Source organism: Lampetra fluviatilis, chromosome 25, assembly GCF_964198595.1.
Source record: "Lampetra fluviatilis chromosome 25, kcLamFluv1.1, whole genome shotgun sequence".
Classification (NCBI taxonomy): Eukaryota; Metazoa; Chordata; class Hyperoartia; order Petromyzontiformes; family Petromyzontidae; genus Lampetra; species Lampetra fluviatilis.
The window spans coordinates 5,696,979-5,765,716 of NC_136299.1; the positions used below are offsets into that span (position 1 = coordinate 5,696,979).

At 51.6% G+C, this 68,738-nt stretch overlaps 7 protein-coding genes across 15 annotated transcripts in view; all 7 read right to left on the reverse strand.

Annotated features, from left to right (window-relative positions):
* Positions 1-1,702: 1,702 nt before the first annotated feature.
* On the reverse strand, positions 1,703-5,515 carry SPDYC (speedy/RINGO cell cycle regulator family member C). Its single transcript, XM_078868356.1, has 5 exons — positions 5,243-5,515; positions 4,689-4,747; positions 3,181-3,266; positions 2,732-2,903; positions 1,703-2,205 (listed from the first exon to the last, which is right to left on the reverse strand). The coding sequence occupies exons 1-5, from the start codon at positions 5,448-5,450 to the stop codon at positions 1,810-1,812; spliced, it is 921 nt and encodes a 306-aa protein (XP_078724482.1). The 5' UTR covers positions 5,451-5,515; the 3' UTR covers positions 1,703-1,809.
* Positions 5,516-10,786: 5,271 nt separating this feature from the next.
* On the reverse strand, positions 10,787-15,742 carry LOC144941866 (transcription factor YY2-like). Of its 2 annotated transcripts, XM_078868357.1 has the most exons (6): positions 14,518-15,742; positions 14,058-14,238; positions 12,492-12,554; positions 12,314-12,380; positions 11,864-12,022; positions 10,787-11,736 (listed from the first exon to the last, which is right to left on the reverse strand). In XM_078868357.1, exons 1-6 carry the CDS (start codon positions 15,041-15,043, stop codon positions 11,557-11,559), a joined length of 1,176 nt encoding a protein of 391 aa, XP_078724483.1. In that variant the 5' UTR covers positions 15,044-15,742; the 3' UTR covers positions 10,787-11,556. The 2 variants fall into 2 exon arrangements, with proteins under 2 accessions (XP_078724483.1, XP_078724484.1); XM_078868358.1 differs by lacking the exon at positions 12,492-12,554.
* A 1,005-nt stretch (positions 15,743-16,747) lies between these two features.
* On the reverse strand, positions 16,748-23,153 carry RNF8 (ring finger protein 8). The gene is made up of 6 exons (XM_078868047.1): positions 23,091-23,153; positions 21,872-22,021; positions 19,942-20,670; positions 19,497-19,592; positions 19,018-19,228; positions 16,748-18,887 (listed from the first exon to the last, which is right to left on the reverse strand). The coding sequence occupies exons 2-6, from the start codon at positions 22,001-22,003 to the stop codon at positions 18,562-18,564; spliced, it is 1,494 nt and encodes a 497-aa protein (XP_078724173.1). The 5' UTR covers positions 22,004-22,021; positions 23,091-23,153; the 3' UTR covers positions 16,748-18,561.
* A 4,767-nt stretch (positions 23,154-27,920) lies between these two features.
* On the reverse strand, positions 27,921-34,620 carry LOC144941682 (sphingolipid delta(4)-desaturase DES1-like). The gene is made up of 3 exons (XM_078868048.1): positions 34,471-34,620; positions 30,941-31,683; positions 27,921-29,369 (listed from the first exon to the last, which is right to left on the reverse strand). The coding sequence occupies exons 1-3, from the start codon at positions 34,553-34,555 to the stop codon at positions 29,226-29,228; spliced, it is 972 nt and encodes a 323-aa protein (XP_078724174.1). The 5' UTR covers positions 34,556-34,620; the 3' UTR covers positions 27,921-29,225.
* Positions 34,621-36,560: 1,940 nt separating this feature from the next.
* LOC144941867 (vascular endothelial growth factor A-like) lies at positions 36,561-44,510 on the reverse strand. The gene is made up of 8 exons (XM_078868359.1): positions 44,436-44,510; positions 41,528-41,573; positions 40,587-40,783; positions 39,515-39,591; positions 38,433-38,486; positions 38,201-38,281; positions 37,443-37,580; positions 36,561-36,639 (listed from the first exon to the last, which is right to left on the reverse strand). The coding sequence occupies exons 1-8, from the start codon at positions 44,508-44,510 to the stop codon at positions 36,561-36,563; spliced, it is 747 nt and encodes a 248-aa protein (XP_078724485.1).
* Positions 44,511-53,043: 8,533 nt separating this feature from the next.
* On the reverse strand, positions 53,044-58,762 carry CDCA5 (cell division cycle associated 5). Of its 3 annotated transcripts, none has more exons than XM_078868363.1 (6): positions 58,627-58,762; positions 56,602-56,684; positions 55,552-55,611; positions 55,389-55,424; positions 54,379-54,870; positions 53,044-53,538 (listed from the first exon to the last, which is right to left on the reverse strand). In XM_078868363.1, exons 1-6 carry the CDS (start codon positions 58,679-58,681, stop codon positions 53,458-53,460), a joined length of 807 nt encoding a protein of 268 aa, XP_078724489.1. In that variant the 5' UTR covers positions 58,682-58,762; the 3' UTR covers positions 53,044-53,457. The 3 variants fall into 3 exon arrangements, with proteins under 3 accessions (XP_078724489.1, XP_078724486.1, XP_078724488.1); XM_078868360.1 differs by having other exon boundaries at positions 58,576-58,762; XM_078868362.1 differs by lacking the exon at positions 53,044-53,538 and having other exon boundaries at positions 54,232-54,870; positions 58,576-58,762.
* Positions 58,763-62,661: 3,899 nt separating this feature from the next.
* LOC144941685 (mitogen-activated protein kinase kinase kinase kinase 3-like) overlaps positions 62,662-68,738 on the reverse strand; it is a 26,377-nt gene continuing 20,300 nt past the window's right edge. For all 6 annotated transcript variants that reach the window (XM_078868056.1, XM_078868058.1, XM_078868055.1 and 3 more), the window contains 6 exons: positions 68,667-68,738; positions 68,067-68,244; positions 67,583-67,651; positions 67,030-67,122; positions 66,288-66,414; positions 62,662-66,037 (listed from right to left, as the gene is read on the reverse strand). The exon at positions 68,667-68,738 is cut by the window's right edge and continues 32 nt beyond it. In XM_078868056.1, coding sequence (XP_078724182.1) covers positions 65,947-66,037; positions 66,288-66,414; positions 67,030-67,122; positions 67,583-67,651; positions 68,067-68,244; positions 68,667-68,738 — 630 coding nt within the window. In that variant the 3' untranslated portion in view covers positions 62,662-65,946. The remainder of the gene's footprint in view (positions 66,038-66,287; positions 66,415-67,029; positions 67,123-67,582; positions 67,652-68,066; positions 68,245-68,666) is intronic.

The following is a 68,738-nucleotide window of genomic DNA, read 5'->3' on the forward strand; positions in this document are numbered from 1 at the left end:
TATAAATGTGCAAGTCGTTCTTCGCTCAGGCTCTTGTACTTCACAACACTCCACACCACAGTGTTGTTGTTTTTTTCTGTTGCTTCCACCATAGTCCAGCAGAGTCCATTTTATGAATACCACGCACATGGCTCTGCGACTGGCATTGCACCGCAGGCGCCCTCCTTGTCCAGGATACCACGTCGCCGCTTTGTCCCACATTCCAGCACCCACGGAGGTTGTGTGTTGTCCTGGATATGGGTGACATCATTGGCAAAAACGTTAGTGAATTTAAATAGATGGTGATGAAGGTTCTCACACTATGCGTGGCACACACAAGCAGACAGAATGTCAACATGTACACCGACCACAGCCCAAACAGCACACTTCACAAAATTCGAGTTTAACACGAAATTATCTTCAGCACTGTTGTGGAGATCAGTAACAAAATGAAAAAAGCAAACAATTCGCCTAATTCCCATATATATATTCCTCCGCAAATGTTTTAAAAGTATTTTGTACACATCCCGCACCTCCGATTATGCATGGTTGGTTACGTACAGTGCGAAAGACGTTCAACATACATCCCATCAGCCACATCACCTTCTGAAGTGCAACATTTTTTCAGCACTGGTTCAACGCAAGCAAACTCTGGACTCGGTTCACCATTCAGTGTCTCATCAGCAGGGTCAGGCTTGCTTAAGCCACTGCTGGTGAACTTCCAGATGCTTATTGTCAAAGACCCTCTCTGTTGGATGTGGATCCTCGTTTGATAAAAAAAAAATATCACATCGCTAAAAAGGTTTACAGTGATGATGATCCCACCTTCGATAACTTTTTAGCATCTACTGCCTGTAAAACACTTCATTTAAGGTCTGTACTGACACTATATCATAAATACATTATAAAGACAAGTACAGGTTCAATCTTGACTTAAAGCTTTCGTGACTGCAGGAATTCATATTATTTGGCTCTTTCGGTAGTCACGTAGATAGGTTCAAAGAAAATAACAAAAAACTACGTTTCGATCGCCCGGTAAAAGGGTAAATTACCTTACCTTGCCGAGGCCTACTATCCCTGTGATACACATCGTCCTGCTTTGTACAGCTTATTGAAAAGCAGTTGCATTTAGACGCAATATACTGTGCATATAAACTGCATTTATTAAATGTATTATATCTTTACACTTTACCGTGTGTTCATATGTATGCATGGGATGTCCCTATTAAATGGCCTGGAGGTATGGTGTTGTACTGTGCAGCTCACAATTGTAAGACTGTGATTTAAAATGCGTTTCACCTCGCCCTTTGTGATCCCGCAAATAATATCGACAGATAACACCCCCCCCCCCTCCATGTGGAATTTCCTTCACCTACTCAAGGTATTGAGTGTGGACCCACTGAGACGATTTTTTGTTTTAAAATATTTCAGTTGGCAGACACCTCGAGTTGAACACGTCTTGTTTGTAAGCGTGTCCAGGGTGTCAGTTTGTACACACAGCACACGTAACAACACACGTACACACATTTAAACCTGAAGCTTACATAGTCTACATTTATACACCAGTCAAGACACATAAATAATTGAACGGTGCACACCACCTGAATCATATGGACTGTGCTCTACCTGTAACAATCGTGTTGCGTGATGTGTAATACATGTTTAAATTATCAGAAACTGACAGCATAGTTTCGCGAGTCTGGGTGATTGTTCCATACTGAAGCAGCTCTGCGTTTGTCACGTTGCAGCACTGTAACAGGGTGAACGAGGTACAGATTATCGCACGCGATTCACCAGTGTGTTACATCTGTGACCTCGTGAGCCTTAACATCATGCAATGCCTGCCTTTGCCGAGTATCGCTCTACTCCTGTGGCCGTGCGGCGGCCGTGCGGTGGCCGAGTGGGGCAAGCGCCACCCTCGCCGTGCTCTGCGGTGAAGAGATCCAGCAGGTTCAAGGTGCAGGGGGATGCTGAAGAGGAAGAAGGGGATGCTGACGAGGAAGAAGGGGATGCTGACGAGGAAGAAGAGGAAGACGACGCGTCCAGGTGCACCACGCTCAGCTTCTTGGTGCAGAGCACGCAGCGCCGTTCCAATCCGGGAGGTGGCTGGGGGCCCAGCATTGCCACTGGCTGCCCATCTGCCCTGCGCCAGCTGCGCTCGGCTCCGCTGTGATGGGCCAAGCGCTCACGCTGCCAGATGTTGTGGTTCGGCGCAATTGCCATGACCTGCCGTGATGCCCACGTGCTTTACCAAAATGTGGTGGTACTCTGAAGCCACACGTGGCACTCCTAAATTAGTACAGCAAATTCTCTACATGTCAAATGTATGTTCGCTAATTGCGTTTGCAGAGGTTTGCGGTATGAATCCAGCAGGTCACCCTGGTTAATACTGCAGTGTGGATTAACCATAAAATGCGTGACGTATGCTTCACAGTAGACCTTAAATATCCCATTCATTTTAAGAATATGCCAACGTGTGTTCACGTCATGGTCCAATTTTTAAAAATTACACAGCAATTTATTTAATTGGGAAATGCATAACAATCTTTGCTCCGACGGCACAAACTTGGCAGAACTCTCCTCACGAAGTCTTGAGATTCCATCAGGCTTTCCTGATTAAACAAGCATGATCATTAATAAAACACCCAAACGACCAAACCTCTCACCATTACCTCTCTACCTTCTACACACTCACTACCCACTTCAGCTCATCGTAGACACATTCCACAACACCTCCTCCTCCTGTCCACACCTCTTTGCAGCAGCGCCAGCTTACGGCAGCACGATAGTCCATGCGTGCCCAAAGCTCCTCGCGCCACTTGAGGAATTCTGGGAAAGACTTCCTCCAGCCGTGGCCCAGTGCCCAGGGGAAGATGTCATACTTGAACTCCTCCTCATCCTCTTCCATGTCATTGGCCAGATACCTGCACAGACGTGCAATGCTCTAGTTTTCTGCCAGTCACTCAAAATATTTGAAACAATAATTTTTCCTATATTCTTTCAAATATAGACGCAATTATCTATTGCAATTATCTATGTATATATACAATCGTGGGTATTTAATATAATGTATGTATGTATGCACGTGTTTATGCAACGGAAATCAACGTGTTGTGCTTGGTGGTTACTTGGTTCCTCAGCGTTTAGTTAAATGACGTTAATTAACGGTATGACGAGACAGCATCGGACACATTTACTCACAGAGCCAAGAAGAAATTTGTGCGACTGTATTCGGATGTCTTGAAGCCAGCCCTCTTGAAGTAGGAGAACACCATGGCGAGCAGGTACTGAGAAGAGCAATAACACGAATGCGTTTACAAGTCATTCAGGATAAATCAGCATAATGTACACATGGCGCTCTCTCTCGCTTATCTGTGAATGTGAATTCCTTCACTTCAAATGCGTCCCTGGTTACCCTATCTGAATCACAATGTGATGCAAAGCTATCAATGCAAATTTTGACTTAAAACTTTCGTGACTGCAGGAATTCATATTCTATGGTTCTTTCGGTAAAGTCACGTAGATAGAAAATAAAATAAAAATAATAATAAAAATATACAAAAAATATTTTTAAAATATATAAAAAAACCTCACGACGTTTCGATCGCAACACAAGCGGCCGTCATCAGGCGGAGAGACAACCGCTTGTGTTGCGATCGAAACGTCTTGAGTTTTTTGTTTTTTTTTATATTTTAAAAATAATTTTTGTATATTTTTATTATTTTTCTTTTATTTTATATCTACGTGACTTTACCGAAAGCTATCAATGCTGTTCTACTCTCTTCTTGCACAGGGAAATGTGTTCAGGAACTCAATACAATGTCAAGGTCTGTTATCCACGACGTGAGGGCTTCAGGAGGGTGAGAGACCATAGCCTCCTCGTTGAGTTTAACCTGTTACACGTTTTCATATTATGTTAAACACAACTACAGGAGATCATCGATTATCCGGCGCCTTCAGGGGGAGGGGCGCCAGATTTTCTACCTAGTTAACTTAGATATATAATGCAATACAACACAGAGAGTCGGCTAGTGTTGACTGTTATGTTAGCCGACTCTCTGTGTTGCATTGCATTATATTTCTACGTTTACTTGGGGTTTTTTTCTCATTCATTCGTACCTGATGATGATTGCTTGTGTTGCAATCGAAACATCGTATTCTATTATTTAATTAATTTTATTTTTACGTGACTTAACCGAAAGAACCAAAAAGTAATTCCTGCAGTCACGAAAGCTCCAAATCATGTCATGGGCCCTTGAAGTGAAAAATCTCGGATTTTCAGATTTTTCCTGTTGTCTTTTTTTCAGCTTTTATGAGACATAAAGATTAAGGTTTTTATTGATACAGAAGATAGCTTACTTACCACTCCAATATCGAAGACTCTGCATGGGGTGATGTACGTACTATAGTCTTGTTTCAACAATGTGTTTGACGATCGCCGGACTGATGCAGCCTTTAGACTGGTGCTCCGGCGAACGCCAAATTACACGCACTTTTGGCCAGATCGCATTGTATATTGTTTTTATTACTGACGTTATTAGCCATTCAAAACGTATATATTTGCAGTATTTGCATTGTTTAAGTTGTTGTATGTCGTGTATAATACTGTATATATTTGACACTGAAATAAACATGAATCTAAATACATCAGATGTTCACCCAATGCTAGGTTCTGTGGTTACAGATCTAAATACAGCAGATGCACTTACCTTGTCCGATAGTCTAAAGCAACTGTCCATCCATAAAAAGTCCTGTATCAGATCATCGTCTATAAAGGCAGAACACAAGCATCATGTCATTGCAACGTCCTCATTTGGACACGGTCTGGGTGTTGCAAATCATGCACCACGAGGTTTGGTCATGTTACGCACGCATTTTCCCGACCCCTTTTAACCCAAGCGCGGTTTTGCGGCTTGGGCTCCGTATGAGAATTGACGGGGTGCTCATCTCCTGTTTACGAGTCTCTCAATTGGACAATCTCTGTGGACTTCCCCGCAAAGTAGTACTCATTGTATCAACCCCAGAGGAATGATGGGCTAAGTCAACCCCCCCCATCAGAATTTTTACTTGCAACCTTCTGAATGGGAACCGCTCGCTCTACTGCTGAGCCAACTTGTCAGATAAGCAAGCAACTCTACTTGCATGTTCCTCCAAGATCGTAGACTGTTCAGGAGTCGAAGCTCTTGGAGGAGTGTGCTTGAAAAAATACATTTGCAGCACATGGTCCAACTGAAAACAAGCACGAGATGACATAATTCCCTACCAAACAGACGGAAGAAGGCCGCCATTTCCCCGCGCTGTATTATTAGGCTGGGGCTCGCGCCGCGATTGTTCACATGGTTTTTGCCACCGTCCTGGCGCGGACGCCTCCGAGATTGCATCGCCACGGGGAAGTACTGGCGGACGTGGCTCCGCTTGCTGCTCACTCGAGAGTCATGGAGGACTCCATGCTCCATATCACAGTGCCTCATGACCCCAGCCAGCAAGACCTGTCAAAACCTGATCGTACACCTCACCACAAACACACCATGCCATATAGTCGGGTCCTACAATTTTCACATCAGGGTTCTACGACACATTTGACCACTATTGAGTCGTGTAGCATAATATCGACAAGGCTTGATTCTTGCAACTCACGACTCTTCGGGACATCGGGCAAAAACATTACCAAGCTGCAGCGTGTAATTATCTGGAACATGTTGTGAGAGGTACTGGAAGATCCGACTAAGTCCATCCAGTGCTCGCCAAGCTACATTGGCTTATGGTTGCCAAACGAATATATTATACGCTCCCTCTCATTACACAAAGTGCTTGCCACGAATGAACCACAATACCTTGATGATCTCGTTAAGGAGCATACACCATCACTCAAACTCCGGCTATCCTCACAGTGGCTTTGGTCTAGCCATCGAACAAATTCAGTCACTGCATCGTGCGCTTTCAAATGTGCTTTTGCGGCTGTCTGCAACGCTCTTCTGATATTAGGAGGCCACTGCAGCTAAGCATTTTTACATCTAGATTGAAAACTAATTTCTTGAGAACTCTTTTTTGTGTTTAGTTTGTTGTCCTTCCTTCGCATCTCCGATTAGCAGTTGGTTATGTACGGTGCAAAAGAAGTTCAACAAACACTTATGCAATTAATTGTGCACGGTTGGAATTTACTTTGCTTAGTCTGTGTTAGCCGCTGATGTTGTGACGGGTTTCTTTTTTCATTCCTGTTGCTCTATACCCCTGTACTGTTCCCATTATGCTGCAATATGCAGATTGATTGGTCTCATCTGGCTCCACCCTCACCTGACTCTGCCATTCCTTGGCTCTATCCTCACCTGCAACCTCTGGCTCTGATGATCTATAGGGCAATTCAGGACTCACAAGCTCCTTCAAGACATAATTACTTGATATTCACCTCGGGAGGTCAAACAGGTGCGGCCCTGCAATTGCATGTCGACGACACTGCTGGCGTAATAACCTCCACAAGAGGGCATCTCTCGGGGACTTTGCTATACTCTTCAACGCACGGAAAGTACCCACACCGCAACTCTGCCACCAAATATCCGTAGAGACATGCAAACTACATCAACCACCTAGCCCATCAACCGAGACCTCAACAACGTTCCTCGGCTCAAGTCAGCCTTCATAGGTACTCGCTAACAGAAATTGCCCCAACAGTCTGTTAAAGGCTATACAGGGGATCTGTGTCTTTGGTGTGGTGAGAAACTCACTACACTTGAGGACTGAGTTTAAGCACATTTCAGTCTCTGAGTCTAACGAGTGATTTGTATCTGCATTTTAATATGTCTCTCTGTGTGAGTCGGTGGGCTTGTGTGTAAAACAGTGGTTCTCTTTCCACCAAATATTCGCAGAGACATACAAACTACAAAGGAGTTTACACGTTTCTTGCCATCAACCACCTACCCCATCAACCAAGCCCTCAACATCGTTCCTCGCTGCTGCCCCTTCTGGGACCGCACTGAAGTCGCCATCCTAGAATCTGACCCAGAAGAACTCTGTGGTGAACAGAGCGGAACAACGTGTACGTCCAGAATAAACGCCTCGTTCGAGACCCAAACATTACACCTGCTGGCTTTGAATTTCCTCCTGTTACATTGCTTTTATGGCTTTATTTTGGGGATTTCAAAAACGTGTTTTGGTTTGGCCATGTTTGTTTGTTGCAATACGGAATTAGACTAATGAAAAAAATAATTAAATACAAAAGTGAAAACAACTAAATTAAATCACGACGTTTCGGGCGCAACACAAGCATCCTTCATCAGGTGGGGACCACCACAGCGAAAACAGTTGCTGAGGTATGCCGAAGAGATGGCTTATTATTTTAATTTTATTATTATTTTCACCTACGTGACTTTACTGAAAGAACCAATGGATCCTTGCAGTCACGAAAACTTCAAATCTAGAATAAGACTGATGGCTTTAATCTAAGTTGTCTTGTGGTTGTTGTTGTTGTTGTTTGACTTGCATCCCACTGGGATTTTTTCACACAGCGTTGGTATACGGTGCTTTTTCTGGAAGTTTTTGCTGTTTTTTTCTTGTTTTTTGCTGTTTTTTCCTGGATTTTTCTGTTTGCGCGTTGTCACTTTAAGATGTTTTCTTGTTCATGTTTTTTGTTTGTTGCGATTGCACCCGATTCAAGAGCCGAATGGTTCACAGGACTATACCAAATAAATGAAACCGAAACTCCTCAAAGACACTGGTAACACATAAACCGCATCAGAACTTCAACAGGCTGATGTAGCACATCTCCGACATGAATGGAAGACGCAAGTCACAGCAAGTGTGACCGGCCATGCAAACCAAACTAGCATACAGCAAAACCACTGTAGTAGTCTGCGATTCTACATTGGAGCAGCAAAACGACACGAACTCTCCTGAAGCTTCTTCTTGGTTCTTTCGGTAAAGTCACGTAGAAGGAAAATAATAAAATAATAAAAAATAAAACATAATTAAATACAATTCTCACGACGTTTCGGCCACAACGCAAGCAGCCGTCCTCAGGTGAAGAACAGGTCTGTCGGAAAGACAGCGTCTGAATGAACGCCACCAAGCTTGGCAGCGTATATTTAAGCTGGGTTAGAGGAGGAAGGGCGCCTTGACAAAGTAGTTTACATATCAACAGAGGAATTTAGCATATTTATGGAAAATGCAGATATGGGATTAGTCACTACTTGTGGAATGTGTAGGTGGTGGGGGTGGTGTCAAAGTCATATTATGCTCGTGTATTATGTAGGATTAGCAGTAATAAAGGGAGGAAGTAGGATTAGCAGTAATAGCAGTAATAAAGGGAGGGAAATTTCTCCTGAAGCCCTCTTTGTCGTGGCCAGAAGACCTCAACATTGGCGCTTAAATAAACATCATATTGCTGCCACGCTCACCATCACGCCACGACATCGTCCATCTCCTCTGGTTGTTAAGCCGGATTAATGAACAATCGTGTCAACTCGATTCTTCCCCACTCAACTTTCCACAACTTTTAATTATCGGTCACAATATTATTGGTTCAAGAATATGAATTCGTGCAGTCACGAACGTTTTAAGTCAAAATTGTTATCGTCAAAGTTTGCTGGATGGGAGGCTCTGTCATTACGGTATCGGTCGTCATCCTCCGGCTACCCGCGGTGTCGCTTTTTTGTGGGTTCCTTGGAACTGCGAATTCGCCGTTGTGGTTTAAGGCTTTTGGGTTAATTTGGCTGCAGCAAATGTCCACGAAAAAGCCACTTGGTTGAGCGGTCACTTGTGGCGAGGACGCTCCTGAAAAAGCTAAATAGCTCGGTGTGGCTTGACCTGGTGAAACAAAAAAAAAAGTTGTTTAATTTATAGGTTGTTTTAGTGATTTGCCGACCTTTTCTATATTTCGCACTCTGATCGTGTTGTTTGTTCCGAACCAGAATATTTATACCGCGGGAATCCAATGAGCTATAAAAGCTCTTTTTTTTACATATCCAGTAACGTTGACCCGCCCATAATGGTCATCTGTAAAAAAGCGCTTTATAGCTCATCGGATTCCTCCAGGGATAAATAAATATAAATAAATATTCCGATTCTGAACATTTACCTCAGCGCCGCCGGTACCTCGCCACTTGCTTCGCGCTCGCCGCCTGCTCCGCGCCTAATAGCCACGCCCCTAACAACGCCCCCTAGTTACGAGCCACGCCCTCAGCAACGCCCCCTAGTTACGAGCCATGACCCTAAGAACGCCCCCTAGCTACGAGCCATGAGCCTAACAACGCCCCCTAGTTACGAGTCACGCCCTCAGCAACGCCCCCTAGCTACGAGCCATGACCCTAACAACGCCCACTAGTTACGAGTCACGCCCTCAGCGACGCTCCCTAGCTACGAGCCATGACCCTAACAACGCCCCCCCCCCCCCCCGGTCACGAGCCACGCCCCTAACAACGCCCCCTAGTTACGAGCCACGCCCTCAGCGACGCTCCCTAGCTACGAGCCACGCTCCTAACAACGCCCCCTAGTTACGAGTCACGCCCTCAGCAACGCCCCCTAGCTACGAGCCATGACCCTAACAACGCCCCCTAGTTACGAGTCACGCCCTCAGCGACGCTCCCTAGCTACGAGCCATGACCCTAACAACGCCCCCCCCCCGGTTACGAGCCACGCCCCTAACGCCCCCTAGTTACGAGCCACGCCCTCAGCAACGCCCCCTAGCTACGAGCCATGACCCTAACGCGCCCCTGGTTACGAGCCACGCCCCTAACAACGCCCGCTAGTTACGGATCACGCCCGCAGCAACTCCCCTCGTTACGCGCCACGCCCCTTAGCAACGCAACCGACTTTGGTCACGAGCCACACCCCTGATTACGCCCCTTTAGGCACAAACCGTGGCCCTATTAAGCCCTCCTAAAGTGGGCCGCCTTCCTCCAAGCCCCGCCCCTCGGCTAGACGAAGCGAGTTGACGATCCGCCCAACCAGCCCCAGACCCAAGCCCCTTTCACCAATTCAAACCCCCTTCGCCTGGTGCCAACTTCGGTACCCACCCGGGCAATCCGCGCACACGTGGAGCACGAACTGCGCCGATGATGGAAGACCACGCGTCGTACGGCGCATTTTCGCGATGGCACGAGTACAGTACGCACTGTACATATAACACGTGTGTAACAGAGTTGCAACACGCGCGCGCGCCCACGGGGCAGAACCCAAAACAAAACCCGGGCCCGACCCGGAACAGCGCTGAGCACATGGAGGCCGCGGTGCAGTGACAGCCACAGAGGAACAGCAGCAGAAGCGGCACGTTCCTCGCAGCGACACACGCGGGAGAATTTGCACCATGTTCACAAACATCTCTCCCAAGATATGGCCCAAATCACCACATCTCGCAACTCCGAATCCAAGCAGAGTTGCCTTGCATAGTGCTTGGATAAGTGGCCATCGTGCACGCACACGTTGTCACAGGCCTACGTGGTTGGAAATAAAGGGTAGTGGTGGCAACATGCAATGTTTCACTACGACTACGTTCTCACTCTTCAACCCACACAATTAGCGTGAAGTATGGTCGTATTCACCCACAACCCACACGCATGCAGAGGCCCTCATTGTGATGTTTGTGAGCCAGACCCTGCTGCGAGCGAGCCGGACCTCATCTTCTTGGTTCTTTCGGTAAAGTCACGTAGAAGAGAAGTAATAAAATAATATTTTTATTATTAAAATATATTTTTTATTATTTTATTACTTCCCTTCTACGTCACTTTACCGAAAGAACCAAGAAGATGAATCCCTGCAGTCACGAAAGCTTTAAATCGAAATTGAGCCGGACCTCGTGAGCCAGGGTCGTGCGAGATGCGGGTCGTGCGCAACCTGAGCGTTTATTACGAGTTATTTGTAATGTTGTCATGATTGGTGTTGTCATGATTGGTGTTGTTATAACAGCATTGTTTAAACACAATGGCTAGATTGTGAAAACAGTCCGATAATACTTAGTGCCAGGCGCATTTCAGCTTTTAGCTTGAAAATGTCGATAAAAAATTTGGAGTTTGACGATTTGCACCAAAAGAGTGCGGCCTCTGGCTCCGGGATAAACGCGGACACAACACAGGGGCACACTTCCTGCCGTCGCAATTCTTCAAACGCATTCACCTGAAAATATAAATGACTAAAATTGTTCTTACCTGTAATTTACGCAGGACAACTAATAAGAGCCTCTATTTGCCAATGTTTAAATAAGGATAACCATGGTGCTCAAACATGTTCTAAGTTGGCTTTTTTTACTTTTAAATCAATAAAAAGGGATATACAACATAGTACAGCTTACAGGTTAGTCATTAACTGAAAAATATTTACATGTGAAAAAGCAGTACACTGGAGTTAGCACAGCCCGCGAGGGTCTCCACTTCAACTAACCGCACCGGCTACCTTTGATATCAACACAACCATGACAGGAACGATGCGGTAATCTTACATTGCAGAAACATTCCTGATTTCAGTCTTTGGAGGAAGTCGGGTGTGGAAGGAATTTCATTTTTCATTTCAGTTTCTGGGGGCTGCGCGCGCTGCCAGGCGGAGGTGACGGGAGACGAAGACAGCTTCTCTCTCGGCACAGCGTCCACGCGCTCATTTCTTCCTGGCCTTGGTGTGCGTGAGGATGTGCGACTTGAGGTTGGTGGACTGCGCAAACTTCTTATTGCAGCTGTCGTACGGACACACGTAGGGCCGGTCTCCCGTGTGGATTCGGATGTGCGTGCGCAGGTTGAAATCCAGCGAGAAGCGCTTCCCGCAGCCTTCGAACGTGCACTGGGAAGACACACGGAGCGCCACCACCGCCGCCCGCTGCACGGCCAACCCAGCACACGAGGCGCGACACCACGAAGGCCCTGCCGCTCGCAAAGTGGCGGCGGTGGCGCCGGTGTGTGCTGCTCACCTGGAAGGGTCGCTCTCCGGTGTGCACCAGCTGGTGCCGCTTGAGTTTGGAGCTCTCGACGAAGGCCTTGCCGCACTCGGCACACACGTGTACACGCGGCCCGTGGGTGTGCAGGTGTTTCCTCATTGCCGAGTTGTCGCGGAACATCTTGGTGCAACCCTGGGCAGAAACATCGACACCACCCCCCCCCCACCGAGTTCATCTCGCCATGACACACGAAGTCGTGAGCACAGCCAGAAAGCCAGCAAGTCCACGGATCTCTGTACGAGTCTGTGGATTTCTACGCGAGCTTATGGACGCCACAGATGCAGAATCGCACGTACATAGTCAGAGCCATGAATTTCTTCCCCACAGATGGGGTGCAATGGGTCAAGTTGCTCCCATCGTCGCATGCAGCACACACACACTCGCGCGTGTCAGGATGGAGCCCGAGTGAGCTGGAGGCTCTACCTTGTGAGGACAAGCGATTGTTTTTGACGAATCCACTTCGACGTCGGCTACTTTGAGAGGCTTCATTCTGAAAACAGAGATCACAGGCTTTGGATTATTTTCAAAAACTTCACTCAGGAAGCTACAAGACAAAGTATTATCATTTGTATTTACACTCGTTTACCCATGAATGGCTCACCGAGTCTCAAGAATCCCTTTCCGGAGGGTCCTGCCAAGTTTTCGTAGTCGGCAGTGACGATTGCTAAGAAAAGCGTGATGTCATTTTTCACATTTGAACTCTGACGCTGGTACACAATGACCTACTCGTTTTCGAATGACGTCACATGACCTTTAATGTTTGCGGTGAAGAATCGTTTTTTTGGTTCATATACACCACAGTTTTACCCACGGTGGCCTACCATATACAAATCGGGAACCTGGTAATGATTAGGTTCGAGTTAAGTTAAGGTAATGGTGAGGGTAAGGGTTAGGTTAGGGTTCAGTTACGTTAAGGTAAAGGGTGAGATGTTAACTGCCTCGCCTGGTATACAGGTCCTGGGTTCGACCCCAACCCTGACACCTGTATATTTGCATGTTCTCCCCGTGGCCACGTGGATTTTTTTCTGGGTTTTCTGATTTTTTCCCCCCCCACATTTAGAAACATGCATTTAGAGTATTGTCCACATGATAAGCCACTTTATGAAGCTATCATTTGTGGCCAGCAAACTTCTGAAAAGAGATATATAGATTAATAAGGCCTTACCTGCTGAAATAATAAACAGTTTAATAACAGCAATGGTTATGTTAAGGTAATTGTTTCTAGTAGTGGTTAGGTTAGGGTTACATCAGAATAGTTAGGTTATGGATAAGTTAATGGTTACGGGTAAGTTAAGGTAAAGTTTATGGTAATGGTTAGTCTTACGTTTAGGTTAGAGTGACATTAAAAGGATAATGTAAGGGCGAGGATGAGTTGTGTGTATGTATGTTGAACGTCTTTCACACCGTACATAGCCAACCGTTCTAATCGGAGGTGAGAGTTATGGTGAGGTGTGGGGTGAAGTTAGAGTAGTTATGATGAGTTTGTGATGAAGGGAAAGTTGAGGGTTAGGCTGGGGGTTAGTTTATGGTAAGGTTTGGGTGTGTATTGGGTGAAGTTTTTGGTAGGTTTGGGGTAACTTCAGTATGAGTTTAAGGTGAGTTTACATTGAGTTCAGCATTCGGAAGGGGTAAGTTTACGCAGAGTTTGGGGTGCATTTGGGCTGAATTAGAAGTAGATTTGTCGTGAGATTGTGGCGAGATTTGGGTATGTTGATGGTGATATTAGGTAACTTTCCGGTAAAGTTGTGATGAATTATGGGTTTTGTTTGATTGAATTGAGGGTGAAGTTTTGATGAGTTTGAGTTAAGTTTGTGGTGAGTTTGGGGTAAATTGATGGCGAGCTTAGGATTGAGCTTATAATCAGTTTGGGTTGTTTTTAGCGAGATTGATGATAAGATTACGTCGATTTTGGGTTGAGTTCAAGGTGACACTATAGTTAGTGATGAATGAGTTTTGCTGCGAGCTTGTGGCCAGTTTGCAGTGAGTTTGCATGAGCTTTGCTTAAGTTAACTGCAAGTTTGTGGCAATTTATGGCGAGTTTAGAATAAATTAGAAATCAGTTTTTGGTGAGATTGTGGCCAGTTTTGTGATGAGCTATGATGGGATTAGAGTTATTGTTGAGTTTATGGTGGGATTAAGAGTGGCGAGTTTTTAGTGGTGAACTCACCTCGCAAACTCCGCCAGCTGTTTGGGGTCGGCGAGGTCGATGCCGGGAATCCCGGGTGCCGACCCCTTCCGCTGCTGCGCGAAGTGATGATGCACTTCGTCCACCTCGTCAAGCACCACAGAGCTCTGCGGGATCACCTCCTCCACCAGTGACATCTCCTCCATCTCTGACATCTTGTCTTCTGCACACAGGACACGGGGATAGCCTCAAGCCTCGAACCATGACACAGGGATGACTGACGGAGAGAAACAGAGAGGAACGGGGAGAGGCTACAAACATGAGCGAGGGAGATACAGACGCGAATACAGAGACAGAGGAGACGGGCAGAAACAGAGAGTGACAGAGACGGGGGGGCACAGCTATGATGAGCCTGGGGAGAAAAGTGAAAATACAGACACACAGAGACATCGGTATACAGACACACAGACGTACACAGAGAGGCCACATGTGCAGCAGTTACCCGAGGCCCACACGGTGACGGAGAAGTCTCCCTCCGAGGTCTTGATCTGCACCTGCTTGTGGTCCCACTTGGCCGCACATTTGGCCTCGGCCTCTAGGAGGCCCCCCGCGCCGCGCTTAGCGCCGCCGGCGGGCGATACCGACGTCGAGATCTTGTTGCCGCGTTTGTGGGCCCCGCTGCGCTTGAAGGCCTTGTGCTGCTCGGCCAGGGGCTCGTCGCCCAGGCCGTCGTGGCCCGCGGGCACGGGGATGAGGATGTGGTCGAGGCTCACGGCGTGCAGCTCCTCGCCCACCACCTCTTCGTGCGTCTGCACGAGGATCACCTCCTGGTGGCGGACGTCGTCGTCGTCGTCGTCGGCTCCCGAGCCCAGCGGCTCGAGGCCCAGAGACTCTTCGTCGTCGTCGCCCAGGGAGCCGTCGATGGGGATGGTGACCACCTCGATCTCCTGCAGCTCTACGATCTCGGCGGGGATCTCCACGCCGTCCGCCGTGATGCAGATCGTCTCGCTTGATGTCATGGTGGACATGGTGGTGGACCAGGTTGGTGAGGTGGTGGTGGTGGTGAGAGAGGTGGTGGTGGTGAGAGAGGTGGTGGTGGTGGTGGTGAGAGAGGTGGTGGTGAGAGAGGTGGTGGTGGTGGTGGTGGTGAGAGAGGTGGTGGTGGTGAGAGAGGTGGTGGTGGTGAGAGAGGTGGTAGTGGTGAGAGAGGTGGTGGTGGTGGTGGTGGTGAGAGAGGTGGTGGTGGTGGTGAGAGAGGTGGTGGTGGTGGTGAGAGAGGTGGTGGTGGTGAGAGAGGTGGTGGTGAGAGTGGTGGTGGTGGTGGTAGACCAGGTTGGTGAGTGATGTCAAATGTGGTGGTGGTGATGGAGATGAAGTTGCTGGATCGGAGGCAGGTGGTGGGTGAGGAGGGGGAGGTGTATGAAGTCAGAGAGGAGGTGGGTGAAGAGGTGGTTGTGGGTGATGAAGTCGGAGGGGAAGGAAGTGGTGGAAGAGGTAGGTGGTGGTAGATGTGGAGGAGGTGAGAGAGGAGGTGGAGGATGAGGTGAGAGTTGAGGTGGGTGAAGTGGTGGAAGGGGAGTTGAGGGAAGAGGTGGAGGTTGAGTTGAAGGAGAAAGAAGAGACGGAGGAGGAGGAGGGGGGGGTGTGAAAGGGGAGGAGAAGGCTGAGGAGGAGAAGAAGCCGCGTTCCGCTCGGGGCCTGAGGGCCGCGCCAGGCCCAGCACACCACTTGACGTCACCGTGACGAAATATGACGCCACGCGACGGACCAGGGGCGTGACGTCATGTCACCGTCGCGTGACGTCACGGTGTAAACAGTCCTGCGGCGCGCACCCCTCCAGACTCATTCATGCACTGATCAGCTCGGGTTCATCGATTTGCAGACCCATATATTGTACTCGCAGATCCATACTCACACAGATCCAGACCCATAGTCAAGGTCTCGCAAGGTGATTCATAAACTCACATAGACCGCGGACACACACAGTGACTCGTCGACTGAGACCAACCCACACAAATGCATACTCACAGACCCACTCACAGATGCACTTACACCGAGACGCATACTTACTCGCACTCTCACACACCATAATACGGGTAGGAACCTCCTGGTTACACCAGCCCACAGGGGATTATTGTGTCCGTCATGCAGGGAGGGGCTGGGTGGGGAGGGGCTGGGTGGGGAGGGTGGGGCTGGGTAGGGCTGGGTGGGGGGTGGGAGGGGTGGGGAGGGGCTGGTCACTCCGTGGTGCCCTTATAAAACTCAACGTTTCACCTACTCACGCCGGCTTGTGCCCGCCCTCACAGTCGGGCATATTTGCGGAATACACCACGCCGCCGTTGACCCTGGACATTGACCGAGCAACCCAACGTTCCTACCAGCTCCCTCCGCAGGAATGTGTTCTCAGACCCATACTTCGACTGAATTGTTATGAAACAATTCCCAAGCCCAGCGAGTAAATCACTCGTGAGATTTCGCTTAATTTGAGTGAATTTTAGCCAATTACAACACCGCATTGTCCCACACCCCGATTACAAGGCCATCTACGGGAAGTTCTCCTGCTAGTGTAAAGTCAAACATGCCACGGGGGGGGGGGGGGTGTTCGTGAAGATCTCATCCACCACCTCCTCTCATCCAGCTACTCTCACATCATCTCCACCACCTCCACAACATCCCTCCACCCTCGTACAAAACTGCAACAAACTCCACGAGCTTCTTAACAAACACACTTTATTGGTCAGCAAATCACCAGCGCAGGTGTCTCCCATCATAGAGGGCAGCACGTATGTAGTGACGACGTTCATAGAAAAGAAGTGGCAGAATAAGTAACGGGCAAGGGTGGGGGTCACGGCCGCAGGCACCACGAGAACAAGTGACTGTATACTACTTCGAGTTTGCATGTTCACCCCGTGGTCGCTTGGATTTTTCTCCAGGTTCTCCGTTTTTTCCCCTTCACTTTTAAAAAAACATGATGTTTAGACCATTTGGCCGATAAAAAATTCCACATAAGCCGCTTCGTTAATCTATCATGTGGCCAGGTCGCTTCTGGATAAAAAGAGCTGTTTAGCTCAGTGGGCCTGACCTGGTAAGAGTAAAAAGAGAGTGAGTTAAAATTGATCGCACAAAATTGTGAACACTTCAGTTCTGTTTTCTTGGTTCTTTCGGTAAAGTCACGTAGAAGTGACTTTACCGTGCTGTCTTCTACGTGACTTTACCGAAAGAACCAAGAAGACGAATCCTTGCAGTCACGAAAGCTTTAAATCGAAACTTCAGTTCTGGTTAACTGACCCCCGTGTAACGCCGAGTAAGCCACGCTCGTAAAGGACGGCCTCACCTTCATAAGGTGAGGTTGTCGATGATAACGATTTAACTTGTTTACCCAGAAAATGCTCAGTTTCACGAAGGTCGTGCTAATTTTTCCATAGCAGAGGGCAAAGAATTCCGTATTTCACAATTGAACCTTATGGCGGTAACCCCGGGGTACCATAGTACCCCGGCTCTCGCATAATGTCCGTGATGCAGTCATTTTGAGTCTGTTGATGGTCGGCGATGTGGCAATCGACTAATCTCGACGAGCTGTACACGATGCACCACTACGGTGCGTACCGCGAGCGTTCAGGGTTTCGGCGCAATCGTCCTCGCTGCGTTTCGACATCGCGGAGTGGCACTGATGTCGGATTAATTGGTTACCCCAGTTGCGGAGCTAAGTCCCAGAAATAAAATATTTAATTGCCTCGACCATATTTTATTATTTGGTACCCCGGGGTACCGCCATAAGGATCAATTTAAGAATAGTTTATGGTGTAATCACCGCTATAAGTAACCAACCACAGTTAAGTAATCCCACACTGCTGTCTGAAATCCAAGCGCAGCCAGTAATCCCTGTGCTGTCTGGAATCCGGCATTACCACCAGCAATCCGTGTTGCCTGCTGTGATTCCGTGCTGCCTGCAATGCAAAACGCTGATCGAGCAATGCTTGCTAGTCGAGTTGTGGATGAGTTTAGCATCGAACGAGAACCGATATCCTTGCCTAGAAGCATCTAGCAGTTCACCAAGTGGCTCAAGCAAGCCCTACTCTGCTGACGCGACAATATTTTGAAATCTTGTTGAAATATGCACTCCCACAAGGCCGTATGCCTGATGAGATGTGAAAAAAAATGTCCTTCATTATTTGTCTGCTTAGTGCTCTACGACACTGCGGATTTATTTTTGCTAGAAAACATTTTAACTCGAGCAGCTTCACAGCACTCGCTCACCGCAACGAACACCCACGAGCTTCACACACACACACGAGGCGGCACGTCACTTGCACAGGTACCCCGCATCATAGAGGCCAGTCACGTCATGACGAGGTCCGTAGTAAGGAGGTGGTATAATTAACAGTTATAGACGAGGTGGTATCACGACCGTTCTATTCTTACCAGTAACAAAACATCGGTCGTAGGCACCTATGAGAATGAATAATCACTCGCAAATATGAACATTTGGTTCCCGGCATACCGACCATTGTGTCACGGCGAGTAAACCATGGTGGCTAAGAATGACTTAATCTTCATCAGATGAAGTTGTAGATGATGACGACGATGACGACGAAGATGACGACGAAGATGACGATGAAGATGACGAGGATGACAGTATGTGTGTGCCCACAATATTGGTAGTGGAGTTTTTGGCACGGGCGGAATTCCGGGTGCCCTGCGTCTCTGCGCGTCGCTGCCGGACTACGCTCATGCGGGCCCGGGCCACTCCCCCTCTCCGGCGTAGGGGGCAACTCGGTCGCGCAAGCGGCCAGCGGCGGTCCTCGTCCAACTCCCTCTCCGGCGCCCAGTTCAAACCTCTCGCCCGAGAAGTCGATGCCGATGCCCCTTGGGCTGAATTGGTATGGGGCACAGAGGGAGGACACAATCCAAAAAGAGAGACATTTCGACTTTGTTGTCCTGGGCATTATGAGTGATGCGTAACTGTGCGGGATGTGGTGCGCTGCGCGGCGTTAAGACACACCGAGCTGCAATCTCTCTCTCACGATCTCGTCTCTCTCGGCCTTTTTCTCCTGCCCTAGCGACTCCACCATGCGATCGATGCAGTTGTCGAGGACGAGGGAGGGCGTGCTGGATGTGGGGCTTGCGCGGCAGATTGGGCACAGCTCCTTCTGCTTCAGCCACTCCTCGATGCAGTTGCGGCAGAAAGTGTGAGCACAGCTCAACGTCGTGGCCTGCACCACCACCACCACCGCATCGCACAGGGGGAGGGCCACGCCAAACACTCTTAACCCAAACTTACGGCTCTTGCGATACAGCAGCAGGAGTGCATTCATAATAATAATAATGAATCACCTGTAATGTAATCTGATTAAATCGATAAAACCATCCAAGCAGCAGTAACAGCAGCAGTAGCATCAACAGAAGCAATAACATCAGCAGAAGCAGCAGTAACAATAGCAACATCAGCAGAAGCAGCAGTAATAACAGCATTAGCAGCACCTGAATGAAGAGCTCGGAGCAGATGATGCACTGCAGCTCATTCTCCATCACGTTCTCAAAGGAGCAGATCACCTGCTTCTTCTCAGTCTTCTCTTGCTGCGGCGGTAACAACAACAGCAGCAGCCATAGCATCACCGCCAGCATCCTCACCACTGCAGCAGCGCCATACGCCAGGCGGTGCGGTGTTCCCCGTCACCAGTTGTCAGTGGAGTAGCGTGCATGCTGAGCTAAAGTGGAACCAGTGTGCAAAATACGTAGACTATCTGCCTCCTTCCCACATCTGTTCCTCCACATGAAGAAAACTATGTTTAGCACATCCCACTGGCCACACAGCATTCTGGGAGTGCATAATTTTATAATCCTATGAAACTGCACACAAACACCACTGTTGAAGCCACACACACGCATGTGCACGCAGTTCCCTGCCGTCAACTGCCGTCCGCACCTCCAGCTGCATCTGCTGCTCGCGGAGTGCCAGCTGGTTCTGCCGCTGCCTCTCTCTTTCCTCCGCAAGCTCACGCTGCAGACGGCGCCACTCCCGCTCGCTGCGCTCTCCCACCGCGTCGTCCTTGCCGGGCTCGCACGGGGCGGCTCCAAGCCAGCGCTTCCCTCGCTTCTCGTCGGCAATTCCCACAGGGGAGGGCCAGGGCTCCGCCGCGGGGCTGCTCCGCACACTCTCACAATCCCCTCCATGTCCTTCGCCCTTCTCCGCTGCTGCGCTCTTCAAGGTGCTTTGCGTGGGGTCATCCTCTTCCCCGCCGCCGCTCCGCGAGCTGCCTGGGTTTGACCTCCGAGGGAGGTCGCCGGTCGACTCCTGCGTCTCTCGTGATGGCGCATCTCCGAGCTCCCTGGCTCCGCTATCCTGGGAAGGGCCTGAATGGGCGGCGTCCATTCTGGGTTTCTTGCCAGTGAACGGCCTCGGCTGGTGGAGGACACTGCCGACCGCACACGCTTCCTCCTCACGCTTGCGTTTCTCGGACGGTGAGCCCGAACTTGACGGCGCTGGCGACTCGGCGAAGCAAGTCCGCAGCGCCGTACGCACCACGCGGTACTCGAACTCGGGGCTCTCCTGGCTGTCGAGGCGCACGCCGATTTGCACGGTGTCGCCCACGGAGAGCACGCGTGGCGTGCCGGGATCAATCCGTTCCCCGTTCACGTACACGCCGTTGATGCTCTGTGAAACGCAGGCAATGCACATCGAAAATGTCTATTACTATTTATTGTTATTATGCTTGCTTAGTTTTGAAAGTCTTAATCTTAATCTCCTTCAACAGATATAAGTTATAGATGATGATGATGATATGGTGATTAGTATTTTCAGGAAGGTTCTGAAATGAGTTTACAGTAGAGACAATGATTGCTAAGTAAATTGTCGTGTAATTTTTTCAATTTAGAAAATTTGGACTGACGTCAGCACAGAGTGGCCTACTCTTGCAAATTATACAGGAACGTTATTGTCCGCTGCAAAGCAGATGGCGTGTAGTGTTTTATGATTAAATACACACCAAAGTATTAACTAGGACGGACTGCCAAATTCCAACCACAAACCTATGCAACGAGTAGCAGCCAAGCCACTGTTGAGCTGAGTCATAGCCCCAGCAAAGCACAAGCGCAGTGGCGCACGGTGGGCAGCCTGGGTGCAGAGATGCTGAATGAGGCAGTATGGCTGCACCTGCAGCAGTTGCATATTTAGTAAATATCCTGTAATGAGATGAGAGCCCAAGGAGACAAATCTCTCAAGGGAGGCCTGGACCACAAGAGGCAAATGTAGCGACGCAGAACCGAGTAATACAGCACCAGTGTCATCTATCACGTGCTTCGCCCACTGTGCTATGAACCCCACAACCAGAGTTTAATTCCCAGCACGGCGGCGAGTGATATCGGAGCCGGTCCTGAGCTACCCCTTATCAACTAGCCAGTGTGAAGACTGACATGACATTTAATTACCCAGAGGTAATTCATCTCTTATAACCATTTTATACTGGCATATCCGAGCCATGCTAGGGCCGTGCCAAGCCAGCACGGTGTGGGTCAGGAAGCACGGGTTGCTTTTCCACTGCGCCAAAGCCAAGCCGTGCTGCTGACGTCATGTGCAATTCATGACATCAAGACCAGCGTAGACGCCGACGCCTACGAGCTCCGCCAACTAACGTCGCACACATTGCACAACTCACTATCCCCACCCCTAGCCCTGCTTGGCTCTAAACCAGCTTCATGTGTCTTGTAAGGCAAGCAGAGCACGATTATATAAAATGCCAGTGGAAAACCGACCGTGCTGCACGGGCCCTGCACTGGCGCATCTCGGATGCACGAGCGGGAATGGAGAATTGGCGAGTGCTCTGGCCGGGCACCCCAGCACACCGGCGCCATCGTACCCGGCAATCGGTGACGCTCCAGCAGGGCTCTCGATGCGGGGAGGCTCCTGGTGCACAGCGCGTGAACACGCAGTGTTTGCGCGACACCATGAGTGGGTACTTAAGCGACACGAGGCGCGCCGTCACCTCCATGCCACGGCCACACGCCACCTGCAGCCACACGTTCAACAACGCGCATCATGACATCACAACGTGGATTTATATCCCTATGGGTTGACAGTGTGGCAAGGTGGCGGCGCAGTAGTACAGCAGATCATTGATTATCCGGCTTCCAAGATAATCCAGCACGCCCTTCCCCCCGAGGCCGCCGGATAATCGATGATCTACTGGAACACTCGCGTCTCACAGCATCAAGGGTACCGGTTCGATTCCCGACTCGGGCGCATTTCTATCTTAAGTGTTTATCTTCTCCCCGTGTTCTTAAGAGTGTGAGTGGAGTGTGAGCGTTATGTTAGTGTGTGGTGTGGTGAGTGTGGAGCTTTGTGTGTTCTCCCCGCTGTTTTTCATGGGTTTCCAACGGGTTCTCCCAACGTCCTCCTACAACTGCCACCATATACAATGTCATTGCCATTTACCAAACCAACCAAATGTAGGACCCTCTTGAAAACGAGAATTCAGACTCGTAACGTGATGCAGCATTAACGCTCGTTACTACAACTCAACCTGGAGAGCGACGCGATCACAATTGTTCAGTGACAAACTCGCCCGTTACTCACCCAAGCCTCCCACATAGAGGGCAGTACTAAAACTACCGGGCAGGGTGGGCCCTACTACTTGCTGTACTGCCTTCCACGGGCCACCTCCGAGCCACGCAAGTTGTGAGTCTGGCGCTCGTGCCATTGTCTGCGTGACCCACCAACCCCACGGCCGCTGTGCCATAAACACCTCACCATCATCATCACCACCTTCCTCGTGAAAATCATCTACTCCACGTCACCACACTCTGCCCTTCAACACCAAAATCACCTCCGACTTACCAATCACCGCATCCTCCCCGCCATCAACATCATCACTGTCACGTAACAACACCACCTTATCACTACCACCGCCTTCAGAACTATAGCATCCCTTCACCATCACCACGACCACCTCCAACCCACCATTATCACCACCACATCACCCTCCACCTCACCACCACCACATTCCCTTCCCTTAATCACCACCTCGGCCATCATCAACCACCTCTCGCCGCCGTCACGAACCGCCTCCCCGCGCGCACCTCGTCTCCCGACAGCAGGATCCGGCCCTTGTGGTGGCCGATCCGCTGCAGGTACCACTCACCTCCCTCCTCTCACCCTCCTCCTCCTTCGTTTCCTCACTCCTCCTCGCCCTGCGCCGTCGCCTCCGCGCGTAGCACCGCACCACACCCGCCGCCATCGCTCCCTCTGCGGACCCCCTTCGCCACGTGACCGGCCCGCCGGACCACGTGACGCCGAGCGCGTTTGGAACTCGGGATGAACGATTTGGGGGAAATATCTAATTGCGATTTTTTTTCTTCTTGTTTTTTTCGGTAAAGTCACGTAGAAGGGAAATAATAAAATAATAAAAATGAAACATCATAAACACCTTTTATTATGTTTTATGTTTATTATTTTATTATTTCCCTTCTACGTGACTTTACCGAAAGAACCAAGAAGATGAATCCCTGCAGTCACGAAAGCTTTAAATCGAGATTTTTTTTTCTGACAGATATTGCGATTTGATTTGCGATTACATTTTTAAAAGTCAAGCCTCAGTTCAATATTCACTGTGTAACAGATTTTTTTAAATGTGATGGAGCATTGCCACACGATACCATCAAAATATAAACTGCTCTGTATATTCTAATGCAAGGATGAGAACTTAAAATATATGAATTGCTTCCAACATGCCTTTATTGAGATGTTTTAATTGAAATAGAACAATCAAACATATAACAATTGTTAAGTTAAATAAATAAAGTTATATTAAAAAAACATTCAAATAAGAAAGTAATAGGACATTTCAAATTTGCTAATCGCGTTACAAATTTCGATTTTAAATCGATTAATCGTTCAGCCCTATAATTGGTGCGTGCCCGATGCCACGAGCCACCCCTACCCCCTACACCAGGGGTGGGAAACCTTTTTTCTGCCAAGGGCCATTTGGATATGTATATAACATCACTGCCATAAGTACCCGGCGTTGCCCGGGGGAAAAATATATTTTTTAATAACCTTACATATATACACACCCTCACCACTCACCACTCACCCTCACCATTCACCCTCACCACTCTCCCTCACCACTCTCCCTCACCACTCTCCCTCACAACTCATCCTCACCAATCACCACTCACCACTCACCCTCAACACTCACCCTCACCACTCTCCCTCACCACTCACCCTCACCATTCACCCTCACCACTCTCCCTCACCACTCACCCTCAACACTCACCCTCACCACTCTCCCTCACCACTCACCCTCACCATTCACCCTCACCACTCTCCCTCACCACTCTCCCTCACCACTCTCCCTCACCACTCACCCTCAACACTCACCCTCACCACTCACCCTCACCATTCACCCTCACCACTCACCCTCAACACTCACCCTCACCATTCACCCTCACCACTCTCCCTCACCACTCACCCTCAACACTCACCCTCACCACTCTCCCTCACCACTCACCCTCACCATTCACCCTCACCACTCTCCCTCACCACTCTCCCTCACCACTCACCCTCAACACTCACCCTCACCACTCTCCCTCACCACTCACCCTCACCATTCACCCTCACCACTCACCCTCAACACTCACCCTCACCACTCTCCCTCACCACTCACCCTCAACACTCACCCTCACCACTCTCCCTCACCACTCACCCTCACCATTCACCCTCACCACTCTCCCTCACCACTCTCCCTCACCACTCTCCCTCACCACTCTCCCTCACCACTCATCCTCACCAATCACACCCTCACCAATCACCACTCACCACTCACCCTCAACACTCACCCTCAACACTCACCCTCACCACTCACCCTCACCATTCACCCTCACCACTCTCCCTCACCACTCATCCTCACCAATCACACCCTCACCACTCTCCCTCACCACTCTCCCTCACCACTCATCCTCACCAATGACACACTCACCAATCACCACTCACCACTCACCCTCAACACTCACCCTCACCACTCACCCTCACCATTCACCCTCACCACTCTCCCTCACCACTCTCCCTCACCACTCATCCTCACCAATCACACCCTCACCAATCACCACTCACCCTCACTCACCCTCACCACTCACCCTCACCACTCACCCTCACCACTCAACCTCCCCTCACCACTCACTAATCACCACTCACAATCGCCACTCACAACCGCCCTCACCATTATATTTTTGCCCCAGTCAACGCCGGATATTTGCCATTCGTAGCAGTTTATTTCAACTCTATAAGCAACTTATATTAAAGAGGAAGCGCGATCCAAAAGTAATTTACAACCTTCGATTAGTCCTTTGTGCGATTCAAAGAATCGATTCCTGGCATGTTGGGGGTTTACATTTTGAATGATAGAGTTTCATTTTCATTGTTATTTTATTTTTGTTATTTTTTCAGGAGTTTTTAATTACATTTTTGCCCCGGTCAACGCCGGATATTTCCCGTTCGTAGCAGTTTATATCGACTTTAACCAACTTATAGTAAACGGGAATCGTCCGAATCTAAATGAATCTACAACCTTCGATTCCTTTGCGCGATTTAGAGAATCGATTCTTGGCGCGTCGGGTTTAAAGTAATTACACAGTTGTTTTTTCATTGGTATGTAATGTTTGAAAGTTTTCATAAGATTTTAAATGTATTTTCCCCCCGGGCAACGCTGGGTATATCGAGTTTATACCACAAATGCGTGCGCATATTTTTAACGGGAATTAAAAATGGCGTCCACCCGGCAGCGAATGCGTCGCTACCCGTTGCCAGGGGCAACCGCCGTCCAATGAAACTGCGTATGGTCCGGCGACACACAGACACACACACAGACAGACAGACAGACAGATTTGCGATTTTATATATATAGATTCGCGGGCCATACAAAATTATCAACTTAAAAATTAGCCTGTTATATTTGGTCAAACATTTAATTAACTCACCTCTAATGCGATGGCTGGAACTGCTTCTCTTTGGCGAGGCGTGTGATGTTAGCTGGTATTGATGATGTTGCTACTCGCAACTGCTTTTACAGGTTTTTTCATAGATTTATTGAATTTCGAGTCCCGCCCGCGGTTGCCTTGGCAGGGCCACACCAAATGATTTCGTGGGCCTCATACGGCCCGCGGACCGGACGTTCCCCACCCCTGTCCTACAAGAACAAGAATCTCGATTTTTATCCCGGAGGAATCCGATGAGCTTTGAAGCGCTTTTTCCATAGCTGTCAAAAGGGGCGCGGGTCAGAAAGTTAAAAGAAAACCTCCCGCCAGCGAGTTATGTTACTCACCGCCTTCACCAATGTGCAGTCTTATTGAGGGCCCTGTGTTGTTGTCTTGCTGTGGTCTGGGACTGTTGTGGTTTATTCTTGAAAATTTATGATTATTAATTTTCGGACTTATCATACAATTTGTACCCATGTACGTTCTTTGTTTTAATTGGTAAATTCACGTTTCGTGACTCGCTGACCTTTTCTATATTTCACAATACAATATCGCTTTTTTTGTTTCCGTTGGAAACTTGCCGACGCGCCCCGCCTGCCGGACGACATCGGTGACGAAGAGCTTCGGAGCTCATCGCATTCCTCCGGGGCGAACGCAGATGGCGACGAAGTCCGTGGAGTGACGGTCACCGCGTGGTTCAAACGCCGCACTTAGATCCACCCGGCGTCCGATGGTTCGACTTTTGTCAGAAATGTCACTCACCGTTGCGTCGACGTTCGGTCTCCGAGCGATCGAGAGCTTCGTTAAACACCCAATACGCTTTCGCGACCAATATTATTCATAATAGGCTTTTTTTTTGGGTGAGATCGCGTTAATATAATTGCGTCGTGAAACCCGCCACCACCCGACAACAGACAATTTGTAAGGTTTGTCACGTAACCAAAACATTTCTTACTGCAGATCACCCACCATACGTCAATTCTGATCAACTGTGAGCAGAGAACCGATACTTGCTATTTTCGTGCACACAAAAAACGGCAGGATGTACAAGCACAAGGTGCATGCACAACATGTTGATTACCCTATGAATAACCCAACCGGTAATGTATATCCATAGTAATTTATATGCATTAATCAATCCCCCCCACCCACTTTTTTCCCTTTGGACCGGGTTGGCTCACAAGTAACATCACATTCATCTCTATTTGAGAACGAAACAGGGTTTCTCCACAAATCTCGCCTGATGATGCTCGTTGTAATGACAGGCGAAACGTCGTACTCGAATTGTAAATGTAGTGTTTACTCTCCAATACATCGTGTGCCGCGCTAGTAAGGAATTGTAATGTTTTGTTTACGTGACAAACCTTATTAATTGGCTGTCCGGTAGTGGCGGGTTTAACAACACATTTATATTTACGCGATCCAACTTAAACAAAAAACTTATGGATCGAGAGCTTAGTTCGAAGGAGTCGCTTCGCGGACACGTTGTCCATCTTTACGCTCAAACTCCAGGAAAATTGCGAACTTCAGTTGCCGGTTGACATTCGGAATGGAGTGAAACTCTCTGAATAAGGGTGTATGGCAGCAAGAGCAGTTTATGCGAATGCTGCCGCAAGAGGTCACACGTTTGGCGCTACGGTCCTTGGCTATGCATGAATGTCCTGCCAAGTTTTCGCAGTAGGGGGCGATGTTGCTGTGATCCCAATGGAATAGAGAGTACAAGTTACTATGTACAGATTTTGTTTTCGTGTACAAGCAACCATATAACTCATGCAGAATTGACAGTGAACGAACAACCTCCACTCACAAACAGCAAGGCGCCAGGCCCTGAAATCGAACCCAGGCGCTTCTTGCAGTGAGGTGCGAGTGTCATCAATGCACTGCCACCCTGGGTCAGCAAGCGACATGCAAAGACAGGCAAACGCACGCTCCACCGTGGCGTCTCCAAAAGCAACTTTATTTGTAATTCAAAAAGCACGACAGCTCGCAGCGCCAATGCGCATCATACGACAACACGTAACACAACAGTTTGACAGCATGACAGCTCGCAAATTTCCGTGCAGATCGCAGTGCACAGCTTGCGGCGAACAGCATGGAGCACAACAGTTTGCACTCGTAGCACGCAGCTACGATGTGCAGCAGGACGCTCGCAGGATGCAGCTTGTGGGCGCAGCTCCATCAGCAGCAAGCAGCGGCAACAACAATGTCTTCCAACAGCAAGAGAGGAATGAGCCAACGTGGGAAGAGGCACATGTGCGGCTTGTGCTGGTGGCTGGCTTGAAAATGTGTTATTGTTGAATGTGACAGCAGGGTCAAATAACGAGTTCGCTAATTGGTTACTGATCAGTGTAAGAGTTGGTTCTAATAACTGGTGGGCTAGAGATAGGGCTAGAGTTTGTGTGGCTTCACACTAACCACTCTTCTTCCGATTTCAATGGATGGTCCTTTTAGTTTTTAGTCTCTTTTCATTGCTGTGTCCACAAGGCCCACACAACCACACGGCCCGCAGAGGGCACAGCCTGCAGCCCTGCAGAGCCCGCAGAGGGTGCAGCCAGCACGGAAGGCCCCATGTCCTCAACATATCGTGCAACAATCCACTCCCTGGCAACGCCGTGCCGTTCTCGGGCATCACGGTAAAGTCTCTCAATCCCCCCCCCCCACACTGCCTCATGCCCAACCCCCAAAACTACCTGAATCTCCTAGATTACACACGCAGGGGTCACGTTGCGAGAACACCGTGTTTCCTTTTCCACAATCAACAGCAATTATCTCCAAGGCAAACAGAAATGTGACATGAGCAGCTTATTTTAGGCTGTGGTGTGCGGTTCTGGTTGCAGCCTGTGAGTAAATAATTATCATCCGAAAAGAAAGCGGTTTAAATAATTGTCAGCTCTTCTTCACGCCCTCCAAATAAGCTTAAACACTGGCAGAAGTGCATGAACATCGCAAATCAAGTAAAAAAGACAAGAAGCGTACGTACATCAGTGCACAACGACCACAACCGCCGCGGCACGGACACGAAACAGGCAGCGCCGAGGCCACTCACTCGGGGCCACTGGGACCCTGAGGCCACCGGAGGACGATTCGGAAGAGCGCCACACGGGTTTGGCCACCTAAGCCAACCCGGCTCAGGCGGGCGGGCCTGACGCACCGCAAGCACCCCCGGCGGCTCCTTCGCTCCCCTAGGGCGGGACGGGGGACGCGGGGGGTAGAGACCCCGGGCCGGGAGGGAGGGGGAGGCCACTACTCGAGGCGGCCACCCTTGAAGTGGCGCTTGACGCGCGAGTAGGGCCCGAGTGAGTCATCCGTGATGAAGTCCCACAGCACCTTGACCCAGGAGTCGTGCTGCGGCAGGTCCTCGTAGAACTCGGGGGCGATCTTCCTCACCTGGCACCGCACGTACGCAAACATGAGTTTAAGTTCAATCGTTATTTAGATTATTCCGCTCGTTTAGCTGGGAAAGCCTCACCCAGTCTCAAGACTTCTTTTTCAGGAGGCTCCTGCCCATTGTTTGAAGTATGGGGTGATGTTGCTGCTGCTATGTGATCCCAATTGAGTAAATTATTTGCGGGAAATGTGCATCTGGATTTGTGGTCAGCACCGGTTACATTTTATTTTTACGCTCGTTATTTTGTTGAGTTTTTTTACTCAATCTGTAATGGGCATTGTCCAGTGGCAAACACTGTACATAACACAACTGTATTGTCCATAATATAGGTTTTTGGGTTAGATTGCGTAAATATATAAATGTGTCGTTAAAACCCACCACCACCCAACACAGCCAACTAGTAAGGGTTGTCACGTAAACAGAACATGCCAATTCGTCACTAGTACAGCACACTGGTGTGTTGGAGAGCCAAGCCACAACATTAAAATGTTGTGGCTTGATAACCCTTACTAGTTGGCTGTGTCGGGTGGTGGCGGTTTTTAACGACACATTTATATATTTACGCGATTTAACCCAAAAACCTCTTATGGATGATATTGGTCGCAAAAGCCTACGTGTTAAAAACAACTGTATTGCATGGAAACAAAGTTACCACAGGTTAAGCTTCTCTGAAATTACAGTCCCAAGTTTTGCCACATTTAAGCGAGTTGTAAAACTCTCCATCATGCTCCGGAGAGCTCGTTTCCAGCCACTGGTTGTACAATTCATGCAGGAGAGTCTTCCTGCATCACAATAATTCGGCCGGGTGACTCAGTGGTAGATGTCCGTGAGTTCAAATCCAGGTTGGAGTGTTGACTCAGCCCATCGTTCCTCTGGGGTCGATACAATTAGTACCACTTTGTGAGTAAGTCAACAGAAATTGTCCTATGTATGTACTTGTCCCCACCATACGAATCCGGAATATCCACCACTGGCTGACACACTGACTCACACACCGACACAAACCCACACGAATTCATACTGATGCTCACTCACACACTGACACAACAAAGATCCCCTGGAGAGCATTAACAGACTTTTGGGCCAAGTGATATTAGTTAGCATCTATGAAGGCCGGCACCGCACACGAGTAAACGGGTCGCCAGAATCCTTTGTGTCCCTTGTGGCGATGTTTACACACTGCACCAGGAACTCATTGGATGCTTAGTCAACCTCGGGGAGGCCCAGGACCATTTGAGATAATCGTCAATGGTGTTGGCCATGAAAAGGAATCAAACTCGGGTAGCTGGGTTCATTGTGCAGCGCTGTAACCACAACACTACCACTTCCCACAGCACACTGAATCCATCCCAGGTCCTTCTTGCTCTTAGGCACGGGTCTTAGCACTGTACCACCTTGCCACCCACATTACGTGTCTATGTGCGAGTCTGCGTATGTGTGCTAGTATGCGAGCACGCACGTGTGAGTGTACGCATACACGCGTGAGTGAATGCGTGTGTGCGTGCGTACGCGTTCGTGTGTGCATAAGTGTGTGCGCGCGTATGTATGAGTCAGCCTGGGCCTGGCTCACCAGAGGCAGCCGGCAGCCCGGGATGCTGGGGAAGTCGTGGTGCTCCATGTGGTAGCCCACGTTGAACGTGAGCATGTTGAGCGGCCCGTAGTAGGAGTACGTCTCGTGGCCCTTGAGGAACATGTAGTGCTCGGCGATGAAGTGACCCGAAATGGGGTGCAGGCCCATGCAGAGCAGCGAGCCGGCCACCATGTACACCACAGGCTTGGCTCCCAGCAGCGCATACACCAGCGCGTTGAAGGCCACCTGAACAGCGATGTTGATGAACTCCATGTGGGTGAAGGGCTTGGGGTTAATGCAGAGCGGCCGCACCGTATAAAAGAGTGGCTGCAGCAGGATCCACACGAGCTTGCGCGCCGTCGTGCAGAAAAACCAGCCTTCGAAGTCCGTGGGGATGTCCACGTCCACGCCGTCAGCACCCAGATAGCGGTGGTGGTCCAGGTGGTACTTCTTGAATGAGATGGAGTAGGGCAGGCCAATGGGCAGGTTGGCGAACATGCCATACCAGCGGTTCCACTGCACACGGCTGCTCCCAAAGGCCACGTGGTGTGCGATCTCGTGGATGGCCAGAGTCATTGAGTGATTGATGCAGCCTCCGAACACATAGGCCCAGAAAATGACCCACTTCCACGGCAGGTCCTTCACCAGGTAGAAGGCCACCAGCTGTGCTAGCACCATGGCCAGGATGATCCACTTGAGGCGGGGGTCAGAGCCCATGAGGGTCTTGATCTGCGGATATTTCTCTGTGGAAGGCATCGATCGGGAAAAGTATGTTTTTATGTTGAACTTCTTTCGCAACGTACGCACTCAATCGTCCTCATCGGATGTCCGGGGAAGGACAACAAACTAAACACAAAAAGCAGTTCTAAAGAAATGAGTTTTCAATTTAGACTTAAAAGTGCATAGCTCCAGTGGCTTCCTAATTTCGGAAGAAACAGCCTTCCAGACGGCCGCAGAAGCGCATCTGAAAGCGCGTGATGTGGCAACAAAGCGCGCGATGTGGTCACATAGCACTCAGCGTTTGCACACAAGCGAGAGCGTGTTTTGGGAATCACACAGCGGCACCAGTCACTGTGTGCAGGCACCGTGGAGGTCAGCTATTACTCAGTCGCGTGCCCTTCACGGTAATTTAAACACCTGGCATTAACGGACAACTCTTTACACAGCGCAGGAAAGGAGCGCTTACCAACCAACGCTGCTGAAAAGAAGTGTAAGTAATGTGGAGAAGTCGACAAGAGCAGTCCTTAGGAGTTTTTATTTTATTTACCAGGTAAGGCCCACTGAGCTATATAGTTCTTTTTCAAAAGTGACCTGGACACAAATGACAGCTCAACGAAGCTGCTTATAGTCGCCAAATTGTTCTAAATGCATGTTTCTAAATGTGGAGGTAAAAACCAGAGAACCCGGAGAAAATTTCACACGAACACGGGGAGAGAAAACACGCAAACTCCAAATAGACAGCAGGCGTCAGGGTTGGGTTTGAACCCACGATCTCCTGTATACCAGGCGAGGTTGTTTATATCTCGCCATCCTCGTGCCTAGTTTGTGAGTGGGCAAGGTAATGACTGAGAATACTGTATAAAAGGGCGAGTGAGCAAAGTGGGTGGGTGACTGGAATGGGAGTTAGAGCGTAGCACGCTGCGCTACGAGCCCAGTGACCCACGTTATCATCCAGTTTACGCCCAACACCGGGAACTTTTATCTGAACTGGTTTCGAGCCTTCCCTAGGTCGACTCGGCCTCAAAAGAGGCCCTGGTGCAATGTGTAAACATCGCCGCTATAGAGATAAAGACGGCCGGGCGTGGTTGCTGGCCACCCACCCCCTCGTGTGTCGTGTCGGCCTTAATAGGTTCTCGTTAACAGCACTTGCCCCAACAATCTGCCAAGGCTATACGGGGGGGGGGCATCTTTGTCTTTGGGCGAGTTGTCGTGACCTGCAGTGTTGGGGGCGAGTGGTTGAGACGTGTGGGTCTGGCTTTGTCCCGAGTGTTCAGCACGGAGGCGAGGCCGTGCCACTGCTATTCAGTCGCCTGAAATCAAATGTTTCGCTCCGGATGACCGCTGCCAAGTATGATCTTGTGTTTTGATTACAGTGTGCTGATCTTAAAGGTGCATTGAAAAAATGCTATACTCCTGCTGTTATGGAGTGACTCATGCAGCCAACTATGGCTGTAAAGTTTTGTAGTACATGTTATGATCACTGTTACATTACTTTTATAGCTTTATTTTGGTGATTTCGAAAACGTTTTGGTTTAGCCATATTTGTTTGTTGTAGTACAGACTGATAACTTTAATCTAAATTGTCTTATGGTTGTTATTGTTTGACTTGCATCCCACTGGGATTTTTTCACACAGCATTGAATTACGGTGTTTTTTTCTGGAAGACTTTGCTGTTTTTTCCTGGATTTTTCTGTTTGCGCGTAGTCACTTTAAGATGTTTATGTTTTTGTTTGTTGCGGTTGCACCCGATTCAAGAGCCGAATGGCTCACAGGGCTATACCTAATAAATTAAACTGAAATGAAACTGTGCACAGGGCACGAGGCGTGCGAACGCGAGGTGCTCGGTGGATGTGGTTCAGACTCTCATCCCCCTACACCGCCCCCCTCGAATGCTGTGCGGGAGTTCAATACGGGCCACGCGGCAGGGGGTGTCGAAACTGCTGAGACTTCTCACATTTGCAACCGTTTCAAAGGTCACCAATCGCAACAGCTTCACCTACTGCAGATTAAATTGGCTTGGGTCACCGACTGCGTTGTACTGCCGTGACGCGTGCGGATGCATTCGTGCCTGCAATTGGGCTCCTCCATCTATCCCGAGTTGTCGCCTTCCCAAGTTCTCGCCTGGCCGAGACTCAACAAGCTTCACTCGCCTACGCCAGGCTCGTGGATGCGCGCATTAACAACAACAACAACATCGTCGTCGTCGTCGTCTTCAATCACGGTGGGACGGACCCACGGTGGACGAGGGAATCCCCCAGAGCGCAGCGATGACCGCCCGGCACCGGCAGGCACCGACCTCCTCCTCCTCGTAGCCGCGTCAACGGCAACTCAGAGTGGTCAACTGAGCTGACTCAGCGGGGCAACTCCCCTGCCACTCCCGAGAGCCAGGACCCCCCCCATTAGACCCCCCTCTAGAGACAGACCCCCCCCCCAGACACTTCTAGAGCCCCCCACCACGACAAGCAGAGCCCGAGACCCTCAGCTGAGCCCCCCCCCCCCCCCAAAGACCCCCTCCTACAGCCAGACCTCCCGCAGCCTTCCAATGTGAAACAACCCAGAGACCCCCACCCCGCTCGCCTCACGGGCCAGAACCCCCTAGACCCCCCTCTAGAGCGAGACCCCCTTCCCACACCCCTCGCCCCACGACTACCCCGGGCGGCTCCTCTCGTCGCTGACCGGGGAGGCCCCCCACGTTCGCAGGAGGCCACGGAAGGCGCCGCTCGGTGCGAGCCGCGGCCTCGCCGGCTCCAGCGTCGTCCGCGTGTGTCTCCCCACCCACCCACCCCCGCGCGCGGAACCTCGCTACGTACCCAGTATCTGTCGGCGGCGGTCGGCGTGCGGCTGCTCCGTGTAGCTCCACGTGAAGTCCGCCGAGCGGGAACGCGAAGCGCCCATGGCGGAGAGCGGAGAGAGCGGCGGGCGGCGGCGGGGAGGAGACGGGGCGGAGTGACGTCACGCGGTGGGCGTGGCGGGGCGATCTCTCGCGAGCCACGTGACGGGGGTCGTGTGGGGGGTGGGGGTGGCGCCCAAGGAGGGGAGGGGCCTGCGGGGAGAGCCACGGGGGTTCAGCCACGTGATGATACCGGGGGGGGCGGGAGAGGGGGGGGCACGTGACGATGCCTGGAGGGGGCGGGAGGAGGGGGGGCACGTGACGATGCCGGGGTGGGGGAGAATCACGTGACGACGCGGGGGGGAAGAGGGGCGGGGCGAGCCACGTGACGATCACAGCCGAGCACGTGATCGCTGTTGCATCTCCAGCAAGCCGCCCGTTAGCCACGAGGTGGCGTCAACGTCAAACCACGGCGCTTGTGCCAGGCTAGGTGCACACTGAGCTCACGTCAAGTGTCCAAGGCTCGCTGCTGATAGGGACAGGCCCAGGTGCCATGGGCTGACTGCCTGAGATGACTGGCAGATGCCCCCCACTGTGCCCCCCACTGTGCCAACTTGCTGCGTCCGTCGTGAGCGTCGCTCCTGCGCCCTCTGCTGTTATTTCTCACCTCTCAACGCTCCTATCGTTATTCCAAGCACTCACCACCACCCACCTCATCATCCCAGCACTCACCACCACCACCCACCTCATCATCCCAGCACTCATCACCGCCACTCACTTTCACCACTCTTCATCCTCACCGATCCTCACTCTTCTATCAGCAATACATTTCACAGGGGCTTATCCACGCCTCCCATGGTGGCACAGTAATTAACGGGCCCATAATTAGCCCCTCACATCAAACCTCAGCGAATTGTTACGATTCGGAGACGCGAGTGGATCCAAGTGGCGAGGAGTGGAGCTCCATTCGTGCTCGCAAGAGAAACGTGCATCCTGGATTTTTCTGTTTGCACAAAGTCACATAGTCACTTTGAGATGTTTTCTTGTTCATGTTTTTGTCTTTTGTTTGTTGCGGTTGCACCCGATTCAAGAGCCGAATGACTCACAGGGCGATACCAAATAAATAAAACTGAAACTGAAAACTGATTGCAACCACCAACGGTACAAACCGGCCACGTGGCTCCCCGGTGGAGCGAGTGGCTCTCAGCAACCCTGAAGGTGCGAGAGTTCAAATCCTGGTTGGGGCGGATGACTCGCCCTATCATCATCCCTTCCGCCGGGGTCGATACAATGAGTACCAACCATGTGGGAAAACAGTCGTTGTTCTCTGGCGTAAGAACCCCCGCCATAGGAATGCGGAATTTCCACCACCGGCTGTGCAGGCGAGTAACCAGAAGATGAGCACCAATGAGTCAATGGTCATTTAAGCATAAAATCGCTTTGACTTTTTAATGAAAAATAACCTCGCGCACAAAGCGACACGTGCAACGCAGAGCGTGAAATAATCGGTGAGTGCCGCGTAGGGCCGACCAGGGGACCGAGCGTGGGCCCGTGGTGGTGGCGGTGATGGTGGTGATGGAGATGATGGTGATGATTTTGATGCTGGTGAATGTGGCACTCGGAGCTGAAACTGAGACACGGTGCCTCTGGTCCAGGTTTCTGCAGTGGAGTGAGATGAGAGGGGAATGCGTGTGTGCGTGTGTGTGTGTATGCGTGACTGCGTGTGCGTTGATCACGACCTGAAGGACCACGGCTGCACGGAGGTAGCGCAGCGCTCTCCTTCCTACCTGTGCGTCACGAAGCTCAACGCACGACAGGCACTCTACGGGGTGCTGTAAAGTATCCGTCAGACAACTATAAATATCTCAGCCAGTCCAAACTACGGCAGGCGAGAGGCACGTGGAGCCACTCGGGGAAACGCGGAGCCACTCTGGGAGACGTGGGGCCCCCGGGAAGACGCGGGGCCGCGTGGAGCCCCGGGGACCAGCGTCCTCCTGCCCCAAGCATCGTGTCGCCCTGGAGGACGCAGCCACGTGGAGACCGAGGACGCTGTCCCCCAACTCCGACTCCTCACGGGGGCCGTGGTGGCGACGTGGAGCTGCTCCTGTTCAGAGCTTCCCACCTCCTCCTCCTCCGACGGCCATTGCACCTGCGAGGAGGAGGAGGAGGGGCAGAAGGCATTGGGACGTGACGCACGGCGCGTCCAGGGTCGCCGATGGGTTAAGAAAGCGCCTGCACTCTACGTCCACATCCCGCATGCTGCACGCTTCACGAGGGGGCAGAGAGGTGGAGAGGGGAGGAGGGAGGCCATGCTTGTGGCAGAAAACGAGGGTCTGTCAAGACGGGCACTCAGCTAGGACGTGAGAAGAAAGATTGGAGGTTGTGGCATGAGACACTGATGATTGTGTTATTGCTCCGCTTGTTTAGCCAGAAAAACTTCACTGAGTCTTAAGAACCTTTTTCAGGAGGGTGCTGCCGCGTTTCCCAATTGAGTCATTGGCAATGTAATTTTTCTAATTTGGACCGTGACTCTAGCACACAATGGCCTACTCTTATTTTAATGATGTCAAGGAATCTTTAACGTCCGCTGTGAAGCATACGGCGCCGCGTATTCTAACAGCTCATACCGCAGTAGAGTGGGGAGTGGTGGCGCAGTGGTTAGCGCACTACCCGACAAACCCAGTGCCCTAAGTTCGATTCCCACTCATGGCCAAAACTGGTGACAATGATCTGAACCCATCTTGAGCCTCTCCTAGGTCGACTCAGCCTGAAATGAGTACCTGGTGCTGTGTGTAAATATCGCCTCGAGAGGCAAAGGCAGCCGGGCGTGGTGCTGCCCACCCACCCCCTCGTGTGCTGCGCCGGCCTTCATAGGTGCTACTCGCTAACTGCAATTGCCCCAACAGTGTGTTAAGGCGTGTGTTATTGTGCGTGTGTGTGCATGCGCAGCACCTGCACGTGTGTGGGTTGAACACGCGGCCTCGCCGCCGGCACCGCGCGTCTGTGGCTTTGCACGCGCACTGGCACGTGCGTGCGTCCTGCCGGTAGAGGTGCGCGTGGCGGGGGGCACAGGGGGAGCACCCAGGGGCACTGCGTGGTGGTGGCAGCACAAAGAGCACACTGGTGTCACGGGCAGCACCGCCAGCACACTGGCATCACGATTGCGTGGCTGACAGGAGAGATCCGCGTGGACCTCATCGGTCGGCTAGGTCCCGTAACCGGCCGGGTCATGGTAACGAGAGGCGACGCGAGGTGCCGCTGCTCAATGGAGGTGGCACTCATCTCCTCTTCACGCCCCTGCAGAGCCAGTGGTGGGGAAAAAATCCACATTTCTCTGTCGCCTGTGACGGGGGCGAGTCCATAGGACAAACGCTGTTAAATTCGCTACAAAGTGATTCTTATTTTATCGACGCTGGAGGAAGGGTTGATGGGCTGAGTCAAGCCCCCCCCCTGACCTTTATTTGAACTCTCGACAATCTGGTTGCTGCGAGTCGATCTGCCTTAACAACGACGTCAGCAAACCCCACACAACACCTCCCGTCCTGTGGTACAGGTGCAAAGCAGTGAGGCTTTCTCAAATGTGTTCGTGTTGCCCCATCGAGCGAGCGATAGCCCTGAAGACGATTTGGTAGAGCCATCGTTCACTCGTCCCCCGTTCTAAATGAGACCGCGCGGTGGAATGGACGTCGCGCCAGGCTAGGTGCACTCACCTGCTCGGCGGCTTGCGGCCGTGTTTCTTCCGCTCTCTCCGGACACCCGGCTCTTTCTTCCCGTTGCGAAGCGGTGTCCGGCTGCGAGCGAGCAGAGGGACACACCGTGACTCTCGTGAGTGCAGCGCGCACGTGCCCCGTGACGGCCGTTAACCGCGACCGCAACGTTCACAACGGCCACGGAACCAAACAAAACCGATCTGAGCGACACGCGCAGGTCACGCACCCTCACCTGTCTGGCGCCGGCTGCTGCTGTGGCGGCGGCTGCTGCTGCTGGGCGGGCTCCCTGCGAGGGAGAGACAGCGAGTGAGACGAGAGGGGACCCCCTGCAGGAAACTCGCACTGCACGCCCCTCTACCCCGCATCCATGTGTGTCTGTGTGTGCGTATATGTGCTCACGAACAGAACTTGCCCCAACAGGCTTTGTGGGCTATGTGGGAAGGGGGGGGGGGGCCTTTGTGTGCGCGAGTGTGTGATTGAGTGAGTGGGTGAGTGCTTATGGCCAGTTCTGGTTTGGCGGCGGAGGTTTCACTCAGAATCAGTTGAGTGCCATTATCTTTTCATCGGTTGCACACTGCTGTGATGAAGCTACCTAGTATTTTGCTCCACAAGAAGCTCCAGGTCTTCTCAGCCACAGCTATATCCTCCCTTATCTATGCTTGTGAAACGTGGACCCCTCTGAAGGAACAATTTGTGCCGGTTTGAAACATTCAGGCTGGTCTGCTTACGATCCATCCTATAATTAACCAGACTGGATTTTGTGAGGATGGGATTGTGTCCAAACATTTGGACGCAGTCCCATCAGTGAGCTCCTCCAGTAGGCAAGGCTGAGTAAGCCCGCATGCCCAGCCACCGCATGCCCAAACAGCTTTTGTTCGGCTGAATAGAGGGAACTAAATGGATGCACCACAGGCGAGAGAAGAGATGGACTGATGTGGTACAGGAGGATGTGGAGCCGATTGGACTTGGAGATGACTGGTAACAGCGGTGTCAAGATCGGCCTCTGTGGAGGAGGCTCGTGAAGGATGCTACTGGGCAGTCAGAGGCAGTCGCCTTCCATCAACAACGGAGGGTGGAGGAGTGACGCTCACAACAACCAACGAGCGGAGCAACGGGCAGCTAAAACGCAAGTTGGCACAATGGGGAGCACAGGCGGTGGATCTCCCTGTCATCTCAATCAGTCAGCACCTCGATCTGTACCTAGCCTGGCACAAGCACCGTAGTGACATCATGGCCACTAAGTGGCAAATGACGGCTGTTGTTCAGTGGGTGAGTCGATAGGTGAGTGAGTGGGTGAACGAGCGGGCCGCTCACCTGCACTCGCACGACGTGTGCTCCACAAACGTCATTTCCTCCAGGCGATGATCCTGGAGCGGCCTGATCAGCAGCACCTGGGGATGACACGAAACGGGGTCAACGGCAAGCGGTGCCACACCCAACCATCCAAACACCCAATCTTCCCACCACCCAATCACCCATCCTTCCAAATCACCCAACCTCCCCCTTATATCAACAAGCAGAAAATTTGCCTCCTCCACATACCTGTCCCTCTACATAAACAAAAGTCTTTTTAAACATCCCACCAGCCATTTTCTTACAAATCATGAGCGCGAATCATTTGTTATACAATACCTGCCGATGGAATCGGGCCGCTCGCGTCAAATCCAAAGTGCCGATCCATCACGGTCATGTTGACTGCGCCACAGTGCAAAGTGCCGCCTCGCTGCGCTCTTCACTGTCTGCTGTCCCCTCTGAAGTAGGGCCCTTGCCCAAAACGTCAGCCTACCGCACGTGTTTTTGTTACCGAGCTGCGGGCTCGTGGTGGTTGGCGTTAAATGCCACCGCGGGAGCGACGATCAACAATGTTAGAGCCAATCAGAATCCTCGCCTGTGGAACAGCCTGTCGGGGGATCTGAGGGCTTCACAATCATGAAGCTATTTTACGTGAAATCTAAAAACTTACTTTTTTAAATTTGCTTTTACTTAAGATAATTTGACAGTGTTTTTTTTTATATGCCTTTGTTAGCAATTGAAAATGCGATTTTGTTTTGTCTGGAAATTGTTTTTTTGTTCTTGCACTTTAGTCTTTTAACAATGTTTTATTTTACCTGTACAGCACTTTGAATGGCTTCTTTTGCACGAAATAGTGCTATAGAAATAAAGACTTTATTGATCCTATTTCATTATTGCTGCCCACGCCTTCGTTTTTCATTCAGTGTTCCTGTTCCCCCCGTAGACTGGAGTATAGGCACATCACGAATAACAATAGCGATAGGTATACTGGATGCAGTGTGCCGGATGTGAAACAAAAATACCACCCCTTTGTGGAATCACCGGGGGGGGGGGGGGTTGGATCTCGGGGGCCCTGCCGTGCGCCCCTCCTCACCTGCAGGGTGACGTTGGCCGTGGCCGTGGCCTCGCATCGGGCCGACTCGTCCCCGCAGCAGCCCGAGCAGCGGCGCAGGGCGACGCACGCGGGGCGGAAGAACCACTCCACGGCGCCCGGCCGCTCCGAGGCCACGGACACCATGCGCTCCGCGGGGCGGCACTGCGAGCGGCGCCACACCTCCTCCAGGCGCACCACTGGGTGGTGGAACATTCGCCGTTACATCGGCCGTGCGTACGCTCAAAGACACGTGCGCACTCACCACGCGTACACTAGCCGAGAAGAGCCGGAGCATAGTCTGACGCGACAGGCCAGGCAGCTTTCACACAGTTAGTTACGCAGACCATGAAATGTCGCTTGACCGATGCGAAAGTGAAAAGTCCTTTGTTGCCAAACCGGAGCTGGTCATAAGCACCATCCCCATGTAAGGGTACTCCTCGACTCTCCAAAACTGCCCCTTCACTCATGGGGAGGGGAGGTGGTGGAGTATTTGATGACAGCAGAAGAGTCTCGAACTCTTTCCCAGAGTGAGCAGCAATTGCTATATGATCAGCATACTTAACATAATTGACCAATCGGGAGCCACATCCCTTGACCACACTCACGCATCGATCAGCCGCCCATTGTATTTGTACCAGATGGAATTTCTTCTGGTACAGCCATGGAAAGCTTCGCGAACTACATGGTCAATGAAGACGTTAAACAGTGTAGGGACTAAAGGACATCTCTGTCACACCCCAAGGTGAACAGCGAATGTCTCCCAATTCCCGGCTACGCAACTTTACCCAAGGCCTGCGCACCATCATGAAGGTCCTTAAGGATTGTGAGCAGGTCAGGGACCCCGAAAGCATGAATAATAACCTAAATCCCTGGCCGATTGATGGTAGCATAGGCCCTGGCCAGGTGTGTACGTACATGTGTGCACACACCTGCGCACTCACCTGGCAGGGTGAGTTGCGCCCTGTGCCGCACGCGGCCGAGCCCCGCCTGGAAGTGACACAGAGAGCACGTGAGGTCAGCTGGGTTCGTGACCTCCCTCGTTTCACGCTGCCACTCGCCAGTCTCACGCGTGAGCCGTGGTGCGCGTGTGTAGCGTGCACAGTGCAAGGTCACACAGAAGAGACTCATTGTGACCACACCAAACCGTGAATCTCTGCTTCTGTGAACTCGCACGGTCCTTCAAAATAATAATGATCAGCCATGATCGATCGACTGCTGAATGAAGGCCTCCCTCCCCAAGCCACCACCACCTCTCACGATCCTGCGATGTGACGATCCATCCAGCACCTGCAGGTGAACTGATTTCATGTATCCAACTCCCCCGTGGAGGTGCTCTCAAACATGTTTCATTCCTAGGCTGCCGCTCCATTATTATTCTTGGCCACGGTCCCTTCCAGCTGTGCCGTGTCCTGCCCAAGCCCCACTCACGTCTCTGAACCGTTTGGGTGATGTCTCTAACCTGCGAACGTTCTATAATCCACACGCTCCTCTTTCTGCCGCTGTATAATTCTCGATGCGAATCTGCGCACTTGTCAGTGTTTGCTCTGCGATGTTCAGCTATGACCGCGCGCTTCTGAACCATACCAGCGCTGAACTAATTCAGCCAAAAGGACCCGAGTCTCAAACACACTTGCAGGATGGTCCTGCTCCATTGGGATGTTTGGCCATGAGAGTTTGGACTCAAGCCGGAAGAACCGGAAGAAACCCCACCACGCGGACACGGGGATGACGCTCAAAGGTCCACACTGGCGTGTTCGTACACCCATTTGCGGCACTGCCATCGCCTGATCATCTCGCAGCTCAACAGAGTTTCACAAATCTCTGTGTGATCTACCAACCCCTGCCTCCCAAGCGCGAGTGTCACAGGCGCGCACAGCCACCGTGGCCTCGTCAGGAGCACGCGTGTGCGGCCAGACACGAAAGTGATCAATCTCGACTGTGCTTCATCACACTCTGTAATTACAGTCTATGTGCAGTCTACCCCGATGTTTGTCGCAAATAGATTTTTGGGTAAATGTGAACCCCTCTGATGAACCCCAACGCGGCGTTCACGTCGATTAATCACCAGGAGCGCAAGGACATATTTCAACGGGGGGGGGGGGGGGGGCTATGCAAGATACCACTGTGGGCCCCCCTCCTTTCTCCCGACTCACTCTTCCTGAAATAGCTACGAATGTTTTTAACCTGTTTACAATGTTAGGCTATAACTATATATATACTATTTCAGCTGCACCGTGTATTAGGTTTATAGAAAAACAGTCTCACGGTGACAGTATTGATTAAAAGAAAAATTGTAAAGGTGCAATACTCACAATTAAGTTATCATGCGTCTTGCTTTCATGCCGGTCAATCGGTTTAGGATTTCCTCAAAGGGGGTGGATCGCCCAACCTTATTCTCTATTCGGCTTTGGTCCAGGGGAGACCGCAGGTACATTTTTATAATAAAACAATTGAATAATTTTCTATGAACATGTTTTTACTTGTTGTGGCCGAGTGGGCCCCTATGCATCGCGTAAAGCTGCCGTACACCTCAAAGTTGCGCCCATGCTAATAACCAGGTCGAGACCGCAGAGAGGCATGCCCTGAGGGCTTCCACCTGTAGAACCTCATTTGCCAGAAGGAAAAATATGATAATTGGTTGTTTACCCTTTTATCTGGCAACAAAACTGACACCTTTTTTTTTTACAAGGAGTCATGTTTGCATAGACCACAATACCTGCAGTCGTAATGCAAACAAAAAACATAACTCTGATCATGTATGCACTGTCCATGTGAGACTAGGCTCTAAGGAAAACTGTCTCGGGTGTGGACCAATCAACTTCAAGGACAGTGCATACATTATCAGAGTTATGTTTTTTGTTTGCATTACGTCTGCAGGTATTGTGGTCTATGCAAACATGACTCCTTGTAAAAAAAGGTGTTATTTTTGTTGCCAGATAAAAGGGTAAAAAAACAATTATCACGGCTTCCACCTGGTTCAATAAAGGAGCTCTCTGCTTTCGCCTCGTCTGACAGTCGGACCCGGTTCATATTTCGGCAAAGCGTTTTGCGGCTGCTCAGATGAGCAGCGAGGCATTGGTGCGCCGCGGTGGCGAGATGTTAACTACCTCGCCTGGTCTGCAGGTCGTGGGATCGATCCTGACACCTGTTCTATATTTGGAGTTTGCATGGTCTCTCTCCCCGTCGTCGCATGCATTTTTCTCTGGGTCCTCCGGTTTTCCCCTCCACATTTAGAAAAATGCGTTTAGTGTTTGGCTGCTATACATTTGCACGCGATAAGCTATCATGTGTCCGTCGCTTACGAAAAAAGAGCTATATCGCTCAATATGCCTTACCTGGTAAAATTGAAATAGTTTAATTTAAAATAAAAACAAGTTTCGTTTAAAATAAAAAGTGTAGTTTACTTTCAAACCTCAATACAGCCATCCAGACACAGTGGCGAAAATTCCACGGTTATATGATGACGGCAATTCGATCTAAATCACAACCATCGTTGATCTTCCCCACAGGATGATACACTACTTTATCGCCCCGGAGAGAAGTATGATGAGCTGAGTCAACATCCCCCAAACCCGGCTTTGAACTCGCGAAATTCCAATTACTGCGAGCCGCCTCTCGCTCTCTGGCGTTACATATCTCCGGAATGAACCCGCGCGTTATCGTCTTCTCGGCAACCACACACCGCACCAACAACTTGGCCAGCGGTGGTTTTCATGAGAGCGCCGTCGTCGTCGTGCGTTACCCCATCACCAGATGGCACAGATCACGCTCCCCACCCACGCTCATTAACCACCTTCACTAACCGCGTTCATTATCCACGCTCGTTTGACCACCAGCAACCACGCGCACCTGTGCTGTGGCCGCGAGCAGCAGCAACAGCAGCAGCAGCAGGGGCCCGTGGGCCCCTTGTCGTCTTCTCCACATGGGGGGCCGTGCCCCCCCCCGTCCGCCTCCAACTCTCGAGAAGCGGGGTCGCTACCCCGCGGGCCCCATGTGGGCCCTGGGGCGAGTCGGTGGAGTCGAGCAGGGCACCCGGCGTCCCGGCGAGACGAGGGGACAGGTGGCGACTTGTGATGTTGGTGGCGATTCGGCGTCTGGGGGGGCCGCCAAAACGTCCCCAGCGTGGAGGCGCCGCTGTCTCCCCGGTCTCCTCCTCCGCGTCTCCCAACTCTCGTCTACCGTGGTCGTCTGGCGCTTAAATAGCGGAGCGGGTGGAGAGGCGGGGCCCGGGGTGTGGGGGTCTCACACCCTCACCTGTCCAGAGAACCCCAACAATTCCACCCCCTCTCTAACTCGCGCAAGACAAAGATCCCCCGTATAACCTTAGCGGACTCCTGGGACAAGTACCGTTTGCGAGCACACTTGACAACACACGAACACGCTGGCATACCAACACTGACACACGAAGACGCTCGCACATTGACAAACACACCACCACACGCACAGACATACCGACAGACACACGGACATTCCAACACTGACACGCGCATCGACACGCGGACAAACCAACATTGACCCACACACACATTGACATACGGCTACACCAAAGATGACACCCTGACACATTAATAGTCACCATGCAGTCAGACACCAACACAAAGACACACGAACGAATGAACAGACAGGCTCGCAGACGGACACGGTCACCCACACCACACAGTGACACACCAACACATTCCGACACACTCCCATTCACAAACACAATAGTACACACAAAAACAAAGACCTCCCGTACAGCCTTTAACAGACTTGGGGCAAGTGCTGTTAGCGAGCACCTATGAAAGCCGGCACGGCACACGACGAGGTGAGTGGCCAGAACCATGCCCGGCCGCCTTTGTCTCCCCAGTGGCGATGTTTACACATCGACCAGATACTAATTTCAGGCAGAGTCGACCCAAGGGAGGCCCAGGATCGATTCAGATGATCGACACCGGTGTTGGCCGTGAGCGGGAATCGAACTTGGGTCACCGGGTTCACATTGTAGCGCGCTAATCACTGCGCCACCGTTCCCCACACACAGGCACCAACACTTGACGCTCACGCACACTCGCACCCCTCTTCCACTCTCGAGCGCTTCTCACGCGCCCAGCGCGGCCCCCACTCCACCGGGGGGTCCAGGCTCCACGCCTCGAGGGCCCTCGACCGCGCAGCGTCCCGGGAGGCCCCACTCCGGGTAGAGAGGGGAGGGGGTCGTCGTGGTGGCGAGAAGAGGTTTTGGTATTAAAAATAATGCGGCCAGTGGCTCCAGCATTGAGGCCAGGAACCAGAGGTCGCAAACGGGTTTTGATTCCTTACCCATACCCGGCCGCACCAGGGTCGCAAACGGGTACCCTACCCGTACCCGGCTGGGTATGGGTATCCGGTACCTGATTGCGACCTCTGGGACGAAGCCATGTTGCAGGCGCGGGTGGGTTGATTCTAGGAACTTGAATTGTGAGAAGAGACAAGATGTTGGGAAATGAGTGACAAACGGTGACTCACCAGTGACTTACGGTCTACCCGTACCCGGCCGCACCAGGGTCGCAAATGGGTACCCGGACCCGGCTGGGTACGGGTAGCCGGGTATCGGGTAGGGTACGGGTATCGGGTACCCAGTTGCAACCTCTGCCAGGAACCTTGGGGTCAAACCCCGTCAGGTCTGAGTCGCCGCGCAACAATTGGGACGACCTCTTGCTGCACGGGTATCATTCGCGTCGACGTGCATGGAGGCAACATCGTAAATAAGCAACAAGTCGTCTTCTTCCCAGATCACCACAAGGAGGAACGGGGGTCGATGCGACTCCAAGCCCATGCTGGAGCCACTTTGGCCATGGAGTCTGTGATGTAGTTGCGTGGAGGAGCGTGTGGAGCCGCCGCTAGGAGGGGGGGGGGGGGGTGGACGGGACATGAGAGGAATTCCTGGCGTTCCGTGCGGCTATCGGGCCCACATCTCCACCCGCAGCCGCTGATTCAGGCAATTGTGCACCTGCCAGCGCCCGTGTTATCACGCCGCGCAGAGCCACAACACGGTGGGGCCAGCACCATCCCGGGTCCCCACCTGCGCCTGCCGTGGAGAAGCCACGGACCGGGGTAGGAGACGGCTCCCACACCCTTCTCCCCAGCCCTGCCCGGCTCCCCCTCATCCACACCTCCACACCTCCCACCATTACACGTCGCTTATCCAAATTTGATACCCGGCGAAATGCGCCCGGATAAAGCCATCACCCATTCATATCCCAACAGCACAACGCGCACGTGGGTGACGATTTTATTCACGTGCGGAGAGAGAGCGTGAAGAGACGCATGCTTAAAATTACACCGAGACAGAGCGAGGAACACATGCATGACCAAACACACGCACACGAGACGAATGAGATTGTGGATTTGGGTCGGACACACCGCGATAAGGGACGACTATGGTCGAGGCTAACAATAAAATAGCAGCTGAAGGACAGGTCGAGCCAGAGAGAGAACACGTCTCCCTCCTCGTGGAGATAGAGCGATTGGGGGAATCCATCTGCGCGTGACTTGTCGCGTCGCGGAACTGCAGGGGACGGCGTTGACTCGCGAAAGGTCTTCGACCGGCAGTGGATTAATCGTGGCTGGTATTTTTTTGGGTGCAAAATGTGGATGTGAAACCCGTGTCCGAGCGGCCGATGTGGCGGGCGGTCGCGAGCAGAGCGGCGTCACACCGGCGTGGGCGCACGCCTCCGACCCGAGTATGCGTCAACCGAGCGGCTGGGTGCACGGGAGGAAGCGTCACCGCCTCTGCGTTGCACCCAGGGCCCTTCTCTCCCTTCTGTCGCTTGCAAAAGGGACATTGCTGTGCATCATCACGCCATGGGCAGTCACGCTCAGCATTCGTGCTTGACAACAAAGACGAGAACGCACCGAGATACACTATTTGGCAACAAAATCCGCCAAGACGTGGGGTTCCAAACCAGCCTGGCAAGCCTCACCGTGACATCACCGACTTGTGGACCAGCATCAAGGCTGTTGTGAAGCCGATATCTTGGACCCAAACAAAAACTCAAAACAATGGCCCGCCCGTCACCCCACCTGCCAGCCAGGGCTCTCCGGTCGGTGATGTAATGTTGTGTGGGAGGGGAGTTCTGCGTTTGCCATCGCTCACTCCCAGCTGCCACGAGCGCCGATCTCGCTGCCCACACGCCTCTTCTGCACTTACACGCAGGGCATGCCTGGCACACGCGTGCGCGCGAGGGGCATGCCTTGCGCACGCGCTTGGCACAGACGCGGCGTGCTTGGCGAACGCGCCGATCGGTCCGCGCGTTCACCGGGATTATTCTGGAATTGTGCTAACAGACAGCGATGACTCTGCTGCGTGTCCCTACATCTCAGTCAAGTCTGACGGATGGCGGAGGGGCGTGGGAACCGGTGGTGACTCAACTTTCGAGGAACACCAAGCGCGTGGCCAAAAGATTTCGTGAGCGTGCGTCATCACGCCGGGGGGACACGGGGGGATGTCTCGCTGGCGCCCGCACCACCCACGCCAGTGCCTCGTGGTTGACCGAGGGAGCTGGATCACCGTCACGTTGCGAGAGGAGTTCTGTAGAGAGTACGAAGCCACCTTTTCTAATTGCACAGAATTATTATCGCACCGGCGCAGAGGAAGATATTTCGCCGGCACCCGCGCCACCATATCCTGGCAGTGCCGAGCCGCTTGCTTGGCCACACGGTCACCACGACCGCCCAAGGGGTGAAATCTTCGCAGTCCTCTCCACCGCGAAACACGACCCTCCACCACACCCGGCACCAGTGGGCTCTTTAACGCTTTACACAATCAACACGTTCTCCGTTACGTAAACATCTGGTAATCGCGCCTCGTGCCAATGCTTAATTTGCGGTGCGCACATTCCCACCGCCCGCAGACGGACGCCGTGGGCTCCGCGTGCGACTGTTCGCGTCACGGCTCAGCAACCGCTACAGTGGCCGAGCGTGGAGAGACGCGCGATGTAACGCAGACCCGGCCCCACAACAACCCTCGGCGAATGCGGGCTCCTCCACGCGCGCTAGCGCGCACACACAGCCTGAGAGATAACATCTGCTCGGCGGTAAGCACGCCGCTGCGAGCTCCACCTTGTTACGCATCCAAGATCCACGCCTCCACTCGCTCTCCCGCGGACTCGTCAAACGCAGCCGCAGGTCCGCTGGGCTGTCAACGTCTCCAGGACACCTGGGCCTCCCTTCTTCTGGGCAGCTGTGGGAGTTCTGCGACACTGCTCGCCACTTCAAAATAATCACGCTAATGCACAATCATAACAAAGCCACCCGCAATCCATGCTAATGTTTCTGTAACATAACTTGACAGTTTGTAAAATATCATATGTGAGCCAACTTTCGTTACAGGAAGTACATTTTACGTAATATTGGCTTATGTTTTGTGTTCAGTTTCGAATGTTTTTCTGGAACAATGTTATTTTTGCTCTTATTGCTATTGTCGTCATTATTGGACTTGTTTTTGTTATTGCTTTTATCTTGAGTTCTCTGCTCGTTACACAAAATTGACGTGAACCTCCATGCTTCACCGTCACCATGACTACACTGGGCAGGTGATTAGGGGCCGATGAGGGGGGGCACGTGATGCCCCTGGCAGTTCCCACGCCATCATGACTCCCCCTGCAGCTCTGAGCGCACTCATCGACAAATATCCCCCATAACCCTTTGCAGGAGGTTGGGGCAAGTGCTATGAGCGGGCGGTGCGGCAAAACGTTGCTTGGCCACCTTTGTCTCCCCAGACGCAATATTTACAGTGCATCAGGTACTCATTTAAGGTTGAGTCAAACTAGAACCGGTTTGGGTAATTTGTCACCGCCAATGACGGTGAGCTGGAATCGAACTCGGATTCCCGGTTTATAGTGCAGTGCACTAACCACTGCGCCACCACTCCCGACACCGAGACATGCCAACGCACAACACGTACATTGTGCACGCAAAACAGATGCGCACGCACTCGCGCACGCAAGCAAAGGAACGCTTACACACGGCGCTGTCACACACCTGCGCGACACGGCTCGGTATCGGCTGGGAGATCAGGCGTGGTGCAGCGGTGGAGCGCCACGCGGCCATGCCGGTGCTCTGTGCGGCGGCCTCCACCGCCCCCACGCCGACAGCCCCCGCTTGCAGGAATTCACAACAAACGCGAGACTTGAAAACACGAGACCCGGCGCTCGGCCCGGAGTCTCCCTGCCTGGGCCCCCCGGGGGCACGGGGACACAGGGACACGGGCGGGCCCTCGTCACACACGAGCAGCGGAGGGGAAAATCTCATTGCGGCGCATTCACGCGAACGGCTCCCAACTCGGTACGGCGCGTCCCGCGGCAACGGCCGCTCTCCCGAGGGTGCGGCGTACGGGCCCACCTTGTGTCAACGCGCTTCTGGATGAGGGTCGTAGGGGTTATTTTTACCATACTTCACCACCTTGGTTATTGCTGGTAGGCGAAGGCAGAGAACACAGGTGTGGGAGCAGAGAAGTAGTCAATCGTTCTCAACGTCGCCACGGGTGGAATGTGCGGAGAACGTTGGTCGGACAATTGCCGAGATAGGCATTGGCGTGGTCTCCACGAGTCCGGCGGCCAAGGGGAAGAAGAGAAGACCAAAGTCCAGATGGTGTTGGAGGTCACTGCGTGTCGACTGTGTGGCAGCTACGGAATCTGGCGGAGGACGTGTCGGTAGGGAGGTGTGCGGTGGTGGCACCAGCGGTGTCGGCCACGATGATTTCTCGATCGGGATTCGATCCGAGTGAAATCGATGAATGTTTTCACCTCCCAACTTTTACGAAACCATGGGTTTTAAACTTGGGAGCTCAGCCCACACCATAGTCATGGGGCAAATGTCCACCCCTTATCAGTGCCTACCTTATTACAGACCAATTCAGACTTTATTGGTCACCCCGTGCCCTTATAAATCTCAACGTTCATCCTACAAAGTCCAGTCACAAGGGAGAAAAAACAATAATAGATTTTTTTTCCCCCATACTGAAACGGCTGTACGCCGTATGAACCTGAAAACAAAATTTCCCTGTACAAGAATATGAGTAAACAGGTCTGGGTGGCAGCCAAACCTGGTTAATACTGTTGTGTATTAACCGTAACATACCACGCATCGTCGGCTTCGCCAGCGGACGTTAAAGATCCAGTGACACCATTCGTAGGCCATGATGTGCCTGCGTCGCTGTCCAAATGTGCAAACTTTGAAAAATGACATGGAAAATTAACACGTAGCAACCATCGCCTGTACTGCAAAAACTTGGCTGGACCCTCCTGAACAAGTGTCTTGAGACCCAGCGACGCTTCCCAGGGTAAACAAGCATATTAGTACATTAGCTGTAATAATAACCTTGAATAATACCGTAGTAATAATTCCTAGAGCGTGCGTGCCGCACCCAACGTGGCAGCAGCGCACAAATGAGACGTGGGCAGCCCCCCATCACCCTGCTCCCCCTGACGTCCCACCGCCCACCCCCCTAGCCACGCCCGGATTAGCGAAGCGACAGGTGGCACGGGCACGCGGGTCTCCTGCAGATTCCTCTCGCCGCCGGGTCCACGGCCAAATCTGCCGTCACCACCTGCCCAAAACAGCCCCCGTGAAACACGCAGCGATGCAGGAGGGAGCCGTTCATCGCGGCGTTTAGTCACGCTCCACAACACAAAAACTAACCGAGCGTTCCGCGCCCTCCGAGCCGGCGTCCGCGAGATATGCGGCGTGAATGAAGCGGCGAACGCGGGGCGAGCGGCGGTACCTCGGCTCGCGCAGTAACGCGAGCCGCCGTCTCGGACGGCCCCGTGACGAGCACCAGGCCCCCCGTCTCCACATCTGGAGCGGCGCCAGAAGGGAGCGGCCCGCTCCGCTCGCAATGCTCGCGGCGTCTGCGTGCACAAGCATCTCCGTGTCACGGCGCGCGCGTCGCAGTGCGTGTGCGGGGCCGTGTGTCGGTGCCTGCGCCCGTGTGTGCAGAATGTGTGCATGTGCAGTGTGTGCGTGTGTATCGCCTCCTTCAAGAGAGACTTAAAAACTCACCTCTACAATCATGCTTTTGAGCGACTCTGAGCTTGGCTCCGCGCCTCTGAGTTGCGGCCACTACGTCTGCAAATTTGCGCGCGTTACAAATTTAACTATTATTATTATTGCGTGTGTATCCCAGCGAGTGTGCTCGTATGCAGATTGTGTGCATGTGCAGTGTGTGCGTGTGTATCCCAGTGAGTGCGCACGTGTGCAGACTGTGTGCATGTATGCGGGCTGTGCGTGTGCACCCAGGGTGCGTGTGCGTCTCAGCTTATGTACATGCCAGTGTGTACGTGTCCGCGCTGCATTGTGTGCACGTCCCAGTATACGCATGCAGTGTGGCTGTGTGTGACCATGTGACACATTAATTATTGGAGTGACATCTGAACTGGTGCCAGGTTGCCCCAAATTCAACTCGGCTTCATACGAGTTCCGTGTGATATGTAAATATCAGTACTGGAGAAACAAAGTAAGTTGCGTTGTCCACCCAATACCTCGTGTTGTACCTCCAGCCTTGATAGGTGCTCCCCCTAACACCACTTGCCCCAATAACCTATGCAGCCTCCACAGATCAATATCTTTGTACCTGCTAGCAGTGCATACCCCGAGGTGTGAGCACGGGAGATGGTGGGTGTGTGCGTCCGTAGTGCGGTGGCGCAGTGCTTAGTCCAACACAAGCGACGAATATCTGAACTGGTCCTGGGCCTCCCCTAGGTGGACTCAGACATAAATGAGTACCTCATGTGATGCGTAAGCATTGCCAGTGGGGTAACAAAGGTGTTCTGGCCACCCACCCCCTCTCGTGTGCAGTGCCGGCCTTCATAGGTGCTCGCTAACGGCTATTGCCCCGAGTCTGTGAAGGCTTTACGGGGGATCTATGTATTTGTAGTGTCCTTAAGTGATATCTGTGTGGAGGTGTGCGCGTGCAGCTTTGTGCGTGTTGTGGTGGGGGGCACCAACGTGGGGGGCCCGCGCCGCCGTGTCGGCGTTGACAGTGCGCCGATCATCGGCGTGATTGATTGCCGCCTGGAAAGACACCACTCGCTCAATCGGATGGAATTAACACAATGAGGCGAAGCCGTGCCAACTTTCTTTCGCGGTTATATTTACACGGCCTATTATTACGGCGCGGCGAACAATCAACGGTGGCTGCACCTCCTCATAAGGGAACACTATGTAAAAACACCACAAATAACCGTGAGCCGAGCTATCAAATGAAGATGGACAAGTACAAGCCAACAGAATGCGCAGACAATTTTAAAGCGAGCGCTCGCGTGCGCGGGATATAATTAGCGGACGGAGACGTGGAGGTGCGTGGTGGAGGGCCGGCGTGCCAGCGCCGACATCTGTTGGTGCGGCGCGGGGCCCGGCACGCAGGAATGAAGGAGACCCCCCCCCCCCCCTCGCCACGACGCGCACCCCCCCCCCCCCCACCCATCCGACACAGCCGCGCGTCTCTGAGAGACAAAACCTTAAGGGATCGGTGCACTGGCTTGGCGTGACTGGCCCGGCACGCGTGACATCGGCTGAGCCGCGTGCAGAATCACGACCGCGAAGGTGATGGCAACCAGACCCCGGCAGAGAGCGGCAGCGATGCGTCGTGAGTCAAAAGGGAGTTTTATTGACAGGTGGCGATACGCCAACGCGCGGACGGTACACGCTACAGACCACTACGTCACAGTTCAAGCAAGGGTGCTGAGCAGCTTTACCAAGGAGCTACGCGAGCTGAGAAAATTAAAATACAAAAGAGGCAACCGGAGGTTCGTAACAAAATACCAGAAAATGGCAACACGTTGAGGTGAAGAGTATTCTTTATACATACAGGCCCGAGGCGCACGCAGTTTGGTTTTGAAGCGTGCAACATCGTTAGTTATTCCATAATGAGTTCAAACTTCTCTGCTTCATCAAACTCGGCATTCATCTGTGCCGCCAGCTTCTCAAACTCCCGCACCTGAAACACACGAGGACTGGAGTCAGCGGCCAGACATCGCAGCTCAGAGCTCGTGCGCCACTTCCACTCAGCCACCCGATGCCACAGCAGGCATTGAGAGCACAATAATAGGACATCCACCCAATACGTAGGTTTCACCTTAACACACAGGTTTGCGTATTCCAATATTACGATTCATAATTGATTTGTGGTGAGGCCACGTAATGATCTGGCAAAAGTTTGTGTCGAGAGGAACCCTCCACCACCCGACACAGCCAAGCAGATTAATTGTCGTGACGGCGTACAACCATTTAATGACGCGCCAACGATTATTGTTTCAGCTCACACCTAAGTTGAATAAAAAACCTAAATCAAAATTAGCAAATGGATACAAATCAAATGCAACTCGTTTAGAAAACAATTTGAAAACCCATCACAGCATAAAATAATGTGTGGGCTCGAAACAAATTGGTGAGTGGCAATGGGCATCCCCACAGTGTGGAGGTGGGACCTCTCCATGTATGAGGCTCTCAGAGGGACAGGGCAGTAGTGAACATGACTGTTCTGTACTGACGAGTCCCAACGATTACCAACTTCAGGCGTCTGTTGGGACGGCCACATTTATTAACTCTGAGCTGGTGACCTAAACGATGCTATGGCCACACACTCGGCTCTTGTCTAGAGCAGGTTGAGGGTTCTAGATTAGAAGCTTGAGGGTTGAGGGTGTTGCAAGTGCGCCGCGGTGGTCACGTGGCGTGCATGTGGGGCCTTCGGATGGGGGTGGCGCCTGCCTGCCGCGTGTGAGCAGCGCGCCGCTGCGCGAAGTTACGCACCGACGGGCGCCGGCGCGGAGCCACTCACCCCAATTTTGACGATCTTGCACCGTTTCCGCCGTGCCTTATCGTCGCCGAGCTCGATGCCTGGCAAACACTGCTTGCGCTTGCCGGGCGACGCCTGCTCCAACGAGGTCTGGTCCAGCGCGGCGGAGAGATGCTGCAAGGTCTCCTGGGGCACCAACCGCAAGGGGGACACGTCCTCCATGGGCGCCGAGGTCAGGAGGCTCTCGAAGCCGAAGAGGGAGGGCCGCTGGGACACGAAGCCCTCGGTGGGGGTGGACGTGTGCGAGGCCCGGCGCGACGGGGACTCGGGCTCCGGGCGAAGGCGGGTGTACGAGCGGCGCACGCGCTGGGACATCGGGGTGGTCGCCGCCGGTGCCTTGACCCCGCCGGTGCTCAGTGGCGACAGGACGCGGGTCTCCATGGCGCCAAGCCGCACGCTGCGTCGCTTGGGCGACAAGGGGCAGTCGGATTGGCTCGAGGTGTTCTCCGAGTCACCGTCGTACGGGTCCAAGGTCTGCGGTACGACACAGCGGCAGAACCTTTCAGCTCGCACCACAGCTGCAGGCTGGGATTGTCAAGGGCAAGCCAAGCAGAAGTGGCAGGGTGGCTCAGAGGTCACAGCACTGAACCTACATTGCGGAGATCCTGGATCCTCAAAGGTATCGAGTTGATGGTCTCTATTAATGCATAACATTCTATTTGATTTTAATTTGGATGCATTTCAACTCTGACTTAAATATCGATTCGCTTTTCATACAACAAACCTCGCTCTCAAATGCAGTGGTAAGCGATGCCTCCTACTCATTATGTACCAGAGGTCACTCGAAGGGGTAGCTCTGTGATATGTGTGCTGCCATGGGGCGTTGCGCAAGAGGAACACTCGCATTGCTATATTAGATTTCCAAATGGATTTTGTCTCGTGCTAGGACATCAATAGCTAAATCGGGATACAATTTTGGGTAGAAAAATGACAATCAAGACGGATTCTCATTGCCGTAGTCACAGACGCAGGGGTGGACGCGCAGCGCTCACCTTGTGAGATTTTGAGTCCTTGATGAGGTCGCTGGCCTGCAGGGCAAACACAAGGAAAAGTACATTTTAATAAAACGGCCAAGGCCCAATTGCAGTGATTTTCACACGCGCTTTGTTCTCAGTAATATCAGTGGGGCCCGAGTTTTGCGCGACCTCTGCTCACCATCGTCTTCCTGGGAGCAAACTTCTTCGGGGCCGGAGATGGGACAGCTGCTGCTTCTGCCTGCAATGCACACAAGTGGCACACCATCGTAGTGACACTTTGCTGCACAGTGACACAAAACTATAGTGACACAGGATGAACCAAGGGTTGATGTCTACAGTCGGGCGGTGGTTCTGGCTATGCAGGCGTCCACTGAAGCTATGCACTTTTAAATCTAGATTAAAAACTAATTTATTTAGAACGGCTTGGTGTTTAGTTTGTTATCCTTCCCCCGCACTTCCGATTAGCACAGTTCGCTACGTACAGTGTGAAAGAACTTCAACATACATATTGTAATCGGCACTGTGGAGGCAAGGGTAGGTGAATAACACAAATGTTGTGAGACTCTCTTCCCGTGGGCGTCGAGGTGCCATTCTCGAGCTTGCCAGAAGGTGGTCTTGTAAAAATGTCAACTCCACGTTTTCCACCCGGACGAGATCGTGTTGCCGTGTTGCACTCCAGGTTTTCCCTGGGTGCTCCGGTTTCCTCCAAAATGTAAACACGGACTAACTGGCTGATAACACGTTAATATAATAGAGGGCTGCAGAGCTTGGGCAATTGTTGGCACCAGCTTACCACATAGTGTTGCCTTCCCACTCAGCGGTGGTTCCTCCTCGCGCCTCGATGCCGTGCTCTACCCGAGTGCGTGAATACTATGTGATGCTGCGTTAGGTTGCTATAATTTATTATACTACATTATATACAGACAGAAGATGTCCATCTCTCACGATCTTCAGCGTATCGTATGGAGGGTCCCGTATTAATGCCTACCCCCCCACACCCCAACCACCGATTGATCAATTTTCTTTTCACCTCTTGCCTTGCAGAGCCATTTCATCCATTTTCCCTTGCATCCATTATTTTCTCTCTCTCAACATGAATGACGCGTGATCATTCGCTTTCAAAATCTGCAAATGGAAGAAGGGGGTTTAAAACCCAGCGGCCTCGTGAGTTCATCGGCAGGGTTGGCCCGCGAGCCACCGCTGCGTCCCACCGTGAGCCAGGCCTCACCTCCTTGGCTCGGAGGAGTCTTCTCTTGCTGTCGGCTCGAGTCTCGCGGCTCACGTCCATATCCGAGCACGAGGACATATCCACTAGGGGAGCAGAAGGACGCGCGCAACCATCAAAAACCACACCACCAATAGTAAAGGTTAATTTTTTTTGGAGGTTAGATCGCGTAAATATAAATGCGCCCTGAACTCAAACACCATCCGACACAACCAATTAGTAATGTTTGTCACGTAAACACAACGTGTCAATTAGTATTATTTCGAAAAGTTTACTGGTTTGGCCATGTTTGTTTGTTGTAGTACGGAGTAAGACTGATGGCCTTAATCTAAGTTGTCTTATGGTTGTTGTTGTTGTTTGACTTGCATCCCACTGAAATTTTTGCACACAGCGTTGGTGTGCGGTGTTTTTTCTGCATTATTTTGCTGTCTTTTCTTGGATTTTCTCTTTGCACTTATTCACACATTCACTTTAAGATGCTTTCTTGTTCATGTTTTTGTTTTTTATTTGTTGCGGTTGCACCCGATTCAAGAGCCGAATGGCTCACAGGGCTATACCTAATAAATGAACTTGAACTAGTTACTCGTTCAGCACACCGGTGTGTTGGAGAGTAAACCCACAACATTTGCATTACGACGTTTCGCTGGTGATTACAACCAGTTTCAACAGGCGATTTGCCAGAATTGTGAAGCCTTCCTGTTTTGGTTTTAAATAAGAGTAAATGTGATGTCATCAGTGAGCCTATCGTGTGCGAAGACCAGAGGAGAGGGGTCAATGTACATACCTGTCAACCCCTTATCAGTGCCTACCTTTATTACAAATTCAGACCTTATTGGTCAACCCGTGCCCTTATAAATCTCAACGTTAATCATACAAAGTCCCATCACAAGGGAAAAACACAGACAATTGTTTTTCCCGTATTGAAGCGGCTGTACGCAGTGTGGACCTGAAAACTGAACAAGCATTCGGGTAAACCGTATGGGTTGACAACTATGAATGTACATCATTCAAATTACAATGGATTATGTTAATCTGAGAATATGCAGTACCTATTACCGGTTGGATTAGTCACAGTTAATCAACAAATAACCTGAATATGCATTAAGTTAAACGGTGTATGACTAAAAACAAGCAACGCCGAGCCTATAGCAATCAGCACGGTTAAACGTTTTTTGACAGCTCTCAATTGCAAAATATTGTAATTCGTCTCGGCCACCGATTACTTTTACACGAAACATCACCACCAATCAGCATCAAATGAACGTCCTTGTTGTTGACACGCGTTGTTTTGCGCCCCTGCCAACAATTTATCTGCATTTATCTTATTGGTTCTTTCGGTAAAGTCACGTAGAAGGGAAATAATAAAAATAAAACATAATCAAATAAAATTGTCTTTCCGACAGCCCTGTTCTTCACCTGAGGACGGCTGCTTGTGTTGTGGCCTAAACGTCGTGAGAATTTTATGTAATTGTTTTATTTGTATTATTTTATTATTTCCCTTCTACGTGACTTTACCGAAAGAACCAAGAAGATGAATCCCTGCAGTCACGAAATCTTTAAATCAAAATTTATCTGCATTTAGTTTATTTTATCCGGGCGATTTTCGTCTGTCCCCTAGACGCTCGGAGGGAGCGGTGGTGCAGCGATTAGCGCAGCGCCACGAACCCGGCTACCCAAGTTCGATCCCCGCTCACGGTCAACCCCGACCGACGATTATATCCGAACATGTCCCGGGCCTCCCCTAGGTCGCCTCGGCCTCGAACGAGGTACCCTCGGCGCGGTGTGCAGTAAACGTCGCCAATGAGAGAGACAAAGGCGGCCGGGCGTGGTGCTGACCACCCCGTCGTGTACCGCGTCGGCCTTCGGAAGCGCTCGCGAACAGCACTTGCACTGGCAGTCTGCTACAGGCTACGCGGAGGAGGGGAGGGGACGGGAGTGGAGTGGGGTGATCTCCATCTTTGTGAAACGCGCGTGTACCCGCCGTGGTGCACGTGGGGCGGCCGCACGGAGCAGACCCCCGGGACGCACCCGACTCCGCGGGGCCCGATGCGCCGCCGCTCTTGGCTTTCCGTCTCGTCGCCATGGGGGGGGAGGTGGCGGGAAGGCGATGAGAGCTGCGGGAGGAGGGCGGGAAGGAAAGGCGGGAAGAGCCACGGGCGAGTGGCGACGAAGGCGGAAGTTGTTTCAAATTTTGCGGGAGGGGAAGTGACGTCACGTAACCGTGGCGGGGAAGAGGCGTCATTCGTACAGAGGAAAGAATTACGTCATTTGTCCAGGGGAAGGAATGACGCCATTCTTCTAGGGGAAGGAATGACGTCACGCAGCGGGGGAATGTGACGTCACGCACAGGATGAATGAGTGACGGCACGCACAGGATGAATGGGTGACGTCACGCAACGGGGTGACGTCACGCGTCCGTTCAGTGTCTCATCAGCTGTGTCGGGTTCACGTGGTTCACGTGGACCAATGCTGATGAGCTTGACAGATGATGATAGGCGAGGACTGCTCTGTTAAATTTGGGCCCGGGTCCAACTCAAAAATCGACAACAAAAAACAAGATGAAAAAATAACTACTTTTATTGATCTGTGTAAGGGGCCGTCCATAAATGACGTCACGCACCTGGGGGGGGGGTGGTCAGACATGTGTGACGATGTGTGACGAGAGGGGTGGATTGAGAAATGTGACGTCACATCAAAATGCGCAACTTTAAATAAATAACACGTTCTACTTAATTTAATAGACTTTTTAATAAATGTTTTCTCCTACAACATCAGAGTACAGCGCCACATTAAATACGCACTACAATGACAATAGTTTAAAGCGATTTGAAGCATGTTTAATTTGGGGGGGGGGGGGCAGAGCTTTGTGACTTCATATTTGAGGGGGGGTCTGACTTTTTGTGACGCCGTGTGACGAAGGTGGGGGGGGGTCAAAAATCGTCCAAAATCGCGTGACGTCATTTATGGACGGCCCCTAAGGCCCACTGAGCTATTTCTTTTTCAAAAGCGACCTGACCACAAATGACAGCTCAACGAAGTGGCTGGCTTATTACGTGGACATGTATAGCAGCCAAATACTCTAAAACCCATGTCGAATTCTAAATGTGAAAGGGTAAAAACCGGAGGACCCGGAGAAAAATCCACGCGACCACGGGGGAGAGAGGCGCCAACTTCAAATATCCAGCAGCAGGCGTCAGGGTCGGGATCGGACGACCTCCTGCGTGCCAGGCGAGGTAGTTTACCTTTCGCCACGGCGGCGTTCTGCGGCTCACGGGAGCTGGAGAGAGGAGGACATCATGTCGCCTCCACCCCCATCACATTAATCGTCTACGACGATTTCGATTTAAAGCTTTCGTGACTGCAGGGATTCATCTTATTGGTTCTTTCGGTAAAGTCACTTAGAAGGAAAATAATAAAATAATAAAAATAAAACATAATCAAATAATTCTGCTTGCGTTGTGGCCGAAACGTCGTGAGAATTATTTTATTATGTTTTATTTTTATTATTTTATTAGTCTACGACGAGTTACTGAAGCCTCTGCTCTGCCTGCAGATCACGAGGAGTGGAGACCGGCACATAGTTGACTCTTGATAAACTCGCTTATTTTGCCCGACCAAGGACGGGTGTATGTTGCAGTAATTCTGAAATATTCAATAGAAAAATTTTTGAGTTCATGATTATTAATGAGGGGGGTGGGGTGCCCCATGTGGAGTGACGTCACCCGTTAATGGTTATTGTGGAGGGGTGCGGTATGTGGAGTGACGTCACCCTTCATGATTATTAATGAGGGGAGGGGTGCAGCATGTGGAGTGACGTCACCCGTTAATGAGTATTGTGGAGGGGTGCGGTATGTGGAGTGACGTCACCCTTCATGAATATTAATAAGGGGGAGGGGTTGCCCCATTTGGAGTGACGTCACCCGTACATGATTATTAATGAGTAGGGGGGGGTGCGGCATGGAGTGACGTCACCCGCACATGATTATTAATGAGGGGAGGGGTGCAGCATGTGGAGTGACGTCACCCGTACATGATTATTAGTGAGGGGAGGGGTGCAGCATGTGGAGTGACGTCACCCGTACATGATTATTAATGAGTGGGGGGGTGCGGCATGGAGTGACGTCACCCGCACATGATTATTAATGAGTGGGGGGGGGGTGCAGCATGTGGAGTGACGTCACCCGCACATGATTATTAATGAGGGGAGGGGAGGGGTGCGGCATGTGGAGTGCGCGACATTCTTGCGCGTTCGTGTAAATTTCCACGCGGGCATAAATATTAATTATGGGGGGGGGCTCTTTTGCAGTGACGTCACGCACGGATGTAGCACGGCGTAGATTTATTTTTCTGTAAAAAAAACGTCACATTCGAAGCGACTTTGCGTAATAAATTATTTAATTCTGCTCAACCTTCCTCTGCGTTCGTGTAAAAATTCACCCACTCGTGAATATTAATGAGGGGGGGGGCTCATGCGGAGTGACGTCACGCGAAGGTGGGCCTCATGTGGAGTGACGTCACAGGCTCGAGCATGTCTCATTAAGCCGTGGCCTCCTGGGTTCATAATGCTCATGTACTCATTGGTTTTATTTTTATTTAGTTACATTTTATTTTATTTCTACATACGTGACTTTACGTTATCCCTCCAGGCGTCTTTCTGTGTGTGCCTCTCCACGTGTGTGTATGTCTCTTGATGTGTTGTTACCAGTGGCGGCTCCTGCAAAATCTCTCAGGGGGGGCAAATGTCTGGATGATTGATAAGGATAAGGTCCACCCATGCAATGAATAAATTAACAGCTTAAACATGTAAAGGCAACTTCACTTCTTTAATATTAATGAAAAATAAAGTGACTCTTACAATACATCTTGTGTGTTTATATACTCACTATTAAAAAAACCACTCAAGTTTTTTTTATTAAAGATTCCACTAGGTGGCGATAAATTATATTGTTGGATGAAACGTGCTTACGTGTGATGACGTTAGCACGTATGATGACGTAGGCACGTTAGTGCGAGCCCTCCCGGAAGCCATAGAGAATGCATTGCAGCGCCCCCGTTAGAAAAAAAACATCTTTGAATGTAAGTCTATGGGGCCACTCGGGGCGATTCTCAGCCGTAGTGAAATCGCCCAAAAAGAGGCGGTACTCCACAGAACGTGACATGACGCTGATTGGACTATATCCAAGGCTGACAGTGACGGCTAGCGTGACTCTGTGGTTGAATGACATTGGTGGTGCGTCGCCCAATCGCCCTAATGAAGAAACCGCCCCTGGTTGTTACTCTGGTTGTCCCTCTGTGCTGCTCAAAGCATCTTTCCCTGTGTTCTTCTCTGTGGATGTATCTCTGCTACCTTGTACCTCTCGTATCTGTTCACTCTGTCGACGTTTGTATGTTCAGCCCAGAAGTTGAACACGAAATTTAGCAGTCTTTTGAAATACGTGGTCAACCAGGTTCGTGTCTGACTGTTGTTGGCCGACTGGTTTTGCATCATATTGTTTCTAAGGTTTGTTGAGTTCTCATCTCCCATCTTCTTATTGTTGTTTGCCTCCGTGCAGTTTACCGTTCTCTGTGTGCTTGATGTCCCCCTGCTGTGTTTTGCCCCATTTCCTCCTGATGATGATCGCTTGTGTTGCGTTCAAAAAGTCGTGATTTATTTTAATTAAATTTAGTTACATTTGATTTTATTTCTACATACGCGACTTTTGATTTAAAGCTTTCGTGACTGCAGGGATTCATCTTCTTGGTTCTTTCGGTATAGTCACGTTGAAGGGAAATCATAAAATAATAAAAATAAAACATAAAATAAAATTCTCACGTTTCGGCCACAACGCAAGCGGCCGTCCTCAGGTGAAGAACAGGGCTGTCGGAAAGACAATTTTATTGTTTTATTTTTATTCTTTTATTTCCCTTCTACGTGACTTTACCGAAAGAACCAATGAGTACAGTAATTTCTGCAGTCACCAAAGCTTCAATCCTCTGTCATAATGTCCTTGCCATAGACTTGGAGCGCTGAGCCGAGATACGGCCGAGACATTTGGTTTGAAACCCGTGTTTAAAGGGACGAACTCAACATGACAGTGGGGCACACTAAGTTTATATTTTCACAGGAATCGTTTAATTTGTGATACAAACATGAAACTTGCCAGATATTCACAGTGGTGCGTGTTTTTTTTTCTAAAAAGGCAGCCACGAAAAAATATATCAGTGGTGAACATCTTTGATGTTTTTCTTAATTAACCACAGGACACTCGACAAATGTGACGCCTGTATCACCGAGGGTTGTTTGTGATTATTCGATTTTTCATGTCGTCTGCGCCACGAAGCAGCGAACGCCAATCGGCTTTTACCATGGGGGAAACGGAACGCCAGGTTCAACGTAGTGCAGCTAATTATGTGATCGATCCACTGCTGGATGAGGACTTTCCCAAGCCGCAGCCACCCTCTCACGATCCTCGTGTAACAATCCATGCGTCTTCTGCATATTAACCGATGTCATCGCTCCATCCTCTCGGTGGACATCTCCGATACGTTCAAATCCACAGCTGCCACTCCCGTTATTATTCTTGCCCGCCGTCCACCATCCAATGTTCATCCCATTCAAATATTCCCCTCCTGTGAACATTCGTGAGATAATTGCTCTCACTTAACCGACCACTGAACAGCTAGCCCCCCTCTCCAGGCGCTCGGTGACCTCGCAATCTCTGCTGACCAGTGGGTCCACGTCTCTGCTGCCGCTGGATTTGTCCGTGGCTTGACGCCACTGATGGCACCATGCTGTTAAACCGCCTGTAGGTGGAGTGGTGTAGCTGAGTGCAGTGCAGCGGATGAAATTCGTGGTGTCGGAGATGCAGTGTTGCAATTAGCGTAGTTAAAAGTGTAGTGTTGTGGTATAGTTAGCAGTGTTGTTGGCCATGTCGTGCAGTTGATAAGTGTAACGGTGTAATTGATAGTGTGACCGGTTTTAGTTTATAGTGAAGCGGTGTTGTTGATAGTTGACCGTGTGTAGCCAGCGTGGGGGTTCCCGGAGTAAGGGAGGCGTCACGACTGCGGTCCTCATTGTATTTTACAATATTTACACAGAACACGACACATGCTGTCGGGAGGCGCGCTGCCCCCACTCCACTGTGTAACAGAACCCCGACCCTCGCCCCCTCCCCGACCCCCGCAAAGCGCATTCAGTAGTGTGTGGAAGTTGCGGGGAACATGGTTGCACGCGTCAGCGCGACCTCCGAGAAACGTTATGTACATTGCTATGCTATACAAGCAGCCCCCTCCCTCATCCTCCTCCCCGTGAAAGGGGTCCCCGCAGTCAATGCAGAGTGCAACCGAACTCCACCCTCAAATTTACTCAGTTCAACCCAGTCAAACTCAACTCATCCCTAACTCAATCCAACTCGACCCTAACTCAATGCAAATCAATTCCACTTAATCCAACCATCAACTCCAGCCAGCTCAATTCCATACAAGTACTCAACTCCACAAAACTCAACCCAACTCAACCCTCAACTTCACCAAACTAAACTTCATCTCAACTCCCCCCAGCTCAACTCAACCAAATGCAACCCTCAACTCCACCCGGTATGCGGACTACAGCCCCGCGCAGGCAGGGAGAGGAACGTGGGGTGGGGCGCGAGTGAGGAGGGAGACCTGGTCCATGTGAACACCACAAGCCGGAGGCACCGAACACTGAGGGGCCATACATCACAATAATAAAGGAAGATCAGCGTGTGCACGGTCACCACCAGACAGCCAATGCTACCCCAGAGCCATAACCAACCAGCCACCACCAGTACTAGCCATCCCACTGATTAAGACCAACTCGCCAGACACAAGTGGCCATCCCGATGATCATAACCCAGATTAAACGAGGCAGCCACGAGTACTCGTCATCCCACTGATCATAATCCTTACCAACGAGCCAGCCACTACTAGTGCTTGCCATCCTACTGATCATAGTGCTAACCAACTAGCTAGCCACGAGTACTCGCCATCCCACGAACCCTAACCAACAAGCAAGCCACCACAAGTACTAGCCATGTCATTGACCCTAACCCAGATTGAGGAATGCAACTTGATTCATGTCTATTCCTATGCCCATGAAAATGGAATAAATTACTCATCTTCACTCATGTTGTACGAGTGAGTGGACACGCTGCATTACTAGTAATGTAAAGAAATTCATGCATTCTGGAACCAAACCTCAACCCTAAAGTGTGATATTTAATTCATGGGCTCCCAGCACCAGTGTTTCACCAGGCTCCACTTTCAACTTACGGTTGCTTTCGGTAATTAGTGTTCACACTGCCAGCCACCCAGGGCACCCAGGCCACCACCTATGTGGACCCAGTCCCCGCCTCACCTGAGCCCACACGTGCCGTGTCTCACGAGGCTTCCAAATAAGGGGAGTTGACTCGTTCCAATGCGGAAATAATTATTGCATAAACCAGGACGCGAAGGTAGTGTGTGTGCGCGGCCATGGGGACGGGACACGTCGCCCACCCCCAGGCTGCATGCGTGCAGGGTAATGCGCGCGTATACTGCATATACTGTAATATAGACTGCGTGGTACGTGTACAAAACGCTTTTGCCGAAGAGGAGAGAGTTGCCTTGGCAGCCGATGGCCTTGGTAGAGACCTGACCACCGACGTGGAGGGCTCCCCACCCAGCAGAACTCTTAGCCATATGCCACTGCAGCCACGCTAGCCGTGCGAAGCCGGCGAATTTTACTGACTGCACTTATAAAATTATAACTTGTTACATGTTTATATATTACACTCCAGCAAAGTGCTCGGATTTATACTTCTCAAGTACACCTGCCACCAATATTAAATATTAGAGAGCTCTAAAACATATTGGCAATAAAATTTTCAACAAATCTATAACTTTGATAGACCTTACGCTTTGGCAAAAGGTGGAAATAAACTTAAAAAAACGAAGCGTCTGTGTGGGGGGGCGGCGTGGGGGCCCTGCACGTTTCTGCGTCGTCATGAACGGCGGCTGCAGGCCCTGGGGGCCCCAGTCCCTCCCGGGGTTCGGCCCCATCCAGGCATCTCGGAGACCCGTATAGAGAGGGGCCCTGTCTCCCCTCGCTTCCGCAAGTCACTTGGCACCGAGCGGAGGCCCCGTTCCGGCCCCTTCCTATACGGTGGCGGCGGGGCCCCCCGTGTCCCCCGCACTCCGCTCATCACGGGCCCCCCCGAGGTCGGCGCGTGCGCTGTGAGGCCACTTCCTCGTCGTTTCGTGAGCGATTAGGCGCAGTTCCAGTGGCAAGCGAAGCTCCGGCAGGGCCACATCGGGAAGGGGGCTATGTGGGGTAGGGGCGGGGGCTACACGAGGCCCCAGGGCCCTTCCTCAGAAGCTGTTCTCGTGTCCTGCCAGGATGTAAAGGTTGCTCTGGGCGACCGGGTTGTCTGTCGGCCGGCTCTCGAGCACCACCACCCTGCTGAGGTATGCGGCACACGCACCGCGACGTCACGCGCGCTCCGCAACGCACCACACGCGTCACATCACACCACACATGGCACACCACACAGAGCACATCACACTCCAACCACACCACACCACAGGCAGCACACCAAACCACACGCAACACACCAGACCAAACAGCACAAAAACCCATACAGGATACCCAACCAGCATGCCACCCAGCACACCACCCACCACACGGCTCCCGGCACACCGCGGGAGCTCACCTGTCTGAGCCCAGCATGCGGAACACGCGTGTCTGGTCGCCGATCTCCTGAGTGATTTCGTTGGTGCGGAAGCTGCGGCCCTGCATGCCATGCTTCCAGAACGCCAGCACGCTGTCCTGCAGGCATACTGTGCACAGTGGTGGTGGCACAGCCGGTCACACCAAGGGTCATGCAGCGAGTTATACAGCGGGACACACAGCGGGACACACAGCGGGAGACAGCGAATTACACAGCGGGTCACACAGTGGGAGACACAGCGGGAGACACACAGAGTTACACAGCAGGTGACACAGCAGGTGACAGCAGGAGACACAGGGAGTTACACAACGGTTCACACAGTGAGTTACACAGCGGGAAACACAGCAGGTTACACAGGAGCGGGAGACACAGCGGGTTACACAGCGGGTTACACAGCGGGAGACACAGCGAGTTACCTAGTGGCAGACACAGCGGGTTACACAGTGGGAGACACAGTGGGAGACACGGCGGGTTACACATGGGGAGACACGGCGAGTTACATAGTGGGAGACACAGCGGGAGACACGGCGAGTTACACAGCGGGTTACACAGCGGGACACACAACAAGTCACACAACGGGTCACACCACAAGCCGTACAGCGAGTTACACAGTGGGACACACAGTGGGTTACAATGGGTGTCACACATGGGGTGACAGCGGGGCCGCGTTATGCGTGCTGTGATGCGTGCTGTGATGCATGCCGTAAGCTGTGCCGCATCTTACCGATGCAGTCAATGCGGAAGTTGAAGAGCAGCTCGGTGGCCATTCGGCGACTGGACTTGAGGCGTCCCTGCAGATTCACGATCTGTACACACCCTACACACAAACGCACGCATTTATACACACGCACACACATCATGCAGACAAAGATCCCCCGCATAGCCTCAACAGACTGTGGGGGGCAAGTGCTGTTAGGAAGCACCTATGTAAGCCGGCACGGCACTACGCCTGGCCGTCTTTTGTCTCCTGAGTAGGGATGATTACACACTGCACCAGGATCTCATTTGAGGCTGAGTCGACCTCGGGAAGGCTCGGCACCGGTTCAAATATTCGTCACTGGTGTTGGCCTTGAGCGGGAATCGAACTCGGGTCGCTGTATGTTGAACTTCTTTCACACCGTACGTAGTCAACCAGGCTAACCACTACACTACTGCTCCCTATTATTCACGTGCGCACACGTGCATGAATGCATGGCAGTCGTGTAAAGGAAGGGCTGGATGAAGGATGATGGGAGGGAAGGGGTGGGTGAGCGTGAGAAGGGAGGGAGTGCACTCACTGTCAGTGCACACCAACAAAGTCTCCTTCTCCAGCTGAGTGACGTGCACGTGCTCCAGGGGTGCGCCGCCTGCATCCCAACACAGCGTCACACCGGCACCGCATCGCTCACGCCTCCACGCACACACACACACACTCTTCCGCTCCTCCACACACGTTCACACACACACCCCTATACTCCTCCACACACATTCACACACACACACACTCCTCTACTCCTCAACACACGTTCACATACATACCCCCCTACTCCACATACGTTCACACACGCCTCTGCTCCTCCACACACATGTTCACACACACACCCCTGTACTCCTCCACACACATTCACACACACACACACCCCTATACTCCTCCACACACATTCACACACACACCCCCCTACTACTCCACACACGTTCACACACACACCCCTCTACTACTCCATACACACACATATCCAGATCATGTCACCACGGCCGTGGTGCAGGAGGTTGGCCTCGTACCGGTGCTGGTCTCGGTGAACCAGGAGGAGGCCGAGTTGAGGTTGATGGTATCAAGCCGCACGGCCTGGCCGGGGTCGGTGCCACGGCTCACCGACACGCACACGAGCGGGAACTCGTGCTCCGGCACCACGAGCAGCTCGAACACGCGCAGTGGCACCGGCAACCGGAACTCAAAGTGCTGCTCACGCAACACGCAGGTGTACACAAAGACCCCCGGTGTAGAGCTCAAACAAACCGTTGGGGTAAGTGCTGTTCGCAAGTTGCACTTACGAAGGCCGGCATGGCACACAAAGGTGTGGGTGGCCAACACCACACCTGGACTCCTTTGTCTCCCTAGTGGTGTGTTTACACACTGCACCAGGTACTAATTTAGGGCCGAGTCAACCTAGGGGAGGCCCAAGACCGGTGCAGATAATCGTCACTGGTGTTGGCCTTGAGTGGAAATTGAACGCGGGTAACCGATTTGAAATGCAGCGTGCTAACTGCTGCACTACCACTCTCCACGTATGTGTGCACAGGTGTACACGCACGCACGTGCGTGAGTGACGCATGCGCTCAACCACTAAGGTGGCGGCGCTGGGGAGATTTGCGACCTCTCACCTTGATGAGCATGAACCGCTGCATGGGCTCGTACCACTGCAGAAGTATGATGCCCGACTGCAGCGCGCCGCA

Excerpts from the sequence above, each read along its gene's own strand:
- LOC144941866 (XM_078868357.1), bottom strand. The coding sequence starts at position 15,043 with ATGTCCACCATGACATCAAGCGAGACGATCTGCATCACGGCGGACGGC. Across the intron at positions 14,239-14,517 it reads CGTCACCGTGTGGGCCTCGG|AAGACAAGATGTCAGAGATG; the intron begins GTAACTGCTGCA and ends TCCTGTGTGCAG. Across the intron at positions 11,737-11,863 it reads CCGGAGAGCGACCCTTCCAG|TGCACGTTCGAAGGCTGCGG; the intron begins GTGAGCAGCACA and ends GTGTCTTCCCAG.
- CDCA5 (XM_078868360.1), bottom strand. The coding sequence starts at position 58,681 with ATGGCGACGAGACGGAAAGCCAAGAGCGGCGGCGCATCGGGCCCCGCG. Across the intron at positions 55,425-55,551 it reads TTGCTCCCAGGAAGACGATG|GCCAGCGACCTCATCAAGGA; the intron begins GTGAGCAGAGGT and ends TTTGCCCTGCAG. Across the intron at positions 53,539-54,378 it reads GCAAGATCGTCAAAATTGGG|GTGCGGGAGTTTGAGAAGCT; the intron begins GTGAGTGGCTCC and ends CGTGTGTTTCAG.
- SPDYC (XM_078868356.1), bottom strand. The coding sequence starts at position 5,450 with ATGAGGCACTGTGATATGGAGCATGGAGTCCTCCATGACTCTCGAGTG. Across the intron at positions 3,267-4,688 it reads GCTTTAGACTATCGGACAAG|TACCTGCTCGCCATGGTGTT; the intron begins GTAAGTGCATCT and ends TGCTCTTCTCAG. Across the intron at positions 2,904-3,180 it reads ACAAATTTCTTCTTGGCTCT|GTATCTGGCCAATGACATGG; the intron begins GTGAGTAAATGT and ends ACGTCTGTGCAG.
- LOC144941867 (XM_078868359.1), bottom strand. The coding sequence starts at position 44,510 with ATGTGGAGAAGACGACAAGGGGCCCACGGGCCCCTGCTGCTGCTGCTG. Across the intron at positions 41,574-44,435 it reads TGCTCGCGGCCACAGCACAG|GCGGGGCTCGGCCGCGTGCG; the intron begins GTGCGCGTGGTT and ends TGTCACTTCCAG. Across the intron at positions 36,640-37,442 it reads TTCAACCCACACACGTGCAG|GTGCAATGGCCGTCGGAGGA; the intron begins GTGCTGCGCATG and ends TCCTCCTCGCAG.
- LOC144941682 (XM_078868048.1), bottom strand. The coding sequence starts at position 34,555 with ATGGGCGCTTCGCGTTCCCGCTCGGCGGACTTCACGTGGAGCTACACG. Across the intron at positions 31,684-34,470 it reads CCGCCGCCGACAGATACTGG|AGAAATATCCGCAGATCAAG; the intron begins GTACGTAGCGAG and ends TGCCTTCCACAG. Across the intron at positions 29,370-30,940 it reads CGGGCTGCCGGCTGCCTCTG|GTGAGGAAGATCGCCCCCGA; the intron begins GTGAGCCAGGCC and ends GTGCGGTGCCAG.
- RNF8 (XM_078868047.1), bottom strand. The coding sequence starts at position 22,003 with ATGGAGGTGACGGCGCGCCTCGTGTCGCTTAAGTACCCACTCATGGTG. Across the intron at positions 20,671-21,871 it reads GGAGCGTCACCGATTGCCGG|AGCATCAACGGCGTGTACGT; the intron begins GTACGATGGCGC and ends TGCGTTTCACAG. Across the intron at positions 19,229-19,496 it reads GCTCCGAGCTCTTCATTCAG|GCCACGACGTTGAGCTGTGC; the intron begins GTGCTGCTAATG and ends GTGGTGGTGCAG.